Source organism: Tenrec ecaudatus, chromosome 4, assembly GCF_050624435.1.
Source record: "Tenrec ecaudatus isolate mTenEca1 chromosome 4, mTenEca1.hap1, whole genome shotgun sequence".
Classification (NCBI taxonomy): Eukaryota; Metazoa; Chordata; class Mammalia; order Afrosoricida; family Tenrecidae; genus Tenrec; species Tenrec ecaudatus.
In genome coordinates this window covers 17,269,344-17,341,089 of record NC_134533.1, presented here as the reverse complement: position 1 = coordinate 17,341,089, position 71,746 = coordinate 17,269,344, and the positions used below count along the sequence as shown (strand labels likewise).

The 71,746-nt window shown below is 49.2% G+C and overlaps 1 protein-coding gene across 1 annotated transcript; it reads right to left on the bottom strand.

Annotated features, from left to right (window-relative positions):
• Window positions 1–40,599: 40,599 nt before the first annotated feature.
• Window positions 40,600–62,676, bottom strand: SLC43A3 (solute carrier family 43 member 3). Its single transcript, XM_075548115.1, has 13 exons — window positions 62,578–62,676; window positions 60,498–60,879; window positions 59,195–59,324; window positions 53,525–53,571; window positions 50,749–50,825; window positions 50,441–50,533; window positions 48,560–48,699; window positions 45,975–46,066; window positions 44,844–45,017; window positions 44,598–44,714; window positions 42,974–43,160; window positions 42,222–42,345; window positions 40,600–41,817 (listed from the first exon to the last, which is right to left on the bottom strand). The coding sequence occupies exons 2-13, from the start codon at window positions 60,691–60,693 to the stop codon at window positions 41,713–41,715; spliced, it is 1,482 nt and encodes a 493-aa protein (XP_075404230.1). The 5' UTR covers window positions 60,694–60,879; window positions 62,578–62,676; the 3' UTR covers window positions 40,600–41,712.
• Between the last annotated feature and the right edge of the window lie 9,070 nt (window positions 62,677–71,746).

Sequence of the window (71,746 nt, the reverse complement as noted above, 5' to 3'; positions counted from 1 at the left end):
GGCAAAGAGGCAGTGGCTGAAATAAAAAATAGAGTTCTTTAAACATGATGTGGCCCATTTTCCCAGGGACCTGGCCCCATCTTCCCCAGGTCTCCACCACCACCAGGGCCAGGACTAGGATGCAGTGAGTGAGAGCCTTGCCTCAGGTACAAAAATTAAGGAAATGCAAAAGAGTGTTCAATAAAAATAACATTTAATTCTGTGTTTTATAAGTGAAACAAAATCAAAAAGACCCACAGTTAACCATATTAAGAAATTAAAAAGTCAAGTTCAGGGTCATGTTTTAGTGAGACTGCTGAGGCAAATGGACTGATACCGTTTCTAGTGCTTCTCTTTTGTCTCAGAGGAGCACTGGCAGTTCAGTAGACAAAGTCTTCTTCTGATAACAAAGCACGTGGCAGTTCCAACCCACCCACCAATATATGGTAGAAGGATATAGAATTTTGATTTTATAATAATTGGAACCTGGTAGGGAATTCCTACTCTGCACCGACGAGACAGAATTTACTGAATAGCAAAAGATGTTCTGGGGTTGGTTCTAGCTCCTAGGTGGCTGAGTGGCCTGGAATACTATACCCTTACAAGAAGTTATTCAGGGGACAAAACTTGGTCTCTATTAGCTTGGAGTAGCAGAGGAACAGTCAGGAAAAGCAGGAGAAATTAGTGCCTAATTATTTCCATGAACAAATATGTCCTTTGCCCTGAGAAGTGAAGAATGAAATGATACCAGATACCATTATGGAAGTTTTTTATCAGAGATTCTATAGGAGATTCTAGCGAATCTCTGATCAACAATAGAAACATGCAGAACAAGTTGCTAAATTCTATAGAAACTATACTTCTTGGAACCCTGGAGGCTGAATCAGTCCTCCAAAGGGTGGCCCTGAGATCACCAGTCCACCTTCAATGCAAAATACCCCCCAAGTCTGCTTCCAATGGGATCGCATGTTGATGTATTTGATAAAGAATATTTGCCTGAAATATGCTGTCCTTTTAAAGGATTGTCTGCATGGGATCAAACTGACAAGAGCAACTCAAACTTTAGGGAAGAGGTTTAGGGATCCATGAGTTTACATCAATGGAGAGTGGACGATTCTGAAAGAGAGGGTGAGCGTGCTTCCACACTGGAAAATGTTACACCTTGTGCATGCAGACATTGTTGAATTTGTGTATGTAACGCTTTGTATACTTCTAACAACAATAAAAAGACAAATGCAATCACCCAAACTCCAGCAAAATTCACTGCAGTCCTGAGAAAGGCAGACCTCAACCAAGTCCTGACTTCCCCGGATCTCTCGGACCGGAGAGTTGGGGGCACTTAGGTGATGACTCGTCTATGACTTCCTATGTAGGCTGTGTGTCGTTGTTCTCCCTGTTCAAGCCTGGCTTTCCAGAGCTCAGGGAACCAAGGACTGGGAGCCCAGAGTGGGAGAAGTTTGGGATTCTTTCTGTACTCTTCTTTCCCCAAGGGCCTTCAAATGGAGAAGTACGAGGGAGGCCTCTTGTTATTTCAGAGTAACGGCCATCACCATTATCTCCCCCACCCAACGGACGATCCTCTGAGCTTATCTACCTGACTGTGGGGACACTCCAACTCAAGGACTCAACCCCTGATTTCTCAACCTCATCTTTCAAACTTTTCATGTGGGGGAGACGGTGGACGACTACACCTATCCCCCTCCCCCCATTTCTCTCCTCCATCCTAGAACTCATGCCAGAAATGCCTTTCACTGATAGGTGAGGATGACCCATAAGGTCAGTCCAACAATATGCCTCTAATCTACCTGTTTACTACAAAAGCTGAGAGAATGTAAATAACTCGCCTAAGCGCACACAGGAGCCCTGGCTGTATAGTGGTTCAGCATTGGGCTGCCATCTGTATGGTCCACAGTTCAAAACCACTAGCAGTTCCTCAGTAGACAGACCGGACTTCATGCTCCTGTAAACAGTTACGACCTCAGAAACCCACTGGGAATTGCTGCGTCAGCATTGATTCGATGGCAGGGAGTGGAGAATCTCATACACCTATAGTGAATAATGACAAGTAACTGGACCAACATCTATCCAACTTTCAAGTCCTGGCCCAAGGTGTTACCTCAAAAAACATCTAGCCAGTGCCACCAGAGAACCTTTATAGCATCCATTGCTGTCTGGCTTACTCTTTGCAATTCTGTTCATATGTGTTTCCAACTGCATATTGACCCGTCTATCCATACACCTGAGGCCACTTCCAGGAAAACTCCCAAGCAATTCGTGGTGGTCCCAGAGTGGCCCCTTCTCGGATGCAAGGCACGTGGAGCTGGATGAAACCCTCATCAGGAAACCAGAAGCTAAAACTATGACTCACATCAAGATAGCACTATAAAATGTGCTTGACACAATGGATGGATGGATGGATTGTGATAAGAGCTGTAAGAGCCCCTGATAAAATGACTGGGGGGAAAAAAAGATATCAATATATTGGTGAAATCACAAGGGATAATTTGAGTTGGGATGTGTATGAATCGTTGAATGTAAAAACTATGAGCTGCCTTATAAATCTTCACCTAATTCACAATAAAAATATTTAGTAAGAAAGTTTTTAAAAATACCAAATTAATGACTATTGATTGAGCTCCTGTTGTGTGTGCTACAGCTTCTGAGCAACTCCAGTTTGAGTTAAAGGCATGGTCTTATTTCCACAGAGCTTTGTTAAGAATTTGTGGCGATGATAAAAGTGCACACAAATCTGTGCTTGGGAATGTAAAGCCACTCCTCTTTATTCATAATTTTTACTTTTTTTAAACAATTTTGATAATTCCTAAAATGCATCTTATAGTATGCACTGAAGAGTGTGCGTAGCTTGTGAAATTTTTTTAACTGTTTTAGTGTGAATTTGGTGAGTTTACATGACCAATCGGCAATCCATCAGTATTTTGTTTGATGTCATTGTTTTTGATCCTCACAATGTCACATCATTTATCTTGCTTCCTCTCCATTTCCTGTATCCATTGTTCCTTTTTTGCTAACCTTTCTGAACTTTGTCTTTGGGACACGGCTACCCCTTGGTCTCAAAGGGGTAATTATCCTGTGTAGTCCCTACTTTCTGAGTGGGAGAGTTTCACTTTCAGGCCTATTATTTGGTAGAAAATTGAGTCATGTTGTGAGTTCATTTCCAGACCAAAAGGGTGACTAAAGGCCATAACCTCAGGGGTCTCACTGGTGGCTATCCAATCAATAAGCCTGGTCATCTATATTAAGTTGATCTTTGTTCCTTTTTAAAATTTTTGAACAGTTTTATTGACATATAACTCGTGTTTTACAATTTAATCAGTTTAAACAAATTAAAAATAGTTGTGCAACAACCATATTTTAAAAATATTTTCTTCTTTTTTGAACTCGTTATTGTTTTGCTGAAGAACATCCAACAATTGTTTCAGCAGTACATTCAAAGGGAGTTATTAAAAAGGGGTGGGGGGAGTTGACAGACATTCAGCCCAGATTCAGAAAAGGACATGGAACAAGAGATATTAATGAGCATATCAGATGGGTCTTGGCTCAAAGCAGCTTCTGAGTAACTCCAGAGATACCAGGAAGATATTAACTTGTGTTTTAATGACTATGAAAAGGCATTCGACTGTGCAGATCATAACAAATTATGGATAGCATTGAGAATAATGGGAGTTCCAGAATGCTTCATTGTGCTCATGAGGAACCTGTACACAAATCAAGAGGCAGTTGTGTGAACAGAACAGGACATACTGCATCATTTAAAAATCAAGAAAGGTGTACTTCAGGGTCATATCCTCTCAACATGCTTTTTCTCTTTTTTTCAACGTGCTTTTTAAATATGTATGCTGAGCAAATAGTCAAGAGACACTGGGTTATATGAAGAAGGTGGCATCATGATTGGAGGAGCCTTATTAACAACCAGCAATATGCAGATGACACAACCTTGCTTGCTTAAAGGATGGCCTGAAGCACTTGCTGATGAAGACCAAGGAATGTATTACAACTCAATGTCAAGGAAACCAAAATCCTCACAACTGAACCAGTGGGTACCAGCCGATAAACAGAGAAAGACTGAAGTTGTCAGGGACTTTGACTTGCTTGAACCCACAATCCGTGCTCATGGAAAGAGCATTCAAGAGATCAAAAGGGTGCAGCACAGCCCCAACAGTACACACAACATTCCTTCAGTTCATTAATGCTTCTCCCCAACGCCCCCCCCCCACCCACCCTATCATGACCCCAGTTCCACCTTACAAATCCGGCTAGACTGAGATACCAGCTCTGGACACATGGAATCCAGGACAGATAAACCCCTGAGGAAGAGCAGTGGGAGTGGCTATACCATGAGGGTAGGGGGTTGACAGGGGAGGGGGGAGGGAGAAATGGGGAAACAACTACAATGACATATAACTACCTCCCCACTCCCCAGGGGGGATGAACAGTAATGCTGATGAAAGGAGACAGTAGGTGGTGTGAGATATGAAAAGAATAATAATTTATAATTTATCAGGGGTCTATGAGAGTGGGAGGTGAGGGAAGGAGGGGGATAAAGATGAGCTGATATCAAAGGCTTAAACAGAAAGAAACTATTTTGAAATTGATGATGGCAACATATGTATAAGTGTGCTTGATACAATTGATGCACGGATTGTTATGAGCTGTAAGAGCCCCCAATAAGATGAATTATAAATAATTTTAAAAAGAGAGAGATCAAAGGACTCGTTCTATTGGGTCAATCTGCAGCAAAGACTTCTTCAAGGTGTTGAAAAGCAAGGGTGTTACTTTGAGGGCTCAGGTGCACCTGACCCAAGCCACGGAATTTTCATTCACCTCGTATGCATGCGGAAGTGGGACTTTGATAAAGGGAGAGAAAAGAAGAATTGATACGTTTAAATGACAGCGCTGATGAGGAATAAGGAACGTACATGGACTCCCAGAAGAAGTCCAGCCAGAATGCTCCTTAGGGACAAGGATGGTGAGACCTGGTCTCACCTATTTTGGACATGTTTTCGGGAGACACTAGTCCCGGGAGGATATCATGCTTGTTAAAGTAGAATGCCAGTGAAGAAAGGAAGACCTTTGACAAGGTGGGGGCACACAGTAGCTACAACAATGGGCTTAAACCTAAGGAGGCTGGTGGGATGGCTCGGGACTGGGCAGTGTTTGGTTCTGTTGTATATAGGGTTATGGTGAGTCGGAGCCAACTGGCTGCACCTAACAGCAACAAATTTCCCCCAACCTCCTCTGCTATCAGCCCAAAAGATCTCAGTCCAGTTCCTGTCACTGTAGATGTACCTATCCTGGATTTCTTACAGAGCAAAACATATCTTTAAAAACTCCAAAGCAATTAAACAAAACATTGCAAAACCTCAGTGGAAAAGATAACAGAAAATAATAAAAGCTAGAACAAGTTTTACATGAGTCAAAAGGAGAACAAATGACAAGGTGTGGAATTTCAAATGATAAGGTACTGCATTTTCACAAAATTACATGTACATTAGTCACTTTCCAGCGCACTCTGTCTGATAACAAGGTTACTCACATCCCTGGTCAACAGGCAACGTGGATTCACAGGCACCTCATTTCACGTGTGGGCCCTGTAAATGGACTGGGCTTTCAGTCACCCATGGCTTACAAGCAGGCAGCTCAGAATTTAAGCTTCAATACTGTTCCCTCCTCCAGTCTTAGATTTTATCATTTGCAATCCTTGGATCACACAGGTAAGTGTGCTTCTTCTGTGTGGATTTACCTGTCAATGAATTAGGTGGCTACTTGTTTTAAAACAAGCTTTTAAAACCTCAGGTGCTAATGCTTCTGATAGTCGGGCACCATCTGATTTCTTCACCACACTTTGGTATGGGACCCATATCTTCATTGATATCTTTGTGAGGCAAATATGAATATGGCCATGTCCTCAGAACTGTTGTTCTTAATTTAGGGCTACGATTAAGTGCAAGCTCAGAATTCATTCATGTATGTATGGTTTATATATGCCCTGGGTTCACTTCATAGACATTCTTCTTGTATTGGTGATCATTACAAGTCATTCCAATGGGGCATATGGTAGTTCTATTGGTGGTGTGGTAAGGTGCCATTGAATCGTCTCCAATTCATGGTGACCCTATGAATAACAGAGTGAAACACTGCCATCTTATCCCGGGCCTTCTTTCTTGATGCCCTTCTACTTTACTCAGCATGATGCCCCTCTTCAGGAACATGTCTCTCCTAACAACATGTCCAAAGTCCATGAAATGAAGTCTTGCCATCTTTGTCTCTAAAGAGCAGTCTGGTTTACTTCTTCCAAGGTGGATATGTTTGTTCGTTTGGTAGACCATGATACTTACAAAATTCTTTCCCAGCACCATAACACAAACCCACCGATTCCTCAGTCTCCCATGGTCAATGTCGAACTTTCACATGAATCGGAGGCAACTGAAAATGCCATGGCTTGGTCTAGGCACACCTTAGTCCTTCAAGTAACATCCTTGCTTTTCAACACTTTGAAAAGGTCTTGTGCAGCAGGTGGCCCATTGCAATGGGTCTTGACTCCTGTTTCTAAGGGCACTGATTCTAGATCCAAGCAAGACAAAACCCTGGACAATCTGAATCTCTTCTCCATTTACCATGATGTGACATACTGGTCGAGTTGTGAGCATTTGGGTTTCCTGTACATTTAGAAGCCCTGGCTTCAAAGTGGTTACCCGTTAGGCTGCTAACCACAAAGTTAGCAGTTCGAAACCACTAGTCACTTTGAAGGAAAAGGGACTTGACTTTCTATTCCTGTGAAGGGTTATAGTCTACTCTGCCCGGTGGGGTCAGTATGGGTGAGAATTGACTCAACGGCAGTGAGCTTTTAAATTTTTTACATTGAAATGGTAATCCAGCTGTAGTCCTTGGTCTTCATAAATAAGTACCTCAAGTCCTACTCCCTTCCAGCAAGTAAGGTCGTGCCACCTGTATATGACACGATGTTAATTAGCCTTCCTCCAATCATGATGCTACATTATTCTTCAGATAAGCCAGCTTCTCTGAATATTTGCTCAGCATGCAGATTGAAATAGTGTGAAACACTGTCACACATCTTTCCTGATTTTAAACCAGGTAGTATACCCTTGCCGTGTTCACACACTGCTTCTTGGTCCATGTACAGATTCTGCATGTGCATGAAGAAGTGTTCTGGAGTTCCTATTTTTCTCAAGGCTCTTCATAGTTTGCTAAGAGTCACCCAATAGAATGCCTTGGCCTGTCAATAAAACACAAGTGAACATCTTCCTGGTATTCTCGTCTTTGAGTCAAGATCCATCTGACATCAGCAATGAGATCCCTTGTTCCATGTCCTCTTCTGAATCCTGCCTGAACCTCTGAAAGTCCCCTTTCAATATACTGCTGCAACAATTGTTGGATGACCTTGAGCCAAGTGTTACCAATATTTACATGTAATCATTATGATATTGTTCTATAATTTGAGCATTCTGTTGGTCACATTTTCTTGGAATGGATACAAATATGGGTCTCTTCCAATCAGTATGCCAAGTAGCTGTCTTCCATATTTCCTAGGATAGACCATTGAGTACTTCCAGCACTTTATCAGATTATTGAAGTATTTCAATTGATATTCCATCAATTCCTGGAGCCTTCTTTTTGGCGAATGCTTAGAATGCAGCTTAAACTTCTTCCTTAGGTCATATGCTACCTCTTGAAATGGTGGATATTGACTAATTCTCTTTAATACAGTGACTCAGTGTGTTCTTTCCATCTTCTCTTGAAGCTTCCTGCATCATCAATATTTTGCCCATGGAATCTTTCAGTGGTGTCATTCAATACTTGAATTTTTCTTGAGTTCATTAAGTTTAAAATATGCTGAGAGCCTTGGTTTTCTAAATCTTTGCACATTTCATTATAATATTTTACTTAGCTTCCATTTGAAATTTTCTGTTCATAGCTTTCACCTTGATACCTCAATTTCCTTAGCTCCTTGACTATTAAGAGCCAATGCAGAGTCTCTTCTAACATCCACTTTGATATTTTCTTTCTTCCGTCTTTTTAATGACCTTTTGCTCTCTTTGTGAATGACGTTCTTGGTGTCCTCCCACAGCTCAACAGGTCTTCTGTCATTAGTACTTAATGTAGCAAATGTGTTCTTGAAATGCTATCAAGAGTCAGATGATATATACTGAAGGTCATATTTTGACTCTTATAGACTTGTTTTAATTTTCTTCCGTGTCAAACAGAACTTACATACAAGAAATAGATGGTCTGTTCCACAGTCAGCCCCTGGTCTCATTTAGCTGCTGATATTGAGCATCCCCATCATCTTTTCCCACAGATTCATCTTTTCCCACAGATACACAGATTTCTGTGTATCCCATCTAGAGAAATCCATGTGTGTAGTCGCTGTTTATGTTGTTGGAAAAGGTATTTGCCATGAACAAGTAGTTGACCTTGTAAAATTCTGTCTTGCGATCTCCAGTTTTCTTTCTATCCCCAAGACCATATTTCACTATAACTAGTCCTTCCTCTTTGTTTCTAACTTTGCATTCCAATTGCCAATAATCATCAATGCATCTTGATGGCACATTTGCTCTATTTCAGATGGAAGATATTGGTAAAATTCTTCAATTTCTTCATTAATGGCTTTAGTTGTTTGTGCATAAATTTGAATAATAGTTGTGGATAGATATAATCTAATCACTGGCAGCATTGTACTTTAAGACAGGGAATGAAAGGTTCTTTCTCGAGATGAATGAAATGCTGTTTCTCTTGGTGGTGTCATTCCCAGGACAGACAACCATATGATTTTCTGACTCAAAATGGCCAGTGCCAATCCCTTTCAGGTCACTAATGCCTAGAATATGGATCTCTATGCCTTCTATCTAAATTTTGATCACTTCCAATCATCCTAGAATCATACCTTGTATATTCCAAGATCTGATTCTTAGTAGATTTTTACAGCTATTTCTTTTCATTTCGAATCATGCCCCATCAACAAATGAAGGTCCTGAGGCCTTATTCCACTCACGCCCTAGTAGTAGACTTTACTTTGAGAAGGCAACTCTTCCTCGGTCACATTTTCAATGCCTTTTGGCGTGATGCCCTTTTCTGGCGCTATCTCAGCTAACGCTCTGCTTTGATTCATTAGGCCTTCGGGACCTGACGATGTTTTGGTGCTCTGCATAAGGTTTTCAGACTCCAGTTCCTGCAAAGTGGACAGCCGATGCCTCCTCCTTGTCTGTTCTTAGTCTGGAAGCACCACTCAAACTTGTGAACTTTGGGTGACCCTACTGGCATTTGAAATATCACTGACACAGCTTCCAGCGTCACAGTAACACACAAGCCACTGCCGTACAATATGACAAGCTGACAGACAAGTGGTGGATCCTAAGCATTAGTGAGTTGAAATGGACTGAGACTAGTCTTTTGGGTTCAGACAACCACAAGCATGTGGCTTTCTATGCCAGGAATGACAGGTGAAGAGGAATGGCATCAAATTTATAGTAAAAAAAAAACCCTTTCCAAATCTATCTTGAAGTATCCTGCTGTCTGTGATAGGATAATACCTATATACATACAAAGAAGTCTAGCTATTACAACTATTGTTGAAGTTTATATACCAATCATCAAGCTAGTGATGAAGAAATTAAAGCATTCTAACAACTTCTTCGGTCTAAAATTCATCAAATATACAATTGATATTCATTACTGTTCACTGGCAATTGCTATGTAACAGTTGGAAATGAAAAGGAAGGATGGGGAGTTGTAAAATTGGGTCTTACTGACAGAAACAAAGCTGAAGATAACAAGATAGAGTTTTGCAACATGCATTTCTTCACTGCAAATACCTTTCTTCAACAACGTATATGGTAACTATACACATGAATCTTACCAGGTGAAAGATACAGTAATTAAATTAACTATATCTGTGGTGAAAGATGATGGAGAAATTCAATATCATGGGTGCAAATAAGGCAAGAGGCTGAAAAAAATTTTAAGCAAGTCCACAAGGGCAAAATACAACCTCAACTATATCCCACCTGAATCTAGAAGACATCTCAAGAACAACTTTGATGCATTGAACACTAGTGACTACAGTGTGCTCTAAAATACAAAAGGAGCTCATCAGGGTGGTATCCCTTCATCATATTTCTCCTAGCTGTATGCTAAACAAATAATCCAAGAAGCTAGACTGTCTGGAGAAAATATGTTGCTAGGTGCCTTCACAGATTGGGGTGAGGCTCATTAACAGCCTGTGATGTGCAGGTGACACAACTTTGCTTATTGAAGGCGAAGAGGGCTTGAAGCACTTGCTGGTGAAATTCAGAGCACAGCATGCAGTATGGATTGTAACTTGATGTAAATAAAAGTCCTCATAACTGGATGTGGTAGTTACATGATCTAGTGTCATTTTGAGGATTCAGAATGTAGGGGTGGAGGCTAGCCTGTCAATCAGATTATAGCCAATGAGGCCTCTGTGTTGGCATGGCCTTCTCCTGAGAATTCTGGGAAATCCTGTATTTCTTCGTTGGAGGTGGAAGACTCTTCTCTCTCGGCTCACTCCCTGGGAGATATTGCAGCTGACAAGACACATGGAACTACCATAGTGCCCTGAGCTGGAGAAGCCACATGGACCTACCCTGATGCAACCAGACCTCTGGAGCCGGAGAAGCCCCTGCCAATCCTGAGATGTTTACAATGCCACTGACTCCAAAGACTCTCTACCCACTGGCCTGTGATCGTCCTGCAGTCAGCATCATTGCCTGTGTTTCTTGAGTCTGAAGAGGACTTTATAGATTGGTATTGGACAATTTGACTAATTGGGCTAATATCAGACTTATGGGCTTGGACTGGACTGGGTTGAGATGCTTTCTTAATGTAAAATTTCCCTTTATATAAAACTCTCTCTTATACACATACGAATTTCTGTGGATTTGTTTCTCTAGTCTACCCAGACTAATATACTGGGACAATAGGTAACATCATGAGAAACAGAGAAAACCTGAAGTTGTCAGAGATTGCCTTTTCCTTAGATTCACAGTCCGTGCTCATGGAAGCAGCACCCAGGAAACCAAACGAGGCGTTGCATTGAACAAATCTGCTACACAAGAACTCCTGAAAGTTTTAAAGAGCAAGGATGTCACCTGACCCAAGCCTTGGTATTTTCAATCACTTATATGCCTGAGGAAGTGGACAATGAATAAAAATCTGGAGTAGAATGTAGAAATGGTACATTTGAATTATGTTATGGGGAAGAATATTGCAAGTATCCTGAACTTCCTGAAGAACAATCAAATTTGTCTCGGAAGAAGTACAGCCAGAATGCTCCTTAGAAGCAAGAATGGCAAAACTTTCTCTCTTTGACTTTGGACATGTTATCAGGAGAAACCAGGTCCTGGGAAAGGACACCATACTTGGTAGAGGCTCAATGAAAAAGAAGAACCCCTGGGTGGGCTGAGTTGACACAATGACAGCAGCAATAGTCTCAACCCTAACAGCAATTGTGAGGGTGCCACAGTACAACAACAGCAACAATTTTTACCTCGAAGGAACCCTGGTGGCAAATTAGGTGTGGTTTAACTGCTAACAAATAGGTCGAGAGTTCCAATCCACCAGCCAATGCCTGAAGGAAAGAGGTAGCAGTGTACGTCTGTCATGAGTTGTCATCTTGGAAAAACGATGGGCCATTCCTACTCTGACCCTACATGACCACTATGAGTCAGAATTGACTCAATGGCAAAGGGTGTTTAGAGGTTGGCTCCTAGTTTGTGGATCCTGCTTGGGATACTAAAGGCTGGCAAGCTTCAAAATTTGAGGCACAACCATTGGTCTCTCTTTGGTTGGAGCAAAAGAGGGAGCATCGGGAATAAAAGGAAAAGGGCAATATGTGCCTAATCATTCCTGGGAACACATGCCTCCTTTTCTGTGAGCTCGGAAGAATGGGTGCTATTCAACCATGATTAATGACATATTTTGATCAGAGACTCTATAGGAAAACATCTGAACAAGGGGGAGAGATATACAGAACAGATTGCCAAATTCTAGAGAAACTGCGCCTCCTCGAGCCTTGGACACTAGATGATTCCTGAGCATCATTGACCTTAGGTCATCATTAAGGTTTAGCCAGTTTAGTCCACTCAATCCTGCGCCACTTCCTTAAATGGCACAGTGTGTTAGCTTATGTAGCCAGGAAGGCTTGCGTGAAATACCGTGGCATTCGGAAGATCTCTCTACATGGGTGCAAACTGACTACAGCAAATGAAATCTCCGGAGAAGAAGCTTTCGGGAAGCTTGTGTTTCTGTCAATGGGCAACAAAACATTTGAAAAGAGAGAGTGCTTGTCCAATCGAAGGATGGAATCAACATTACAGACATGTATTTTCAGAAGTCATTGCATTGGTGCAAGTTTTGATGTGTGTACTTTCTTTTTTACTGTACATTAGGTCACTGTGTGTACTGCCAACAACAACTAAAATTGAAAAAGACAAATATAATCACCCAAGGGCCAGCCAAATGCACTACGGTCCAGAGAAAAGCCAGAATGTGTTGAGCCGGACTTCCCTGGGTCGCTCCGCCAAGAGCCAGTGGGCAGTCAGGGGGTGACTCAACTCTGTGACATCCTGACTGGGCAGTGTGTTTGTTCTCCAACTTCCAGCCTGGCCCTGCAGAGTGAAGGCACCAGAAATAGGGAGCCCGGAGGGCGAGACAGATCTGGATTCCTTGATTGCCTTCCCCTCCTCCCTTCCTCTCCTCTCATCAAGGGCCTTCAAATGGAGAAGTATCTGGGTCAATTGCAAAGTAACGGCCCTCACCATTATCTCTCCACCCAACAGACCTGACCCTGAACTTATCTACCTGACTATGGGGAGATTGCCAATCCCAGAGTCCAAAAATTGTTTTCTCAATTTCAAGCTTCGCATTTTTCAAGTAAAGAAGATGGTGGACGGTTAGAACTTCTCATTTATTTACCCCTATCCTGGGACCCAGGCCAAAAGTGCCTTTCACTGTGAGGTGGGGGGAGACCAATAAGGTCAGCCCCATGTTGAGCTTTATGCATATTGTTTCATTTGAATGCCCCCTTTTACTGATGAAGAAATGTCCTCTCAGAGTTTAAACTCTGAGATGCCCTATATTACAGCAAGTCAGAGACAGGTCTGAACCAGGTCTTCTGCCTCTTTATTACCCACAGCAACCTTCTTCCAGTTCCCTTTAAATGGCCTCTTTTCCCTGCAGGCTGTTCTCTCTGTCATGTCCAGCCACCTCTCTTTGCACAGAAACCCATGTCTTGGCACTGCCACCCGGTGACTTCAAACAGCCCTTCAAGGACCACAATGATGCCTGTAAGATACAAAACTGGAAGTCATATTTTGAAGGTTCACCACGAAAAATGACACACTTAGGCTTCACTAAGACTTTGACATTCATTATCTAAAAATTAGTCATTACCATCTGTACTACAAATGCTGGGAGAGTATAAATAACTTGCTCAAGCTCGTAGAGCTAGTAAGTCATGACTAGTGGGTAGACCAAAGTCTAACTCACTCCTAACACTTGACTTTCTATAACACGATCCAATGTGCTTGATCCAGAACGTCTATCCATTGGCGCTCTTGGAACCTTTTCAGCTTCCACGGAACTCCACTTGTCTGGCTTGCTCTTTGCATTTATGTTCATATGGGTTTCAGACTCTGCATATTGTCCCGTTTCAATCCAGACCCCAATTATGCAGGACCTGGGAGTTTTGTCTTGCTTTGTTTGCGTTTTTATTGTTATTCGCTCCCTTTGAGTCAACCCTGGGCTCATCACACCACCAAGTGCAGTAGAACAGATCACTGCCTCGCGCAGGGCCACCTCCATCATTAGCTGTACCACACAGCATTGTGAACAAGTCCTAGAGTCAGCCACTCAGTGTCTTAGCATCATTTTCTCGAAATGGAGGGTAAGAATAGAGCTCACCTCCATGAGGTCAGCTCAGGTGAAACTCTCACAACTGTGCCTAACATGGAATTCACTGTGGTCCTCGTCCTTCTGTCTCACGCAAGCCCCAGGGAACTGGGTGTGGTTCCCAAAGAAATAGGTTCATTGATGGGATTGCAACAAATGAGCTGAATAAGCTCTTCAAGGCAAAATGTATCAGCTCTGGCGCAACGTGGAAAAGAACAGAAAAGAAAAAGCAGTGAGTAGATGTTGAGCTGTACAGCATCTGAGGCTTCTTCACGTGCCCGCTTTGATCCCACAGGCATCAGTCTCTCCTAACCATTCTAAAGGCTGTCCTTGGGCAAATGCTAGCCCTCTGGTTGATTATTGTGATTTCCAGGGATTTCGGCTTGAAGATGAGATCTTATTTCCACAGAGCTTATTTAATAGCTTGTGGAAAAGAAACAAAGTACAGACAGATCTATATTTTGGGATCTAAAGCTAGTTTCTTTGTTGTATCATTTTTGCATTTTCTTTACCCCTGCGTTCATTCCTAAGGAGCCTCCTATAAAACGCACAGCAGAGTGGCTAGCTCATGAATTTTTTTCATCCTTTTGATCATGAATTTGGTGAAGACAAATCCGTTCTCCATTCCACAATTCAAAAACATTTGTGTTTGATGTCATTGTTTGTAATCCCAACAACATGACATCAGTTATCCTACTTTCACCCCGTTTTCCAGTTATTCTTCAGTCTTTGCTGAGCCTTCTAAACGTTGTCCTTGGACAAACGCTAGCACTAGGATTGTCGTTATTATTGTGATGGGTGTTGTTGTTCCCTCTCTACACCTGTTCATTATTTGGTAAAATTCGAACCATGGGTGTGAGTTCATTTCCAGACCTAGCCCTAACCCTAATGACTCTTATCACTAAGAGTCATAATCTCAGGGATTCTGCTAGCCTTTGTCCAATCTATCAGACTGGCGATTTTTATTATTTTGAGTTTCATTCCATAGTTTTCTCCCACTTGAGTTAGAACCTTCTAATAGAATCTAATGGTCAACAGGTACCAGCTAGTCCTTCTGAAGTCAAGGTTGCGGAGGGTGATAATAACATGCTCCTTTAGTCCATTGAGTTGGCTATTTAAAAGCATCTTTGAATTCCTTTACTCTTCTTTATTCTGAATGGGGACGGATCAATTCTTAAACTTTAGATGACTGCTCATGGTTTTTTTAAAAATAGTTTTATTGTCACTTAATCCACATATCCTACAATTCGGTAATTCAATCATAACAAGAAGAGTTGTACAATCAATTCTAGAACATTTTTCTTTTTCCTTGTACTGATTGTTATTCATGTAACTTTTTTAATTATGGAAAAATATACACAACCAAATATTCGCCAATTCAACAACTTCTACATGTATAATTTGGTGCCATTGATTATACTCTCTGTGTTGTACAATCATGACTGATATTCTTTTCCAAATTATTCCATCACCATTAACATAAACCCAGTGCCCCCTCAGCAAAAACTTTTCCTCCTTCACCCATGGTACTCAAGTGTCTGGTTTGCTCTTTTAAGACCCCAGTCTTGATTCACCAAAGTAGGATGCAGAATATTGTCTTTGTGGACTATTTTATGCCAGTTGAGCTTGGTAATCCTCAAGACCTTCATTCTGGCCCCAAGCCCAATGACCCATTCTCCCAAGATGTTTAGTTATGGCTGAGATGTCTTCATAGCTTTGGCCCCTCTAAAGTTACAAGTATAGGTAAACTACATGTTCAGAGACAGTACATGTAGCAAAGCAAGTAAACATGTAGCAAATCCCATCTCAAAGTTTAGATATAACAAAGAGGTGAGACAGTCTTCTTCCCTCTGGTTGGCTATGCCTTCTGAGACACAAAGATTCCCAGAAGAGTCATTGGAGAGAAATTTAGGCCTGGGACCCTGGGGAATCCCTTGAATACAAAACTTGGAACTGGCTTCCATCACTCCTTACAATATTCCAATGACCAGAACATAGTTGCATGTTGCACAGCCCAACTTGATTGCAAGGGATACTGGGAAATGCAGTCGCCTGGGCCTCACGGAAGAGAAGATGGTGAACACAGCACTGTCTCTTCTTCATGAACTCCCTTCTAATGGGTTCTCGTCTCCACCTGGACGACTTCACATTCCGTTCTTCTCCAGGCTCCTTCTTACAAAACCCTGCGGTCAGCCAGCAGGCTAGCAATTCCCTGGGCTATTCACCCATCACATTCTCAGAAGTTTGTTCTCCCAGGAGTAACGGCTTTCTAATCAAAGACTGTTGAAAATTCAAAACACAAAGGAGTGGGCATAGAATGGATGAATTCTAAACGAAATCCTGGTAACATATTCCTGGACATGAAAGACAGTCATGTAAAGACTTCTTTACTGCTACAAGCTCCTCTGAGCCTGAATGGGGGCTGAGGCTCCCTCCCTTCCTCGTCTCCATCCCTGGTGTTGACTGGGAGGATGTTGCACTGCTGGGCTTGATGAGAATGAATTCTTCTGCATAGCTTCCCTGCCTGACAAGCCCTCCCACCCTCACAGTCAGATTCCAATCTTCTTTCAGAAGCAACGAAAGCATCCAGAATTGACTCATTGCATTGTTGGCGGGGGGAAGGAGTGGGATTCCCAGAACCTTCTCCTTCAAGCCTGCATGGTAAGGCCAGGACCCACTCTCTGGTTGCCAGTGGACTTCTGGGACTCAGGAGCCTCGTTCTTGCTGTATCTTCACCACCCACATCTCCCTGGGTCCAGTGATCCTGCCCTGTTCCCTCAACTCCAGCCCTCTGGAAACAGCCCATCTGGGCAAACACACCCTTTGTCAGTCAAACTCTAATCCCATCTCACACCAGACAGATATACACATATGTGCTGCTGTTGTTGAGTGCCATTGAATCGGTTCCGATCCTCAGCAAGCCGATGGGCAACAGAATGAAGCACTTCCCTGTCCTGCCCCATCCTCGCAAGTGTTCTCATGTGTGAACCCATGTGCGGCAGCCCCTTGGTCAATTCAATTCCCTTTGTCAAGCAAGGGTCTTCCTCTTTTATGCTGCCCCTCTGCTTTACCAGGGATGATGTCCTTCTCCAGGAATTGGCCTCTCCTGACAACACATCCAAAGTACCTGAGATGAAGTCTCACCATCCTTGCCATTAAGGAGCATTCTGGCTGTACTTCTTCTAAGACAGGTCCGTTTGTTCTTTTGGCAGCCCATGGGACTTTCAAGATTCTCCTCCAGCACCATAGCTATTACACGATAGACATCTGTGCACACAAATAAACATAGTCATGTGCCTACGTGTGCTCAGCGATATTGAAGTGTACACACCCTCCCACTGAGGGCAACAGCACAGAGGTACACATAAAGGCATGCACACACAGGTTCAGGCATGATGTTGCTTTTAATCGTTATGAAGTCCATTCAAGGGCAGAGTAGAATTGCTCCACAGGATTTTCAGGACTGTGCCCTTCTGGAAGAAAAGTCCCAGGCCCATCTTCTGAAGCACCTCTGAGTGGGTTGGAACTGCCAGTCTTGTGAGTGCTTAACACTGTATGCCCCTGCCCAGGCCTTCCTTAGATTCAGGCACATGAGGGTGCAAAGCTGGACAGAAAGATACACACTCATAGATGTACACAGACACACAGGTTTAGACATAAATACAAAAGGATGCAGAATATATAAGTGCACGCTGACTCCTACAGATTCGTTCACATCTGTATGCACATTTACACACCTCTGTACAGATCTCCATGTACACAGGGGTCCACGCGTATACTAAGATGGACTAACATGAACACATCAGACACTGATAAACACATATTCATGTGCACACACAGAAATCCTTGGGCATTCTCCCTGGACCCCAGGAAGAACGACATCCCCAAGAAGCCTCCCTCACACATAGACTCCCCCCCCCCCAACCCTGAGCTCTCAGCCTCTGAACACCACGATGGTCTGACCCTCCTGCCTCATCACCCCATGTCCTGCCTGGAGACTGCCACCCGCCAAGAGGGAGTTTAGAGCAGCAACCATTTTCTCTTTGAATGTCCTCGGGGTCTGAGCAAGTGGGCTCAGGGAAAGCTTCGGAACTAAGGGGCTGTAGATCCAGGAGTGGGAGCCCGGGCCTCCCTTGACCCCAAAGCTCTAGGATGGGAGGCACACTCCCCTGAGAATATGGTCCCTCCTTGGAGATGGACTGGGAGTCTGGGAGAGGAGATGGCCGCCCTCCCAGGACTGGACCCCGCACACATCTCCAAATAAGCAGGGGGCTTTGATCTCTGGGAGAGCCCAACACACTATCCTTTCTCCCCCTTGCACGTGGTGTCTCCAGCTGAGATCGCACTGCCATCTATCCCCACCCCCAATCACGAATCAGCTCCATCACCAACGTTTTTTAAAGCGAATCCCCTCTCTCACTTTATACTGAACTCAGATCTAGCAGACATCAGTTCCCCCACATCCTGTGAAATGAACTCCCCCACCAGCATCTGAGGGGGGAAGAAGGAAACCCCAACGAGGGCTGAGAACAAAGCTGAACTCATTCCCGTCAAGTCAGTTCTGCTGCATAGGGACCCTGAATAGACTATATAGAATTCCCGAGGCTTTGGTCTTGTTTTACAAGAGCAGATAGCGTCAACTTTCTCTCTAGGAGTAGCTGGTGGGTTTGAACTGCTGACCAATGTTCACCTTCTGGCCAGGACTGAGAAGGCCCCTGGATAGGTCACCGCCAGTTCCACCCAATACCCTCGGGCGGTGCTGCTGAGACACGACCCTGCACCACCCACCCCTCATTGCCCTGCTCTCTGGCACGCTCCCAGAGTCTCCAACCTTGGGACTCAGACTCAACAACTCACTGCCATCGAGTCAACGACGACTCTTAGCGACCCTATGGGACAGGGCAGAACTGCCCCTGTGGGTTTCCGAGACTGTGACCCTTCACGGGAGTAGAAAGCCCCGTCTTTCTCCCAAGGAGCGGGCTGGTGGTTTCGAAATTCTGGTCCTAAAGATCTCAAACCAACGCATAACCACTACGCCACCATGGCTCCCCAACTTAGGGCGGGGTCCCTCGGAGAGCCAGTGCGCGCTGTGAGAAGTCTGGGTTTATTACCAGGAAAAGCAGGAGGGGGAGCCAGAGCCCAGGGTGGGGCAGGCTGGGCCAGGAGTGCCTGAAGGGAGGGGGCGGCGCGAGAGGGTCTCAGCGCCCTGGCTTACTTGGAGCAGACGAAGGGCAGGCGTCTTCTGCACGAAGTTGCCATTGGCCCCCTAGCGGGAGGGGACAGTTTGTCAGCTGCCAATGTGTGAGGGCCCCTCCCCTTCTTCCCTGCTCAGGTCCCTCCTCTGCCCACTTCACCTGCCATCATCGTTACTTCTCACTCGATCGCAGGCAGTGCTCTAAGTGCTGTCACGTGAATCCCCCCTGCCTTCATGCCCATAGCACAGATGAGGAAACTGAGGCTCTGTGGAGGTGACTGTGTCTCACTCCAGCACAGAGGGTCTTAGCCGCACTGCCAAAGTCCCCCACATCGGGCACCCTACTGTTGCCCACATCTGTTCACAGCTGGCACCCTATCTGTCAGCCACCCACATCTCCCCTTGGTGCCCCCGCCACATCTTATCCGATCTCGTCTGTCACTTCAGTCCCTCACAATGTCACAGTCATATCAGAGGAGGACCCAGACCTGGCCAGGAGGATGGGCAGCCCCATCACCCACGTTGGACTTGAGGGCTCCCTCCATCTCAGGCCCCCTCCCAAGCAGCTGTTTGCTTCTCCAGAAGGAGGAAGGGGGTGAGTTTGAAGGAGGCTTGTCCAAGTAGCTCAGAGGGAAGGACAGTATGATTCATCTTGGCCACATATTTCCTCTGTGTAACTCAACTCTAGTGCCAAGGGCCACACAGTTGCCACACCCACACCCTGGATGCCCCGGGGCCCAACTTATGTAATTCCAGCAGCTCCCGTCTGTCCGTCCAGTGAAATTTTTTGCTCTAGAGAAGTGAAAGTCTGGCCAGAGGACAGAAATTAAGAACAGACAGTACAGTTACTTCAGAGCACGACCCTGCTGACTCCTTTCACTGAACACCCGTCCAATAGACAAATACCCTGCACACCCATCCCTGAGGGTTTGTGGGTAATGACGATGGAAGATCAGTCATCAGTCCCAGCCATCACAAAGATGAGGCTTCTCAAACTTTACTGTGTGAACACGTTTACTATGGCTCGTGACTCAGGAGATCTGGTGTGGAGCCAAAGATTCTGCTTTCGAGCAAGGTACCAAGTGGTGCTGATAGTTTTGCTTTATTGATAGAATTCTGAAGACCAAAAGGAAAAAGCGATCTTGCTCAGCCATAATCTCAGGGCTATTCCAAGAGGAGGTACCCATTTGAGAGACGGAGAAAGTAAGGAAATATCCCCACCATGGTGGCTTCCAGGCTCCGACAATGAACTCACTGAGCACGAATTTGGGAGGAGACACACAACCCATCTCTGTCTGCTGCTCTCAAGACACACCCGCAGCTGGTCTGAGACGTGGCAGCAACACGGGTTCCCGCAGTCTTTCAGAAAACACTCTGGGACCCAGGACTTGGCCCCTCGCTTATGCAGCCTCTCCTGATGCCTCCAATCCACAACAGGCACTGGTCGAGCCCACTGGCCATACACCGGATCCGGGAGTTGACGTTGGGGTTATGGATGGAGACAAGGTTGCCTCTCTAGCACTTCCGGCAGACCCTCTGCAGAGAGAAGAGGGCATGATGGGAAGGGGGGGCTGGTGGAGAGATCACCCTCACCTGTCTTCTGTCCCTGAGTCTCCAGAAGAGAGTTCCCTTTCCCTTTTCCGGTCAAAACTCAGGAACCTACTGGTCCTCCTCAATCCCATAGCATCCTCTTACAACTCTGAGAAGCTACTCCTGTCTGGCTCCACTTTACTAATGAAAACACTGAAGCTGGGACAGGTGAGGTGACCTGTCCAGGTTGCACAGCTCAGAAAAGGCAGGGCATGGGTTTGCCACGTGTACACCTAATAACTCTATTATATAACTCTGTTTCTCAATAAATAGGCATATTATCAGCACCAGGGAATTTGTTCTAAGTGGAAATCCAGGACCTAATGAATCAGAAGTTGTGATTTCTGCAACCTGGCCACCAAGTCATTCTGAAGCATTCTGACCTTTGATGACCATAAAGGTAAATGACAAGAGGCCCTGTGTGTGACCCAAGGGGTTAAGCCTTGGGCTGCTAACCACAGGAAGGTGTTTTAAGTTCACTAGACCGTCCATAGGAGAAAGAGCCTGATCCTGTAAGATTTCCAGTCATGTAAGGCCCAAAGGCACAGTTCTACTCTGCCCTATAAGGTCACTATGAATCATCATCGACTTGATAGAAGTACATTGGTTTTAATGTCAGTGAACAGGCAACAGTAGGTTAGATCCACTTTTTTCTCCTCCCTCAGATATGCCGAAGTAGCCTTTATGCCAATTACCTGAGCATTTTTGAAACATCTCCGGTCTTCTTACGAAGCGGAATGCACAGTTCTTGCACTCTGGGCTTCCCAACACATGCACTGGGACCTCATCTCGAGGGCACTGCAGGTCTTTGTCCAAAGGAGCCCAGTGCAAATCCATGGGCTCCTCATCCTCCTGGCAGTCTCCACACCCAGAAGCATCACACGTCTCATTCTAGGATGGAATCGCCTTCTCCGTAAGGTAAACTGCTCCCCTGAGCCTTCCAGATCCTGGCTCAGGTCTGCCATTGTCTCTGGGCTCTCCATTTGGTGGGGGGCGGGGGCGGGGGGGCATTATCTTCTGAGAAAAGAATGCGCAGGGCAACTTACCACCAAGTACAATCAATAAATGCTAATTCCAGGACCAGGGACAGCACCTAAGGTCACACCTGGCACTCCCTTCTGAGTTGGGTGAGATTCTCGCTTGGTTTATACATGGAAATGGATTCGCGCCTGGTTTATGGTTTGCATTAAGTCTGAAGAAATCCCAGTCCTGAACAGGAAGTTCAGATCACACTTCAGAGTTTGGGAGAAATTTGACCAACAACGGTCTGAGAACTGCAGAAAGAAGATTGTGACTTTGTTTGTTTGTTTGTTTTAAAGTGGGGAGCGGGAAAGAAGAGAAAAAGATGGATGAGGTGAGACGGGCGGGATTTACTCAGATGAAGAGCAGAAACTGGCCCCAGCAAGAGAAGCAGCAGGATCATCGGAGGGCACTTCAGCTCCTGAGTCTTGTGGCAAAGACAAATGCCATCTTCCTTCCTTGGAGATTGGCCTTCTGGGCAGGCACACTCCCTGGTACACAGTGAAAAGGCAAAAGTATGCTTAATTAATTGATTGATTCGAGGACAAACTAAAGAGTTTGCTCCTCCTCCCATGAACAGACACTTAGCTGGACCTCCAGGGAAAGGCCGTGGGCGATGGGAAGCTCTTATCCCTGGAAGTGCCACCTCTACTCCCAAGAAAGAACACAGCCCAGACCATGCCCTGAGGGACGCACAGGCTCCGGCGGAGAGCTCAGTTCATCCGGTCAATGTGATCCTCTGGTGTTGTCCATCAATGCCCACCTTCCTCCCAGGTGCTGACTTGCTCCTCCCTGAGTATCCCGGATGTACTCACCCCTCTCCGAGTCTGAGACCTCCCCTCAAGGCCTCTGCCAGCTGTGCACCAGAGACACCCCCTTTTTAAAAATCATTTTATTGGGGGCTCGTACAACTCTTATCACAATCCAAACATACATCCACTGTGTCAACCACGTTTGTACATTTGTTACCATCATCATTCTCAAAACATTTGCTCTCCACTTAAGCCCCTGGCATCAGCTCCTCGTTTTCTCCTCCCTCCCCACGCCCCCTTCCTCATGAACCCTTGATAATTTATAAATTATTATTATTTTTGTCATATCTTACACTGTCCGATGTCTCCCTTTACCCACTTTTTAGTTGTCCATCCCCCAAGGAGGAGGTTATATGTAATAGGTTCCCCCTTTCCACCCCACCCTCCCTCTATGAGACACCCCTTATACTGGATGTTTGGGGAAGGGGGAAGAGGTCCCTATGATTTCTCCAGGCTGTGGTCATGCAGTGGAGCTGATAACAAGAAACGTGTTCACTTTCTTCAACCCTGGTGCGGCTCCTTCTGGGGCTTGCTGCCCTCTGGGACCCGTATGTCCAGGTTTGCTCCCCAAAGCCTTGGTGTTTTCCTATTGTCATACAAAATTGATCCTTTTCCCCATAAAGTGTCCCACCTGAACAATACCCCTTAACTCCAGGAGCAGCTTCCCACTGGTCCACACCCCATGACATGAAGTGGAGAATCACAGGAGCTAAGGGGGACCCCAAGTTATATCCTATTGAGACTCACATGCTATTTTGTCCAATCTTCAAGACGTTTCTTCCGGGCTGGCAGGGTGGCAGTAGATGGAATAAATACAGTCATTTAAACACTATGTGATTCACTTCCCCAGATGCTAACCCCATCATCCCACAGCTCCCTGCCACCACTAAGGCAAGAACAAAGGTGCAGGGAATGTTGCCCTTTACTTCGGGTACAAAATTTAAGGATGCACTAAAAATTTCATATTTAAGACAAATAATGATTAATATATTTTGTAAAACCTAAATCAAAGCCAAAATCGCCATGTTGAATAAATATCTAAGTATAACCTGTCCAGTTTAGGGTCATGGTTTCATGGAATGGCTGAGTAATTGGCCTTATATTTGTACTGCTTCTGTTTTACCTCCAAGGAGTCCTGGTGGGACCGTGAGGCAAGCACTCAAATACTAGCCAAAAGACTGACAATTCAAACCCACTACCCAATGCACCATCAGGCTGTGGCATCGGAATGGGAGGCAGGCTTCTTAACAAATTGCGTTATGCAGATGACCCAGCCTGGTTTGTACTCCCTCAATGCAAGAATACTTTCTTGTATCAAATTGGCATGCTGTGATGCTCACCTTCCCGACACAACCACTGAAGACAAAGCGGGTTAATAAACAAATATGGTGAAGAAAGCTGATGGTGCCCGGCTATCAAAAGATATAGCGTCTGGGGTCTTAAAGGCTTGAAGGTGAACAAGCGTCCATCTAGCTCAGAAGCAACAAAGCCCACATGTAAGAAGCACACCAGCCTGTGCAATTACGAGGTGTCGAAGGAATCAGGTATCAGGCATGACCAGAACAAAAAATCTTATCATAGTGAATGAGGAGGAGTGCGGAGTGGAGACCCATTTGTAGGTCACTGGACATCCCCTTACAGAAGGGTCTTGGGGAGGAGATGAGCCAGTCAGAGTGTGATGTAGCAACGATGAAACATACAGCTTTCCTCTAGTTCCTAAATGCTTCCTCCACCCGTGCCCCCCGCCGCCACCACTATCATGATCCCAATTCTACCTTGTAAGTCTGGCTAGTCCAGAGAATATATACTGGTACAGATAGGAAGTGGAAACACGGGGAATCCAGGGCAGATGATCCCTTCAGGACCAGTGGTGTGAGTGGCGATACTGGGAGGGCAGAGGGAGGGTGGGTTGGAAAGGGGGAACCAATTACAAGGGTCTACATGTGACCTCCTCCTAGGGGACGGACAACAGAAAAGTGGGTGAAGAGAGAAGTCGGACAGGGCAAGATATGACAAAATAATAATTTATAAATTATCAAGGGCTCATGAGGGAGGGGAGAGTGGGGAGGGAGGGGAAAAATGAGGAGCTGATGCCAGGGGCTTATGTGGAGAGCGGATGTTTTGAGAATGATGAGGGCAATGACTGTACAAATGTGCGTTACACAATTGATGTATGTATGGATTGTGATAAGAGTTGTATAGCCCCTAATAAAATTATTTTTTAAAAAGAAACCTAACAGAGACAGACCACATTGCAAGTGACAGGGCCCTCAGTGACTCCACCCACACCGTGGTTATGAGCACCCTTTCCCTCACACAATCTCATCTCCCAAGAGGCTATCTCCCTCCACGAAGTTGGCCTCAGCCTAGACCTGTGGCGAGACAGGTCAGGTGGCTGTACCTTCAGACAGTCTTTCTTTTGTACAGTCTTCACTGCACATGGAAGACTCCAGTTCACAGAAGGAAAACAGGGCAGCCTTGTTTCCCACCATAAAATAAAATAACATTGTGAGAACAGCACAGGACCAAGCACGGCTGTGTTCTGTTGTGTGGAGGGTCACGATGAGGCAGAACCCACTGGAGAGCATCTAACAACAACCCAATTCGTGGAGATCTGCTTCCAAGAAGATTTGTAGCCTTGGAAACCCTGAGGGGCATTTCTCCTCCATTCGTATCAGGTTGCTATGAGCCAGAATTGATTGAAAGACAATGGGAATTTGTGAATTGGCTCTCCCTCCGTGTTTATAGAGTAATGCTTAGAATCCTAAAAGCTTCCAAGCTGCCATCCACGGTATGACAACTGGTCTTTGCCTACCTGGCGCAGCAGAGGAAGCGAGAGAATCAGGAAGAAGAGAATGGATGGTACAACGAATTGCTCCTTTACGTTAAGACCAGAAAAATGAGATGGGGCCCCGATATCATGACTGAAGATGTTGAGAGATTCGACAGAAGCATCAGTGATCCAAATGGGGAAATATGCAGAACAGGGTTCCAAATTCTATAGCATCCCTACTTCCTGGAACCATGGAGATTGGATGAATCCCGGAAATTGTTGACCTGAGATTATCTTTGCACCTTCGACCAAAAACACCTCTTGAACTCTTCTTCAAATGGAACCGCGTGGTAGCTTACTTGATAGGGAAAGTTTGCCTCTTTTGAAGAACCAGCTACAAGAGATCCAATTGACAACCAATCAAAACCTCAGCCAGGAAGGAAGATAGCTGAGCCTACGACCATGAGTGAGTTTGCATCAATAGCAATGAACAATTTGAACATGGGGAGTGAGAACGATTCCATGACTTTAAGAACATTATGCTGCAGAATGACATGTGCAGAAATTGTGCACTAGTGTATGTTTTGCTATGTACATTTTCAACAGCAATTTAAATGGAAAAAACAAATGTAACCTCCCAAGCTCCAGCCAAAGTCACTACAGCCCGGAGAGACCAGCAAGCACTCTCTTCTCCAGATCACTGCCCCTGTCCCTGACTTCTGCAGATCACCCTGCCAAGAGCCAGTGGGCAGTGAAGGTGGTGGCTCAACTCTGTAGCATCCTGACTGGGCAGTGTGGATTTGTTCTCCATCTTCCAGTCTATCCCTGCTGAGCTCAGGGCACCAGGGATGGGAAACCTAGAGGGTGAAAAGATCTGGGATCCTTTCTCTCCTCTCCGCTCGCTAGGGGTGTTCAAATGGTTAGCTTCCAACATCACAGCAACATAAAAACCGTCACAGTAAGATATACTGAAAGACACCAGACTCTACCACTAGGTTATGTTATATGACATGAGGATTTTTAAGAATTGGGACCTTGTCTTGGGTGAGTCTGCCATAATTAGGTCAGCCCTTAATTGGGTCTGGGATCCTCCTGAAGTCAGAGATTTAAAGTGTGAGGAAGATTCCACATGATGGAGACGTTCCATCATGAGCTCTGAGCATGGAGGGAGCACGTGACATGGAAAGTGGGCAGCATGGCCTCTAGGAGCCACGTGGCCCCCAGCTGACAACCAGTCAGGAAACCAGGACCTCAGTCCTACAACAGCAAGGAACCGATTCCCCAGCAATCATATGACCTTGGAAGAAGGCCCTGAACTCCAAATGAAAACACACCACAGAAAACGATTTTACGTTAGCTTTGAAAGATCCTGAGCAGAAAACTTAGCCATGTTATCCCCGGATTTCAGATATGAAGGACTATAAACTAACTGGTGTGTTACTTCAAGTTGCTATGATGTTGCTTTAAGTTATTGTGATCCTTTAAGTTGTGTGTTGCTTTAAGTTGTTGTGATCCTGGGTTGTGCATAGAAAAAAACCAATGCAGCCCTCCAGGCCAACATCTTTACCCGCCTCACCGGGTGAAATTCCTACTTGGTGCAATTGATGGAGGGGATTGATGACACAGAGGGGTGTCTAAGAATGGACTCCAGGATCTGCTACCAAAGAACCCTGGGGCAGCAAGACAGGAAAGATGGTCAAAGAGAAAAGAGGGATTCCATCTGGGACACAGGGCCCACCCATCTTCCACTCAGACCAGAAGAGACGAGGCAGCTCCTTCTAGTTCCAGGTTTTGCTCAGAAGTACTCTCCCTGCATTTGGGGAGGTGATGAGCTGCTGGGGCCATGTGCTCAGTACTGAACAACTAACTGCCTTCTAACTAGGTTTGGCCAATATCCCCAGGGGGCAGATAAGAAGTGGTGAAAGAGCTAGCACTATTCCTAGGGCACATGGCCCAGAGATAGAGACCTAGGTCGTTACTTTGTGAAATCAGCCTCCACAACATCTCCTCCGCACTTCCCTATTCAGATGCCCCCGAGCAATTGACGTAGCCTAAGAGCTGAAAGGGCCCTGAGAGGCGAGCTAGCTCAGTTTCCACATGTAGAAAGTGACCCGCCTACGTTCACACAGGCCTAGTCCTGTTACCCAGCTCAATGCTTTTCCTGCTTCCGCAGTGAGATACCATTCTACTCCCTGCCAGGTGCTGCCTCTCCCAGAGACTACGAACACTCTGCAAGTTTCATTCATTGCCATTAGCTGCCAATGAGTCAGTTCTGACTCACAGCAACCCCATGTACCACAGAACAAAACATTGCCTGGCCCTGCGCCCTCCTCACAGCCACTGTTATGTGCGTGCCCATTTTTGTAGCCACTGCGTTATCCCGTACCCTGGAGGCCGTCTGCTTTTCTGACGCCTCTCTCTAAAAGCAAGCCTGGGGTCCTTTTCTAAGAACTGGTCTCTCCTAATAACATGCCCAACACCCATGAGACAAAGTCCTGCCATCCTTGCTTCTAAACAGCATCCTGGCTGTATCTCTTCCAAGACAGATTTGTTTGTTCTTCTGGTAGGCCGTGATACTTTCAATATTCCTTGACAACACCATGATTCAAATGTATTCATCGTTCTTCCTTATTCGGTGTCTAGCATAGGAAACCATTGGAAATACTACCCCTTGGGTCAGATTTATCCTAGCCTTCAAAAGCACATCCTTGCTCGTCAACACTTTAACACGATCTTGGGCAGCATGTTCGCCCAATGAAATATGCCCTTTGCCTTCCTGGCTTCTGCTTCCATGAGCATTAATTGTAGATCCAATCAAGGTGAAATCCTTGACAACGTCAATCTTGCCTGTCATGAGGCTCCCTCTGGGTCCAGTTGGGAGGATTTGAGTTTTCTTCACGTTGCGTTCGCATCCATACTGAAGGCTGTAGTCTTTGATCTTCATCAGCAAATGCTTCACATCCTCCTCACTTTTGGGAACCCAGGCTGTCTCATCTAAATATCATACATTGTGAATAAGTCATCCTCCAGTCTTGATACCAAATTCTTTTTCATATAGTCTAGCTTCTCAGATTACTCGTTCGGCATACAGATTTAATAAATATGGTGAAAAGATACAGCGCGGATGCACATCTTTCCTGATTTTAAACTGTGAAGTAGTCCCTTGCTTTGTTCATGAGACTACCTCTCTTTCTCTCTAGGTTCCACATGAACACAATTATGTATTCTAGAATTCTCATTCCTTCAGTTTGTTAAGGTTCACGTGTACAGTCATTTATGTTGTCAAAAAGGGTATTTGCAATGAGGAAGTCATTGGTCTTCAAAAATTCTATCATGCTATCTCCAGCTTCATTTCAATTACCATTGCCATATTTTCTGATTACTATCTCTTCCTCTCCGTTTCCAACATTTTCTTCCCAATCGTCGACAACTGTCAATGCAACTTGATTGCATGTTTGATCAATTTCAGATGGAACATTTAGATGAAATCCTTCATTTCTTTCATCACTAGCTTTTGTGGTTGATGCACAATTTGAATAATACTTCTATCAACTGGACTTCCATTTAGACATATAGATATGACCCTGTCACAGATGGAAAATCTTGGAATGTCCTTTTTTGATGATGACGGTGATTCTATTCCTCTGGAGTTTTCATTCCCAACATAGTAAACCAGATATGATTATCTGACTCAAAGTGGCCAAGATCAGTCCATGTCCATTCACTAATGACTAAGACATCAATCTCTAGACATGCCATTTCATTTTTCACAACTTCTAAGTTTCCCAGATTCATATTTCATGCATTGTATATTCTGCTGCTTGCAACTGTTTTTTCACATTTTGAGGCATATCGCATCATAAAATGAAGGCCTCAGAGCTTTACTATATCCAAATCTTTATGGTCAACTTGACGTTGAGAAGACGGCTCTTCCTCAGTTGTATCTTAAGTGAAGGCACCTTGAAGTGCTCATCTTTCGGCACTAACCCCTGACATTGTTTCATTGCTATTCAAAATGTTTTCGGTGGCTAATCCCTCTGAGGTGGACAGCCTATTCCTTCTTAGTCGTCTGGAAACCCTTCTGGAAACCCTGCCCACTCCTGTTCACCATGCATAATCCTGCTGGTGTTTGGAATACTGGTGACATAGCATCACAGCAACATACAAGCCACCCCAATGCCACAAGATGACAAACAAGTGGTGTTCAACAGAGTTAGGATGACTCTTTCAGTTGATGCCACCTCGTGCCCTATCTTCCACCTCGGCTAGGTGGGAACTTCAAAAAGTTTCATGGATAAATGAAATAAGAAGATAATGAAATTTTCTACGAGCTTTTTGAAGCACCATTTTATGTCTCCAGTCCATCTACTTCCTTTCATCGTTCCTGCCACCTCTCCACCCTAAGCCACCATGTTTGACAACATGCATTAAACTATGTCTCCCATGATGAGACTCTGATATGATGATCCACCCTCTTGCTGTGACCCTTACTGTACCAATTTGAGCTCCACTGGCCAATCCAGAGTTTCTGCACTAACTCATCTGTCTATTTTTCAGCTCAAAACCACCTCCTCAGAGAAACCATCTCTAAGAACTCTTTCTAACGAAGGCCACTTCTTCCATCTCCAGTAACTTTATTCCACTTTATCCCATTAATTAACTAGAGTACTTAATAAAGTGATACAATCTTGCTTGTGGATTGGATTGTTTGTTCATTGTCTTCCTCCTCCGATAAGAAGGGAACTCCATGAGAGCAAGGACCTTGCCCCTCTTGTTTGCTACCTAGACCTATCCCTTACTCATAGGAGGAGAGTTCAATCATATATTAAATTAATCGATCAACTTGAACAGCACCCCCTGGAGAGAGTAAAGTTGAGTTTAGATAAGAGTATAAATCTATCCATGGCACCTCTGTAGGTATTTTCTGACCCATAAACATTGTTCTGGGTCAGGTTCGGTGCTCTTAGTAATTCAGTCATTCAACATATACGCAAAAGTAGTCTCCCCTCTCAAGGTGTGTTTAATGCATCTGGTAATGCACAGACGGACCCATTAGTCAAGAAAGCAAGGTACTGTGTTGAGTGGACACTTAGAGGTGCCCTCGAGGAGATGGAGAGGTATCTCACTGAGGAAGCAGGAAGAGTATTGAGCTTGGGTTCAGGACATGTAGGTCCAATCCAATGCCTGTGTGAACTAGGGTGAGCCACTTTCCTCGGGTGATACATAGAGGCTGGGCTAGGTCATCTACCCACCTACCTTATGAAAAGCACAGGCAGTACCACCAGAGACCCAGAAAGGTGAGGGCAGGCAGAGAAAACTTCATTCAGTAGACAGCATTGGACTGGACTCTGAAGGACTGACATGACTGGAATTTGAGCGAAAATGTGAGTGCTTTGGTTTTTCCTAAAGGTTAAGCCAAAGAATATAGTGGCTTGTTTGCTTTGCCTCAAAACCCAGCTCCCCCTCTGAGTAGTGTAGAATTGTTGGCCAATTCCTCAACTTCTTCTTAATCTTCACACCATAGTAATCTGATTTCTGCTCGCTCCATTGCTCCACCAAAACTTGCCAAGGTCCCCACTGACCAATCAATATTGCCAAAGCCAACAGAAACTGTTTAGTTCTTATCCGATTTGCCATTTGTAATATGTGATATTGCATTTCCTTCTTCTTGAAAGCTGTCTCCTTGCTTACCACCCTTTCTAGCTCTCCCTGCTCAGCTTCTGCTGATGTGCCCCTCTTCCTCTTCCGGGGACCCAACAGCAGGTGACAACCTGATTTGTTGGTGCCCTTCTCTCTTACCATGACCTGTCCATTCTCCATGACTTTTCTCATCCACCTCAAGTACCAGATAGGTACTCCGCACTCCGAAATCTTCTCTAGACTTGGACCACTCCTGAGCTGCAAATTCTCATACCTGTCTTCCGAATAAGCTGCTCTACTTGTAAGTCCCATGAGCATTATAAAATCAACACATCTGACTGAACTCAACACACATATACACACACACACACACACTAGCACAAACCCACCCCTCTTCTGGTGGTCACTTTTCAAAACATTATCTTCCATCTAGGCCCTCTGGGACCACCCTTGACAGGTCCTGCTCCATCATTCCCACATCATTGCAGTCTTTCTTTATCTCCTCGTCTGCATTTCCTTGGCCATTTTCCTAGTCCACTGCTGATCACTTTTGCCTTGAATCTTTGCAGTGACTTCAGAATTTCATTCTTGCCTCTCATCTTACCAGGCTCCCCCAAATCTGATTTACTGCCAAAATGAGCTTTCTAAATTCCTAAACCAATCCCACTAAAATTTTTCAATGACTTCCTCCTGTTAAATATGTATCAATAGCCAACTGCTTCCCTCCCTTCCTGCTTTCATTCAAGTATCCAGTATTGATTGAGCCTCCATTCTGTGCCAGGAGGGTACAAAGCCCCAGGGAGATGGCAAACAGGAAAATAACAATAACTGTCCACGTGGAGGCCACCGCCTAATAGACAACATGCATTATACTTTAATTGTCTATTAAACTGTGATTGTGGTAGCTCCATGCTGGAGAGGCACCTGGTGTTAAGAAAACCTGTGTCTAGTAGTAGGTGTGGGGGAGTAAGAGTCGAAGCTAAGAGTGCAAGTCTGTAGGTGTTCATTATGGCCAGGTATGGAGCGATAAGGCAACCACTAAATTTCTCAGGAGTGCACTTGGCTTTTAACAAGATTGGGCATCTTGTGATAGAAATGAACAGCTACAGTTCATTAAGGGTCTACTATAAAGGAGATGTCTCAGTGGGTTAAGAATTGGGCTAGCTCGCTGGTTCAAGCCCACCAGCTGCTCTTGGGGAGAAAGATGAGGCAGTCTGCTCCCTTAAAGATTGCCATCTTGGAAACCCATCGGGGCAGGTCTACTCTATGTATAGTGTCACTGTAAGTTGGAATCGACTCCATGGTAGTGGATTTTGTTATTGTTGTTGGGGGGTGGGGTTACATGCCAGAGAAGTCCCTGGTGGCACTAATGATTAAATTCTAAACTACAGGCTAAAGGGTGGCACTTGGTGCCCACCCATAGGTGCCTCAGCAAACAAAACTGAGGGTCTACTTCCCAAAGGTCACAGTTTTATGGCCCTAGGGAGCACAGCTACTCTGCACATGCAGGGTCAGCGTGAGTCAGAATTAAGTTGGCAGCCACCAATGCCAACTACGTGCCAGCATCAAGGGTCTTTCATGCAGAACCTCACTTCTTGTCACACTCTGAGGTAAGCACAAAAGTCCCATTCTCAGGTGAGGAAGCTAACACACCAAGAGGGAAGAGACCTCATGATCCAAGGATTGTAAATAATAAAATCTAAGATCAGAGGAGGGAATTGTAGAGCTTACATTCTGGGTTTTGCAGAAGGCTGTGGGTGACAGAGAATTCCCAAAACACATGTGTGGAGTCCTCCTGAGGACTAAGCCTTCACTGAATTCCCTCAGACCATTGACCTTGTGAATAGTCTTGCCCTCAGACAGGGTGCATTAGAAAGTGGATTACTTCTAATGCAATTAGGTTAAAAATTAATGTATTATCATTTGTTTTCTCACTTGACTCGTTTTTCAGTTGTTCTAGTTTCTGTTATCTCCTGCTTTCTCTTGGCTTGATGTTCTTGTGTGTTTTATTTTGCTGTCCTTGTGGAGGTTTTTGTGTGATTTTCTTTATATGAAATCAAGCATAAGTGAAACTATGGAGATAGTGACTAGATTAATGGTCCCTAAAAGTAATAGCAGGGGAAGTTAGGTGATAGTGGAGAGCTAAAAATAATGGGGACAGGAATGAAGAAAACATTCTGAAATTGATTGTGGTGATGATTACACAACACTTTGAAATATATTTAAGCCATTGAATCATACAGTATGTGAATTATACGTCAACAAAACTGTTAAAAACTATTTTTAAAGGCAGAGGACATGAGCAGACACATCACCAAAGAAGGCATTCAAATATATTATCAAATATTTATGATCATTAGTCACTGGAGATGCAAATCACTCAATTCACAAGAAAATGTTTTTGTTTGTTGTTTTGTAATGAGAGAGCGAGCTTGTTCCAGGCAGCTGGCTGAAATGGAGGGCCAAGATGTCCCTTGCCCCAAGCCCGGGGCTCTGAGAGCTTTACAGTAAGAGGCCATCACTGGTGACTGGCATTTCCCAGCACGTACGTGGCTTTCCAGCACTGACTGCTGGGGAAGCAGAGGTGAGTCGAAACTCAGCAGAAAGATGGATATTCCTTATCGGCTTCGGTTGAAGATCCCCGGTGTTAGAAAACCATCATCTTCTCTTTAAAGTTTTCTCGGTCCAGCAAGGGGAGAGCATCTATGCTGTTTTCTTTGGGCAGCAAGAGCAAGCCTGGGCAATTGCCGGCAGGGGTCTTTCCTGTCTGAACAAAGAGAGTGACATACTAGACTCCACCAGGAGAGACAGGGGACTACCTCATTTTACCCTCTTCCAGGGTAACATCGGCATGACTGCGACCTCAAGGAGCCATGCGTCAATCCCCCCACCCTCTGCCTCCGCTGCACGCCAGGCATCGGTGTGGATCTCTTACCATGTGCTTAAATGCCTGGTGTTTGAAGGAGCCCTGGAGAATGCTGTAAGGTAAGCTTTGGACTGCTGTGAGGTCAGCGGTTCAAACCCACTTTCCTTTCCTGAGGGGAAAGATGAGGCTGTCTGCTCCCATAAACGTATAATCTCTGATGTATAATCCTACATAGGGTTCCTATGAGTCAGAATCAACTCAGTGGCACTAGGTCTGGGTCGGGTTTTTCACCGGGTGCTTTGAGGTGATCCCAACTCATGGAGATTCTGGAGGCCGGGGCGGGGTGGGGGTAGGGGGGAGGCTTTCGTCTTTAAAGGAGTGGTCTTTTTCTCCCATGGAGACTCTGGATGAGTTCAAAGTGCCTCCCTTTCCGCTAGCAGCCAAGCACTAGCTTTTGTGCCACCCAGTCTCCTTTCTAGGTGATTGACACTTAGTAAATCACATCTTCGCCATACCATGCTGTAGTGTTATCCCCACTTGACAGATGGAGAAACCGAGGCAGCATGACTCTCAGTCTCAGAGCTCATGTGGGAAGGAGCTGGGAGTTGGGAAGTTCAAGTTGTCTCTCCTTTTGCTATTCCCAAAATGTTCTCCTTAACTTCCCGATAAGCCCCTGAAGGGGTTTTTTTCCCCATGATTTTTAAAAATTATTGTGAACTGGTGAAGGTTTACAGAGATGTTTTCCACTCAACAATTCATACACATTTTTTGCATACCATTGATTGCAATCCATACTTCTGCCCCAGGTTTGTCATCTGTATTGCTCTTTCTGTCCTGACCTTTCTGAACTTCAACTTTGGGTAACTGCTGACCTTTTGATCCCCAGTGGCTGGTTATTCTACAAAGGGCATTCCTCACTCGTGCTGCTGTTCCTTTGTAGACCTGCATGGGTAATTATTGACAATTGGGAGGGGAAAGTTGGAAATAAAGAGAAAGGAACAATAGAAAAATATGGTCTTCGGTGATAAAAATGAAGCTGGAGATAGCATGATAGAATTTTGCAAGACCCACTACTTATTCATCACAAAATGTCTTTTTTTCAACAGGATAAACGATGACTAGTCTTTTTTGATACAATGATGACTCTGTGTATGACTTCCATGTTCCTTTTTTTAGCAATTTTATTAACACTTCATCTACATGTCATACAACCCAATAATTCAATCATATCAAGTAGATGTGATATGCTACAATAATCACCACATGCTAGACCATGTTCTTCTTCCTTGTACTCATTATTATCCCTGTAATTATTTTTTCTAATTGTGGCAAAAATATCCACAACATTCTCCAATTCTGAATCTTCTGCATGTATACTTCGGTGCCATTTAGGACACTGCTTGTGTTATACAACTATTATTGATATCACTTTCCAAACGATTCCACCACCGTGGACATAAACTCAATGCCCCTAAGCAGCAACTCTTTCTCCTTCACCCGTGGGCACCATCGGTCAAGTTTGGTTTCTTTTTCTTTTGTTAGTAGTTTTCTTGACATGGTATTCACATATCATACACGTCCATGGTTAAATTGCTTTTTAATGAATTGCGTCTGCCTCATCACAATCCTTTCCTGTGCTCCCTCCTCTCTCCCATCCATTTTCTTTAAACGCTTCCTGTATCATTCAGTATTTGCCTATAGATTCTTTTAATATTGCAATTTCAGACTTGAATTTTTCTTCCGTTCTTTCAGCTTGATATATTGAGTGCCCTTCCTTTTTGGTTTTCTAACATGAAGTCTTTGCACATTTTATTGTCATACTTTACTTTGCCTTCTCGAGTTTTTGAAATTTCCTGTTCAGCTCATTTATTTCTTCATTTCCTCCATTGGCTTTGTTACTCTAAAATCAAAAGCAAGTTTCAGCGTCTCCTCGGGCATCTACTTTGATCTTTTCGTTCTTTCATGTCTTTAGTGACCTTTGCTTTCCTTGTGTCTTACGTTCTTGATGTCCTCCCGCAGGGCATCAGGTCTTCCCTCATTAGTGTTCGATGAGTCAAGTCTATTCTTCAGATGTTATGGAGGTTAAGGTGCGGTAGACTCAAGGTCATATTTTGGCACTCATGAACTTGCTTTAATTTCCTTCAGTTTCAACTTGAACTTACATATGAGCAATTGGTGGTCTATTCCCCAGTCAGTTCCTAGCCTCCTTTTGACAGATGATATTGCGCTTCCCTATCATCTCTTTCCACAGATGTAGTCCATCTGATTTCTGTGTATTTCCTCTGTTCAGGTATAAGGAGAGTGAAAAAGATGAGATGGATTGGCACAGGGGTTGCAACGGTGGGCTCAGACATAGGAACAATGGTGAGGATGGCGCAGGACCAGGCTGTGTTTTGTTCTCCTGTACATAGCATCACTGTGAGTTGGAACCAATTCTATGTCACCTAACAACAACTAACGATATTGCTTAGCTGAAAATTGAGCCACAGGGGTGAAGTATGAAGGATGATTCGGGTTTCTACCAGTCTCTCTGACTAGTAAAATTATTTTTATTATTATTATTTAATAATTTTTAGTCTTGTTCCACATTTTTTGGCAATTGCTTTTTTTTCTATCCAGGACATTCGGATGTGACCTCTTTCTAAGCAGTCAGTGTAGCTGGGTACCATCTAGTTCTTCTGGTCTCAGAAACCATGGAAGTCGATGTTTGTAAGGTCCACTGTCTTAATTATTTTCATGTGTCTTCAATCTTCTTCACACTTCTTTCCCCGAGGGCTCTTCTCTCCATTTCAGCTAAGACAACTGAGCTGCAACATGACTGAGGCTTGCAGATTCCTTCCAGGCTGCACAGCTGCTCATTGCCTCCAGAGCCCAAAGCCTTTCCCATGCACCACACTCTAGCCAGGGCTCAGAGATCACACTGGACACAGAATAGAATGCTCAGCAGATGTTTGGGTTGTAAATTGTTCCTAAATAAAAACCCTTCAAGGATCCCTGGTAGGGATAGTGGTTATACTCTGAGCTACTAACTGCAAGGTCTGCAGTTCAAAACCACCAGCTGCTCCTCAGGAGAAAGACTGGGTACAATGACATAGAACGCTGCTCAGTCCTGCACTAACCCAACAATCAGTTTCAGATTCGACTGGTGTGATCCCTGGGAGTTTCACTGGCTGACTTTTCAAAGTAGATCACCAGGCCTTTCTCCCTGGTCCTTCTTAATCAGAAAGCTCCACTGAAACTTGTTCAAGCATCAGAGCAACTCGCAAACCTCCATGACAATGGGGGTGCTGCACACGAGGGGGATTGGCCGAGAGCGGAACTGGAATTTCCCGCACGGAAGATGAGTTCTACCAACCAGCCACCCCTGCCCTCCTTATCCAGACTGTTGGGTGCCCACTAAATGGCAAGCTCCCTCTAGTTGGGGGAAAGGGTGTTGGGTGTGGTCTTCTGCCTGGGAAAGGCCCAGCCTAGTACCATGGGGATGGTGGGGACTGATGTGCTTCAGGAAAGGCTGGCAGCTGGAGCAAAGGGCTATGGCAGCAGCCTGTTGCTGAATGAAATCTAAACTTGTGAAACCTCTGGGTTGCTAATTTCCTCATTTCAAAGAGCAGTTGGAAGACGTTGCAGGTGGAGAGGCTCTCGGGGCACCCTCTGAGAGCTGGCCCAAAGTCCATCTTCCCCAAATCATCTGAGGCTCCCCAAGGATGTGTTCTCTAAACTCTTGGTGAATCAAGGTTTTTTGTTGTTTTGGGGTTTTTTTAATGTACCAAGTGTAGTGGGTTTTGGGTGGCATTGGGCTGCTAACTGCAAAGTCAGCAGCGGTTCAAAGCCACTAGGGAGGAAGACGAGGCTTTCCACTCCCATAGAAAAATCAGTCCTAGAATCCCACGGGGTCGATTCTGTTCTGTCCTATAGGATTGCTAAGTTGGTACAAGCTTGACAGCGGTGCATCTGGTTTGTTTTTTAACTGTTGCTGCATGCCATCAAGTTGACACTAACTCATGGGGACCCCAGAGGACAACGTAGATCTGCCCTGCGGGGTTTCCAAGGTTGTCGATCTTTACAGAAGCAGCTTCTTCCCCTTCTCTCCCCCAGAACAGCTCATGGGTCCTGGCCACCAGCCTTTGTGTGAGCAGTCCACTGCTTACCTCTCACGCCACCAGGACTTCTTAATAGCACTTTGATTCCGATGCGATTCACTCTCCATGCGAGTCGTCCATTTAAAGCATGCATTTCCCTGGTTTTCAGGAGATTCACAGAATTGTGGCCACCGTCACCACAATCAATTGTAGAAAATCCCCATCGCCCCTCCAAAGGAGATCCATTAGCAGTCTCACTCCACTCCCTCCTTCCAGCCCTCTCGGCAGGCAACCACTAATCTACTTCCTGTCTCCAGGGACTTGCCCATTCTGAGCCTTTCTTATAAATGGACCCATTCAGCACAGTTCATTGTGAGTGCCTTCTTCTGCCCGGCATGCCATGTTCCAGGTCCGACCGTGGTGCAGGGCTCCCTTGTGATGCCTGAGGGACGCTCCCTCGGGGGGCATGCCGCCACCTTCTGGTGTTCCGTCAGTGGACAGGCACTGGCATCCCCTGGCATTCAGATATTAAAGACGGCCGTGACCCCAAGTACATACATATGTCAAGCCGACTTATTTTCCCATCCTCACGACAGCTAGGAGACCTGCCTGCGGCTCCTACTGGGCCACACACAAGCAAGTAGCAAAAACCTGGGATGAACAAAAGGGAGCGCCCATACTTTTCCCAACCGAAAGGTTGGTGGTTTGAATCTACCCAGAGCTGCGGTTCTCAACATGTGGGCGTCGAACAACTCTTTCACAGGGGCCGCCAGATTCATAACAGTAGCAAAATGACAGTGATGAAGTAGCAAGGGAAATAATTTTATGGTTGGGGGGTCACCACCATGAGGAACTGCATGAAAGGGTCACGGCATGAGGATGGTTGAGAACCACTGACCCAGAGGATCTTCGTGAGAAAGACCTGGCGGTGGATTTCCACGAATAATACAACCAGGAGAAGAAGCCCTAGGGGACAGCTTGAGCCTGGGGTGGGGGGTGGGGTGTCACTATGAGTTAGAGTCTACTGGACAGTCCACTGAACATCCCTTAACAAAAAACTCTGTGTGCAGCATCAAGACCCATATCTGCATGCCCCGTCCTTGCTTGCCAAATGACTCCCAGGCCAGACAGGAAGGCAGCCACTCAGTCCCTCAGCGCTCGTTCCACCCAAACTGGCACCAGGTGGGTGGTAGCACTCTTTAGTCACCGGGCCAGGTGGAACCCAGACCCTGTCTTCCTGGGACTCCCAACCCAGCCAAGGAGGTTGGCACGTGAGAAGGCATGTGCTGGTCCCCAGGAAGAGCATGGCCAGTGTTGGTGCCATGGGGCTGCTGGAGGGCCAGGGGAAGGTCCCCAGAGCAGGAGGCACTTTGGGCAGGACCCCAGAGGACCAGATGGATTTCCCAAGCAGGGATTGGGTGAGTCATGCCTCCCTGCCAAGGTCTCAGGGTGTCTACAGACACAGAGGCCAGGAGTGTTGGGGGTGTTTGGTCCACAGTAATGGGTGGATGATGGTTGTCCTCCAGGAGGTGGGGCAATGAAGAGGGCTGGGTAGAAGTGGGGACCACACTCCTGAGAGCTTTGTGTGTCATCCTAGAATCTGGGCTTTTTCTTTGGGGCAGCAGAGAACCTACAGGGTTCAAGAACAAGGCATTCTTGGAGAGTGGAAAGGGTTAATGTGCTCAGCCACGAACCAGGTAATGGAAGGCTTGAGTCCACCCAGCGGTGCCTCAGAAAAAAGGTCTGGTTATCTGCTTCCAAAATACCAGCCCTTTGTATGGAGTAGTTCTACTCTAACACGTGTGGGTTGGCCAGAAATCAGCTGATTCCAAACCGCACGTGGAAAACAGAATCGAAGCTACGTGAACTCTGGTGTCCATCTGCAGAGCCTGGCTCCTAGGTCTCCGGAAGCCTGGCCTGGTCATCCCACAAGAACGAGGAGGAGTTGTACCTCAGACCTCAGAACCCATGCCCAGACGCCCCATCCTCACATCCTCTGCTCAGAACGGTGGTCAGTGCTAGTCAGCACCATGGGTGGATGCATGAACAGGTAGGTGAATAAATGAACTGCCTGCCAGCCCCTCCCTCCTCTTGTGGAGTCCCTTTCCTGGGCTGGTGGCATCAGACACTTGGGGTGTTCACTTTCCCACCTCACTCAACTCCTTTCCCTCCCCTTCTACCCTGCAGGCAGGATTCAGCACCCAGCGTGCTCGCACCCCCCTCCCCCGAGCCCCCACCTCTGTGCTGTTCGGCTCCGCCTCCTGCACATTCACAGCCGCCCTCAGCACGCACGGAGATGATGAGCCTCACTTTGCAGGTGAAGGAATTGTGACTCGGAGCAGTCTAAGCACTTGCCAGCTGCTAAGTGGAGTGAGGAGAGGGTGTGGGTGTCCGGGAGGAGGTTAAGGGCATAGTGAGAAAGAGGGGGTAAAGGGAGGGGCTCTTGGGGGTGGGGCATCTCTAAGCCTGAGTTCCAGGACCTTTCAGGGATGACTGCTCATGCCCCACCCAAAAGGTTGCTGAAGCTAGATTCCCAGCCTCACCCCACCCCCACTGCTGCTGCACCTCCCAGAGACGTGGCTTCTCATTCAGACCCACAATCACTCACACATCCCAGGACCAAAGTGGAGGCAGAAGTGACTCAAAGGCACTTCATTTTTCTATAAAATCATTTCCTAGAGGGAAAAAGCAAAGCCCCTTTTAAATACCCAGAATAAACAGCCACCCCTTGAAGAGGCAAATATCCCAAAGTAGGCTCATCAAAGTCCTTGACCAAGCAGCTCGGCTGATCCCCACGGCCCATTGGCTGGTCGGACTCTGATGTCAGTTCTTAACTCCCAGCACAGGTACCTGGGAGAGAAGCTCCAGCAGTCTCATCTTACAGACGGCCAAACTGATGCCCACATCAGAGAGGGCCAACACCTTCCATCAATCATCGGGCCCCGGGACCTTGCCTGGTCCTGTGCCCTTCAGCCTCCTGCCAGTTTTCTAACCAAAGGCTGTCCCGTGGAGGGCGGGCAGGGCTGCCGCGGGTACCACCTCTACATTCAGGGTGGTCCAGCTGAGGCCCGCCACCACCCACGCCTCAGTCGGCTGTGCTGTGGTAGCGGTTTGCGTTGCTGGAATGCGAAAAATGCCAGAATTCTACATGTCAGTGTGGACAGCTATAACGGGCAGGCTTCAGTGGGGCTGACAGCCTAAGAAAGGCCTGGCAATCTCTGACGGAAGATTAGCCAAGGGAAGCCCTAGGGAACCTCCGGAGTTCTCTTACTGAGGGAGTGGTGAAGGCGACTGCTGGTGTGGTGAGATGGATTGGCACAGGGCCTCAAGGGTGGACTGAGCCATGCCGGCAATGGTGAGGACGACACAGGACCAGGGGGTGGGTCAGTCTGTTGTATGTGGGGTCACTACATGGCACAGCTCCAAAGCAGCCATCTGGCATTGCAACGAACTTGCTCTTCACCTGGAAATGTACCTGGCGCAGGCACACAGGGACACCGACAGAAGCCGCGGGTGACATGTCCCCTTCCACCTCTGGCACATTCCCCTCCCTGCTGGGTCCACATGCACGTGCTAGGCTTTGGGTCCGGGGGATATCAAGCCGCGTGTGTGCTGAGGTTCTGCGCTCCCGGCCACAAGTCTGTACTGGCCATTCCGCGGCTTCCTTGTTTTTGTTGCTTTAAGAACTAGATCAGCTACTTAGACAGCAGCTGGGAGCTCTGGGAGGCAAACCGGTTCTGGGAAGCAACGTCTTTCTGGATACGGGGTCCTCCACGGCAGGGAGCGAGCAGAAGCACAAGGGGGGCTGTGGGCTAGGAGGCTGCAGAGCAGCCTCCTCTCTGAGCACGGCATTCCCGGTACACCAGGAAGGGGTGGACGAACGTCAGCAGGGTCACCAACAGCAGGGTCACGTTCACCTAGTGGAAGGAGTGGAGGGCGGGGTGGGGTAAATCCAAACCTCACAGAGTGGGCAGCACCAGGTGGGAGCTCTCCCAACAGAATCCTCTGGCCTCCTGGGTCGGTTGCTTTGCCTCTGCCTGGGGCCTGGTGCGCCCTGGGGTGGATCCCAGGTAGCTGGGCTGGGCGGACAGCCAAAGCCAAAGCCGGCCAGAGGCTGCCAAGTCAGAAGGCACCTCCCAGCCCCACTACACTTGAGGAACAAGACCAATGAGCTGCCTGCACAGGGGGAAGTTCCTATGGGGACCCCACCAGGCCAGGTCTTTGGGCGCCTCCTCATGGGACCCCTTGGAAATGCTCCTAGGTGACCCTCGCTGGCTTAATACTCCCCCACCGCCACCCAGAGGCCGGCCAGGGTACTCACATAAAGCGGATCGTCCCCAAGGGGTCCTTTGACGAGGGCGAAGAGGGGGAACTGGAGTAGCGACACAATGGCCGACAACGCCATCACCAGCCCGTAGAGCTTCCCAAAGTGCTCAGAAGGAAAACTAGAGGGAGACCGCCAGGGCTTCCAGTGAGCTTCATCAAGGGTCGCCCGCTCACGCCCCAACCACCCGATCCAGGCCTATCCCCCTACACCCCTTAAGTCCTCACACCCCCACCCCCTCCTCGGCCTGGACCCTGAAACCACAGAATTTGGCAAAGGCACTGTGCGGAGCCCTGGGGAGATGGAAGGGACTCACTGAGCCCCAGGGAGCCCGCCACAGAAGGGAAAGGCACAGACAGAGCAGGACATGCCTGCCAGTGTGTGCCCCGCAGCAGGGGAGCAAGAAGAGAAATACGGAACGAAACCGGCTTTCCCAGAGGCTGGGGCAGAAGTGGCACCGGGCTTTGGAGGGTGAACAGGAGTTCCCTGGCAGACAGCAAGAGGCCAGTGGGATGGTGGAGGCAAAGGCTCAGGGCGTGAGCACTCCGTTTCCACCTCCGGGCATCCTCCCTTTCTAGACCTGCTGCCACATCCCTATCGCCCTCACCTGACCGCCTCCACGCCCACCTGCACCTCCCATTTGCGCCACCTCCAGCGCACGCCCCTCCCACAGCGTGCCCACCTGCACCTCCCATTTGTGCCACCTCCAGCTCACGCCCCTCCCACAGCGTGTCTGCCGTGGCACTTACGCGAGAGTGAGGAACGCTGCGTTGCCCCCATAGAGGAAGGACCGGCTGATCACCTGCAGGATGAAGGTGAGGTACTGTAGGGGGAGGAGGGGGACTGATGCACAGAGGGCAAAGGCCAAGCACAGCAGGGCCGTCAGGGCCAGCGAGGGCACTGTCGAGCAGAGGGCCACCACCGAGGCCGAGGAACCTGTACCGGGTGAGAGAAGAGGCTGTTGGGGGCGAGCATGAACGGAGGACCAGCAGGGAGAAACCTGGGAAAGCGGACGGCTGACAGCCATGCTCTAATCTTCCTGGACCAACCAGGAAAGTCGGGACGCTACCTAAGGCGAATGGGATTCCGTGCCGGGGACAGAGAAGCCAGATCAATGCAGGCCCAGGGCCAGAGGTGGCTTGAAACCTGTCAGTTACATTAAAGCGAGTGAGACTTCCAGAGAGAGCACCCCAAGAGCAGGGGGGCCGGCACCCCAGGAGCAGGGGGGAGACGCATTCATTCCGCCCCTGTCCCACCTGGATTTCAGCAGGTTCAGTCAATGAGGGGCTATTCTTCTAGCTACTCAAGGCTGAAAGGATGCCAGAAATCGAAACTCGCCACTCTGCCACCCTAATGAAAGAAGGCGTCTCCCGGCATTGATCATCCGCGGCTGCTGACATCATTAGGCAGCCAGCTGATGGGAAACTAACGGATGGCTGGAGCTGGCCCTGGCTGGAACCTGCCCACCGATCAATCCCCACGGCGTAAGAGGCAAAGCAAAAGGTACCAGGGGCCTGGTGGGACACCAGCAGTGGCCCACAGCTCCATTTAGAGATGACACTTGCAGGGAGGGGGTGGGGAGTGATCCGGATTCCCGCCCCCCCCCCCACAAGCAGCTCATCTGCCTGTTTACAGGAAACAATCAAAGACTTCTCAAGAGGACCGCCAGATCCCTCCCATGGGACGAGAATGACAAACTCAATAGGACCAATCCAAGGCCCAGCTTCCTCAGCACTTAACTGACCAGGAGAATGGAGGGAGGCGGCTAGAGACCTTGAATGAGATCAAAGGCATGAGAGCCACAGACTGGGTGGGGGGTGGGGGGTGGGGAGGGTGTAGTTGAGACAAGCGCCAGGTGGCACTGTGGGGCAGACTCTGGACTGTTAACCACTGGATGGGCTGCAAGCCACCAGCCACTGTTGGTGGGGCCTTTGAGGGGTGATTATCGATCGACGCTGTTAAGAAATTACTGTTATTTTTTGAGAGGTTGATCAGGACATTGGGTTGTGAGAGGTGGTGGTGGCGGTGGTGGTGGTGGTGGTAGCTGCCAACAAGCGAACCCTCAACTCATGGAGGCACCCAGTACAACCCAGGCGAATGCTGAGCAAACTGGAGTTTCCCAACGATGGCAGTCGACTTCCAAGAACCAGGCAAGGATTGCCTTGCAGATCACAGCCGCCTGGTCGGCAGCCCCTGGGGGGTGGCTCTGGGCAGGGTGGCATTCCTTCCATTGCCGTGAGTTGAGGGGGATGGGGCCGCAGCGGACCACAACAGCTCCTGGCTAGATGAATGCCCGGCAAGAACAAAGCAGGTGGGGAAGAAAGGAACCACCTCTCCATGGCAGTCCCCGATGGTCTGGGGCCCGGGTCGCACCTGTCCGTGCTTCCTTCTGGTACTTCTGCTTGAGCCGGTCCATGAGCAGGCCATTCCAGGGGGCACACAGCACCCCAAAGAACTGAGTAATGGCAAAGGCGTTGGTGTAGGTGCTGACTGTGGAGGGCAGAGAGCAAGGGGGAGGGATGAGCAGATAACTTCCAGAGGACTCCCCCAGGCTGCCAGGCCCTGCCTGGCCCCCCTCCTGCCGGCCTCAGAGCCCAATCTCTGTGTCCCACCACATACCTAGCTTCCCGTCCTTATCGGCCAGCTTGGTCAGCAGGGAGTTGAGCGTGCCGATGAAGAAGTAATGCCACAGCTGTATCACCGACAGCCACACCAGGTGCCAGGCAAAACGCCAAGAGAAGGCATAGTACCAGAAGGTGCGGGGCTCCTGCCGCTGGCCCGGCCTGGGGTCCTCTGAAGACAGTGAGGGGCAGAGGGCAGGGCTTGATTTAGCAGGGAGGACTGAGCACCAAGCTTATCTCGCAGCCTCTACCACAACTCAACGGCATGGTCCCCCAGCTGTCCCTACCCAGCCTTTGATCCCACCCACCCCCTTCTCTGCCTGCTGAAAGTCTGATCTTTCACACCCGGATCCAAAGAGAGGGGCAGATCTCGGCGCCACAAACCCAATGCTGCCGTAAAGCCAGTGACTCGGAGTCTTTGATTTCCCAGCGCGCACGCATGTTTACACTCTGCTGTCGTCTGGTGCTCCTGCAGCAGTGCAGGAATACGCTGGACACGTGGCTTGCATGGCCAAGGAGTGACACAGACATGAAGTCAGCACGTGCCACTGGGAAAATGGTGCCGACAGACTTGCTCCGTGGAGGCTTGCCATAGGCCTCTGATTTATAAATCACATGGTACCTACAGTGCCCCCAGGTGGCATAGTGGTTACACAGTGCGCTACTAACAGCAAGGTCAGCAGTTCGAAACCACCAGTTGCTCCAGGAGGAGGCGGTGGCTTTCTGCTCCAGTAAAGAGGGAGCGTCTCAGAAACTTACAGGGCAGTTGTCCCATAGAGTTAGGGTCACCATGAATCGGAATGGACTCCACAGCAGTGAGTTCAAGTCTGGGGTGACCTCAGGACTGGAGCACATGAGCCAGACAATGCAGTGGAAACACAGGAAGAGGGTGGGCCGGAGGCAAACGTTGGAAAGGAGACTTAGGCAGTGAGGGGAGTGGGGGGGATGTGTCAGAGGAGCGAGGAGATGGGACAGAGAGGGTGGGAGTAGCTGAGAGCTTGGCTTCAGTGTCCCTGCCTAGGTGAGGAGGTTGACAAGATGACCCCAAGGTCTTTTCTCAGCCTGCCTTGCTCGGCTATCAAGTCCCCTAGCAACTCTGAGGGGAGATGGGCGGCTGGGCTGAGCTCACCATCCTTCAGGGACAGAAGCTCCTTGGACTGCTGCTCCGTCTTCCTGGACTCAACTATTTCCTTCTCCTTGGCGCCACATCCAGAGCACAAGCTACGGAGACAAAAGTTCCACCAACCCGGCCCCAGAAATGTGAACTGAGCCCAAGACTCAGGCAGGGGGTCGGGGTAGGGCAGTGCAAAGGATCGTGACTCACATGGGAACCAGTCGGGGTGTGTATGTATATTTCTCTCTCTCTCTCTCTCTCTCTCTCTCTCACACACACACACACACACACACACACACACACGGGAACCGGTCAGGGTGTATATGTGTATTTATCTCTCTCTCTCTCTCTCTCTCACACACACACACACACACACACACACGGGAACCGGTCAGGGTGTATATGTATATTTCTTTCTCTCTCTCTCTCTCTCTCTCTCTCTCTCTCTCTCACACACACACACACACACACACACAATCTCTTTCTCTGTGTGTGTCTGTGTTGTGAGTGCTGGTTGCAACCCAGACCAATTGAAATCAGAAGGCCTGGGGGTGGGAACCAGCTTTTGTTTTAAAGCTGTGCAAGGCGGCTTTGTTGGTTCGGTGGTAGAATTCTTGCCCATCATGCCCAAGACCTGTGTTCAATTCCTACCCGTGCGCCTGAGTGCACCCCAAGAGGTCAGTGGAGATGCCCTTGTGTGTTCTGAGGAGCATTTAGCGGGGCTTCCAGACTCGGAAGACAGGCCTGGCAATCTACCTCTGAAAATCAGCCAATGAAAGCCTACCGATCACAATGATTGGAGCTGCAGTGGCTTGTGAGGACGGCACAGGGCCGGGCCTCGCTTCGCTCTGCTGTGCAGAGTACAGGAACTGCTGGAAATGCCAAGAGTCAAAAGGCCTGGGTGGAAATCCCAGCTGTCGGAATACGGCTCCGACTCAAGTGCCCGTTTCTCCCCTTTGGAAATTGGAAATTAGGATATCCTGTGAAGTGGATTACATCCACTTGTGCTGCTCATCTTAAAATCGGCAGTTCCAAAGCACTAGCTAATCTTTGGGAGAAAGACGAGGCTTTCTGCTCCCGTAATTACAGCCTCAGAAACCCACAGAGGTTTTCACTCCAGCCTATAGGGTCGCTGAGTCGGAATCAACCTGATGGATGGCAGTGAGTGTATCTTTGTGTTTCGACTCAAAGGGATAAGAGAGCCCTAGTGGGTTAAGCATTGGTCTGCGAACTGAAAGGTTGACGGTTCAAACCCACAGCCCATTTCGACTCAGGCAAAAAAGGAAGCTCCCTGCTCTTCCAAGGAGCCCTGGTGGCCTAGTGGGTGACCAGGTGGGCTGCTAACTAAAAGGTCAGCTGTTCAAAACCACCAGCTGCTCCGAGGGGGGAAAATGAGGCTTTCTGTTCTGGTAAAGATTCACAGCCTTGGAAGCCCTCTGGGCCCATCTCTTCTGTCCTGGGGGTGCGGGGCACGGCACTGTGAGGCTGAGAGGGCAGGACGGCAGTGGGAGGATCTCTGAAGATGATAGGGAGATGTGGGTGAGCCACTGACCTGCACCTGCCCTCCCTCTGCTCCTGGTCACTCCCTGCAGAGGTGGTCACCGCTCTTCCCACCCCCCATATCGCCACCCACTGAGGAGACCTGGGAAGACCTGGATCCCAGGGCCCTCAGGAACAGCTTCAGACCAATGGATGCAGCAGTGGCGGCAACACTGTGCTGACTCCTGGCTGGGACCTCAGGGAACCCTGCCTGTCCCTTCACTCCCTCCAGGTCCCGTAACCAACATGTGAACAAGCCCAAGCCATCTTACCCAGCCACCTGTCACTCAATCTGGGCAAACCTAATGAGTGATGCGCCCCACACACACACTAGCCAGACCCCGCTGACCCTCCAAAGGACCACAGACACAAGGTCAAGCCCTGCCAAGATCATCTACCTCATCTACCTCTGGCCCTGACCAGCACACCTTGACCACAGGCCAAAGCCGGAGGAGCCACAAGCACCAAACCAGCTGCTGTGTGTTGGCTGCGACTCCTGGCGGCCCCAAGCTCACAGGAGAAGCGGCACCCATGAGGGTCTCAAAGCTGTGATCTAGCAGAAGGCAACATCACCGGGCCTTTCTTCCGCAGTGCCTCTGGGTGGGCATGAACCGCCCCTTCGGATTTAGTCAAGTGCCACCCAGCGACTCCTCATGAAAAGCATCAGGTGCTGTGTTGCATTTCCAGCCAGTGTGAAGCCAGCCCTGCTGGTTTAGTGGCTCTGTGTGGGCTGTTAATGGCAAGGCCAGCATTTATAACCACCAGCCCCTAGGAGGGAGAAAGAGGGCCTTAGATGCCCGTAATAAAGAGTGACAGTCTCAGAAACTGGCAGTGTCTGCCCTGTCCTGTAGGGTCGCTAGGAATCAGCATCAACTTGATGGTGGGGAAGTTGGTGTGGGTTTGGAGAGTCAGCTCTTCAGCAATCACTGCTACAGCCCTGCTCTGGGTCTCCTGTCCTGTGACACGGCTCCTGTCCCTTGTCACCGTGTCCATCCACCCCTGCTTCCAGCCCTAGGCCAGTCTTGGCGCTTTGCCCACAATCACCAGGTCCCAGTCCTTACCCATAGCGGTAGCCGGGGGGCAGTGGGTAGGGGATGTGGCCCCTAGGCATCAGGAGGAACGTGCGTGCGACATGCCAGATGCTGCAGAAGGAGAGGAAGAGGAAGGAGGCCCTGAGGGAGACGCCTTTCTCGTGCAGGAGCTGTGGAGAAAATGGGGGGACGTGTGGGCATCAGAGGCAGGGACTGGAGCCCCACTCCGAAAGGCAAACCTGGCACAGACTCTGGCCCACCAGGCTGCCAGCTGATGAAGGCCACCTGGAACACACACTCCCCTTCACCCTCAGCTGAGGGCCCTGCCAGCGATGGGGCAGGCACCTCGACGCCCACCTTACGCCCTGGGCAGCCTCTGAGCATGGCTCCTCAGGCGGCTTCCAGCCCTGGGCCACTTCTTCAATGGCAGCAAAGTCCTTTTGTCCAAACACAATCGTGCACACAAATTCAACTTATGTCACAGTGATAGGGAGCTTCCCAGGCCACCCCTGCCCCCGCCCCTACTGGTGACCCACACAGACATCTGAGAGAAGCCCAAGCATCCCACAGGGTTGAACTTGGAATCCCTGAGGTGGCCCAATGTCCTCACACAGATGGTGACACGGAGGGCCAGGGAGTGCAGTGAGCTACCCAAGGTCAGAGCAGCAGACACAGGGCTGATTAAACAACTCCAGCACCTGCTGGGGTTTGGGGGTTGGTACCCAGGGGCAGGAGGGGGAACTTGGAAGGGGACCCCCGCACCAGGAGTAGAAAGCTTGAGGTACTGACCCTGGGTGTCGCCAAGCTAGGGTACTCATGGGTCCAAACTAGATACGCATCAGGCTTAGTGACTCCTATGTCTGCCATGGCCCACACTGTGTCAGCTGTCCCTGGCCTAACACACAGCCCAGACAGGGCAGCTTGGGGGTCAAGGACCCACACTTTTCCATTCCTTCCTTTCTGTCACCTTTCAAGTGTTAGTTTTTGTCCTCCAGCTTGCTCAAAACTCAAGTGCACTGCCATTGAGTCGACTCACGGCGACCCTGGAGGACAGGGTGGAACTACCCCTGTGGGTTTCCGAGACTGGAACTCAGGATGGGAGTGGGAAGCCCTGTCTCTCTCCCTCCCAGCAGCTGGCAGCTTCGAACCGTAGACCTTACGGATCGCAGCCCGACCCGTGACCACCACACTGCCGGGGCTCCTCGTCCTCCAGCTGACTGCCTCTATGTCACCTCAAGGCTGCCACAACCCCTGCTCTTCCACCTCCTCTAGCAGCCTTCAAAGAGGAGAGGTCAGAGGGGGCACCAGTAGCTCAGCCTTCCTTTTGTCTCCACTCTCTCCTTTGATCAGGGTGGATGATGCCCGCCTCAAGTCCTCTGGCCACACCCCCTTCATTTCATTAACCAGGACTAGGTCTCACGCCCGCCTCAACTCATCACCGACAAGAAGTCAGATGGTCACAGGTGGGTTGGCACTCGATTGTCCAGATGAAACTGTTAGCACCGAAGACAGTGAAATGACTATTGGGGGGGGGGATCTAGTATCATTAGTGTCAGTTGGGCCCCCTGCCTTTGCCCCTGCTACCCCAGCGAGCAACCTTCCACCGCCATGTCCACACCAGAAGCTCACAGCATTGGCCACCCATCCCAAAGGGGGTCCACTAGCGGGCCCTGGCCATGCCCCTTCCTTCAGCCTCTGCCCCCCCAATCCTAAGTAAGTGTGCAGACGGGGCTTAAGGGTTATGAGCTCCAACTTGAGAGCCAGACAGGGCCGGGTTCAGGTGCCAGCACGATGCTTGCTAGCTGTGGCTGGGTCCCGAGCAAGCCTCAGCTGAACCTCAGCCCTCCCTCTGGACCGCGGCGATCAGACAGGGCCTCGGGGTCGGTGGACATGTGGCCAGGCTAGTGTTACCTTGATGATAAGGAAGACGGCTGAGGAGGAGTCAAAGGCCCCATTGTAGAGAGTGATGATGGTGGAGCGATGTTTGCCAAACAGGTTCCCAACCTGGAGGACACATGACCAGCCTGAGTCACTTATTCATCCTCCCAATGCCCACACCCGCCCTCTGCCACAAGAGTTACAACCCTGGTTTGGGCAAGGCCCACCTGGTGCAGCCAATCATAGGAAAGAGCTACTTCTCCCTCCCATCCCTCTCCTCTCCCCCACCCCCTCCACCCCCAAGCCCAGGTGCCTGCTGTGAGGGAGGCTCGGGCTCGCACCTGCAGGTTGGTGATCAGAAACAGGATCCCACCCACGGTCAGCATGGGCATGGCCAGGAAGAGCAGCATGGCCGAGTCTGAAACCACCAGAGAGGGAGGTGAGGAAGGGTCGTTGTGCGTCACCCAGCACGCAGCCCCAAACTCTGACACGTGGTCCTCTTCCCTCCAGGAATCCCTGGCATCTGGGTCCCCATTCCAGAACTGAGCCAGAGAATCCCAAAGCCGCTGCTGTGGAATCCAGTCCAACTGGCGATGGCGTTGTGTGTTGCAGACGCAGTAGAACTGCCCTCCCTGGGTCGACTGTCACCTTTACAGAATAGACGAGCAGGCCTCCCCCTGCCCCCGGGGCAGGGCCCTGGGGCGGGTTCAAAGTCACGCATGCACCCACAGCAGTGCCTTCGCCAAGTCCTCTGTCCATGGTGCTTTGAGCAATTCGTCCATTCCAGGCACCGGGGTTGGCACTGGTGATGCAGGGTGAGCGAACCACATCCCTGCCCGGGAGATGCAGCCAGCAAACAAATCCTTTCAGCAGGGCCGGGAGATGGAGAGCCTTTGGTGAACTTATCTGTCCCAGACCACAGACTTCTGCTACTACCTTCATGACTCGGGCCACGGCGCACACGCCCATCTTCCGCAACAAAATGGTCTTCTTCAAAGGGTCTCCCCTGCCCCGCACCCCACCCTAAAGAAATCACTCTTTATGGGAAACTTTGTGTCACTACTGTCTATGAGAGTCCTTGTGATGCTTGGAAGGAACAGAAGAGAAACGCAATGAGAGGGAGACAAGATTCGCCCATGATAGCCAAACTTCCCCAGGCCCAAAGAAAGCTTGAAGCCTGCCCTTGCTGTGGAGGAGGGGATGGGGGTGTTGAGAGCAACGCTTGTGAACCTACCAACTCTCGGGCCCACTCCTATCCACTGAAGGAGCTACGGCCAACCACCTCCAGAAGCCCTGTCAGGTACGGATTTCAGATGAGTTTCACGGAGCCCGATTCGATGTTCGGTCTTTATAAGTTTGTCCACTGAAGGTCGCTTGAGCTTCCCAATGCAATCGGCTCACTGTGGCCTCAAAGCCCTGCACCGGTCTTCATGGGGTCTGGCTGCCACTGAGTAGATTGTGATTCACAGCGCCCCCAATGTGTGTGAGAATCAAACTGGGGTTTTCAGGGGCTGGTGTCTCAGAGGCTCACCAGGCCTTCCTAATGAGGGCATGTGCGGACTTGAACCCCCAGTTCCTCCATAGATAACCGAGTGAGCTCATTCACCTGTACTCAGTCTGTACTCAGGGCCTCCGTTTTCTCGGGGACGGGGGGGGGGGGCTGGGATGGGGAGGGTGCAGAGTAGGTGTTACTACTACTCAAGTGGTTCACAAACGCAGGTGCCGCTGCCTCCACCGCAGCCACTAAGAAACCGTGTACCAGCTTTTAGATGCCAGGGAGCCACTTTGATGCGGAGTGGTCGCAGATAATGGGCTGGGGGTGCCGGGCTCTCTCAGGAGCGCTGCTCAAAGACATGCTGCATCTGAGTCTGCCAAGGGCAAGGAGAGGCGACCGCCTGACAATGTTTGCTGTCAGGACAGGAAACCCCCCCCCCCACTAGTTATGGACTTTACTGTTCTAACCCCGAAATTAAGCCCCGTGGTCTGACACGAGGGCAGCGGAATAGAGGAAGGAACCTCAGGCCAGCATAACCCAAGCCAGAGGGTGGGAGATCGAGTCCCCAGCCCTTTTCACCAACTTTCTCTGGGGTCTCAAATAGCAGGTCCTTCTCTGGCCTTTATTTCCTCTTCTACCCACAGGAGGAGGAGCTCCGTGGCAGCGTGGTTAGGTCAGCAGTTTGAAACCACTATCCACTCCTCAGGAGAAAGATGAGGCTTTCTACTCCTAAAGAGTAAAGGTCTCAGAAACGCACGGGGGTAGTTGTATTCTGCCCTACAGGGTCACGATGAGCCAGCATCAACGCAATGCAGTGAGTTTGGGGAACTGGACCCAATGGGGAGGGATTGGGAGCAAACCAGACTGGAACTCCCAGACTACTCTGCGAAGTTTACTGATTTCAGCTTCTAAAGCATCAGCCCCCAGCTCCGGGCAATCCCAAGAAATATGGGATGAAGGGAATGGACTAAAAGTTGCCTGATCCTGCACCAGCCCCATGAGCAGTGGGTTGGATCACTGGGTTTTTCCTTGGCGTATTTTCAGGTGTAGACCACCAGGTCTTTCTTCCTAGTCTTAGTCAGAAAGCTCAGCTGAGACCTGTTCAGTCACAGCAACGCTGATAGCCAGCGGGCCCCCGGGCAGCCCCACACACTCCAGGTTCATCATCTGGCAAGGCAAGACTTCTAGCACCCAGCCCCCACAGTACCCTTGGGTTCTACAGATTAGTGAACTTAAAAGGAAAATTTCTGACAATGCTGTTGTCAACTTTTGCCTGCTGAGGTGAGACTTTCCAAAAGCAAAAAACTTTCATTCACATCGTTATTTCTTTTAAAATGTTTGGGGAGAGAGAGAACATTCACACACGCGAAAGGGAGGGCCCAATCTTGGGAAGCCATTCCGCTCTCTGAAGAGACTCTCCCTCACTGTCGGAATTTCCCAGCTGATGCAGACAATTCCAGCTCTCAAGGATTCTTTCCCACTCAGGCCAAAGCAGGCAATTCTCTGAATCACCACAGTGGGGCAGTGTTTCCCACCCACCACCTGCACCCAGCGCCCCCACCAGGTGCTCCAGAGCCCATTCCACCCCCACCCCTCCTCTGCCCCCCTCCCCCAGCGCTCACCTGCAGAAATGAAGGCTATGATGAGTGTGGCGGTGGTGTACAGAAATCTGAAAAAGAGAACAGTTAAGGGGGGGGGCGGGGGAGTTGTGTCAGGAAAAGAGAATCATGATGGGCAAACACAACTCTGCTTACCCCACCTCCACATTTGGCCTCTGACCCTACACCCTTCAGCCCCTGGCCAGGTGCAAGAAGCCGGAATGTGATCAAGCTGGGGACCTGACCTCGCCTCACAGACCCATGGCATCTTGCCCAGCCCACTCTGTGAAGAACGCTGAATTGTGCCCATGGGAACCTGTCCACAGATCAAGAGGCAGTCGTACCAAGACAACAAGGGCTGGGCTTAAGATCAGGAAATGCGTGTGTTGGGCAATCATCTGACAAGCTGGGCTCTATGCAGGATAACAGGAGAATGATGGGGCCATCGGCTCCTGTAAACAGTCCTGGGGGGAGCGGGGAGGGAGGGGAAAAATGGGGAGCTGATGCCAGGGGCTTATGTGGCGAGCAAATGTTTTGAGAATGATGAGGGTAATGAATGTGCAAATGTGCTTTACACGATTGATGTATGTATGGATTGTGATAAGTGGTACAAGCCCCTAATAAAATGATATAAATAAATAAATAATATGAGTGACAGTCCCAGAAACCCTGGGGGGGGGCGTTCTACCCTGTCCTCTAGGGGGCTCCAGGAGTCAGCACTGACCGGCTGGCAATGAGTCTGGTTTGGGTTGAGGAAGCTTACCACAATAGAGCGAGACTGGAGAGAGGCTCGCCCTTGCTCAGGGAAAGCACTTCGTGGGGAAGGCCCAAGGCTACGGCCTCGGAAAGGATCACAACGCAAAGAAATGAAAATAAAACCCCTCGCAGCTGGACCAACGGGCCGCATCATGACAAACGGAGAAAGCACTGAAGCTCTCCAAGACTTCATTTGGGTTGGAAATTGACTGTGGTGGCAACTGTACAGTTCTAGTTGCCATGATTGAAATATGGAATGATAGATGTATTAAATCCCAACTAATTAAAACAAAGATGTCCTTCTGTGTGGATCCACCGTCAACTCTTTTTGAAGCAGTAATGAAGAAATCAAAGGGAGGGAGGGGGAGAAAGGGGGAGGCCATCACAAGGTTGGCTATATAGCCCACCCCCCAGGGGGACAAATAACAGAAATGTAAGTGAAGGGAAACAAGGGACAGTGTGAGACACGAAATCACAACAATAATATATAGTTGACCAAGGATTCTGGAGGGTGGGGAAGGGAAGGGGAAAAAGAGGAGCTGATACAAGTAAAAAGAAAATGTTTTAGAAATGTTGATGGCAACATATGTACAAGTGTGCTTAATACAATTGAACGAGATGAGCCAGTCAGGGTGCAGTATAGCACTGATTAAACAGACAACTTTCCTCTAGTTCTTTAATGTCCCCCCACTACCACTATCATGACCCCAATTCTACCTCATAAATCTGGCTAGACCAGAGCATGTACACTGCTACAGATAAGAGCTCTCAACACAGGGAACCCAGGACAGATAAACCCCTCAGGACCGATATTGAGAGTAGAGATGCCAGGAGGGGAAGGGGAAGGGGGTAGAGGGGGACACCGATCACCATGATCTACATATACCCCCCTCCCAGGGAGACTGACAACAGAAACGTGGGTGAAGGGAGACATCAGTCAGTGTAAGACTAGAAGACATAATAATTTATACATTTCAAGGGTTCATGAGGGAGGGGGGGGGAAATGAGGAGCTGATACCAAGGGCTCAAATAGAAAGAAAATGTTTTGAAAATGAAGATGGCAGCATATGTACAAATGTGCTTGACACAATGGATGGATGGATGGATGGATGGATGGATGGATGGATGGATGGATGGATGGATGGATTGTGATAAGAGCTGTAAGAGCCCCCAATAAAATGAGTTAATAAAAAAAAAAGAAATCAAAGGGACTATTTTCACTGCCAGCAAGTCGATTCCAACTCTATAGGACTCTACAGAGGACCTGTAGGACAGGGTCGATCTGCCTCCGTGGGTTTCTGAGGCTGTAACTCTTTACAGGAGTAAAACGTCTCCTCGCTCCCCCTCAGAGCAGCTCGTGGTTTTGAACTGCTGATCTTGCGACTGACTGGTAGCTCAACACATAACCATCATACCACCTGGGCTCCTCCAAGGGCAAACCGGCTACAAAAGTCCTCTTTAGGTTGTTAAAAGGCAAAGATGTCACTTTGGTGACTAAGTTGTGCCTGACCCAAGAAAGGTATTTTCACATGCGTCATGCATGCCAAAGCTGGACGGTGAATACGGAAGACCAGAGAGGAAATGACGTATTTGAGTTATGGTGTAAAGGAATCCCGGATCTGCGGGAGTGGGGAGGGAGCCCTGGAACAGATTGTGAATGCACAACTCCTGTTAAAGTGATTTCACGCTGGGGGGAAGAAAGTTCTAAAAGTGAGATGGTAATAATTGTACAACTCTCCCTGATATGATTGAACAATTGAATTACTGAATTGTATAATATGGAAATTGTGTGCCAATAAAACTGTTCGGAAAAAAATAAAAAGGATGCAGACTCAAGGACGGATTGCCAGAAGGATCGACAACCCTCTCTTGGAAGAAATACAGCCAGAATGCTCTGAGAGGCGAGGATGGCAAGCGTCTGTCTATATTCTTTAGACATGTTATCAAGAGAGACCAGTCCCTGGAGAAGGACATCATACTTGGTAGGGAGTTCGTGAAAAAATGTTTTTTAAAAAGACCTTCAATGAGACAGACTGACACTGGTTGTTATTCATTGATTGCTATGATTCTAGACAGACTGGAAGGCACTTCACCCCCACCCTACCCCCGCCCTGTGACACACGTGGGCCACTCCCAGTCAATCAACTTAGCAGCATCTGGTTTGGCAATAGACTCCTTGCCCGCCACGGGAGAGATGTGGGTTCGATTCCCAGTCAATGCACCACTAGTGGTTGTAGGCAGCAACCACGTGTCTATCAGGGAAACGCTTGCTGGCTATTACCAGGTTTCAGCAGAGCTTCTATGCTAAGATAGTCTGGAGAGAAAGGCTTGGTGACCGAGCCCCTTCTGAGAAGTAGCCAAGGAAGCCCTATGGAGCCCAATGGTGGGACCACCAGCAGAACATGGGGCTGACACAGGACTGGGTAGCATGTCATTGTGGGGTCCATGGGGCCACGAGAGTAGAGGGCAAACCCAATGTCATCGGACGACAGAATAGCAAGGTCCAAGGCCAGTTCAGTGGCAGCTAACAAAGTCCAATGCTAGGGAGAAGACTTGAGCAGCGAGCTCAGTGAGGACATGATTTATGCAGGGGACAGGGCAGGGCTTATTAGCTAGGGGTAGCCCAGGTCCTAAAGTCCTGACTGGCCTAGAGAGGCCTTTGGTGGAGAACTGGGGGAGGAGTTGGTCTGCAAAATTCCTCTCTGCTGTGGGACCTCGGCACAGCAAGGCACCAACCTCTCTGAACCTCAGGAGTCTGACCTAGCAAAGGAAACGATTAGACGGATCTGACTCCAAGCTAAGGAGCCCTGGAAGGGCAGGGCTCAAGTGTTTGGCTGCTAACCGAAAGGTCAATGGTTCAAATCCACCAGCTGCTCTGTAGAAGGCAGCTGTGGCCATCAGTTTCCATAAAGAGGGATACCTTGGAAACTCTTTGGGGCCGCTCTATTCTGTCCTATAGGGTCACTGAGTCAGATGCAGAAGACGTAGTGAGTCCAACTCCAAGATGGAAGGTCTCAGAGTCCTCCTGCAGTTGAGTAAGCAGAGAGTGACCACAGCCATACCCTCACAGCGAAACTAAGAGCGGGAGGGAGAGGCAGAGGGAGGCAGGGAGGCAGAGGCCATAGGAGACTGAGGATGGGAGCGTAAGGGATTGGCTTTAGGGATTGGCTTTCCACAGGCCCGAGGTCCCTCCAGGATGTCTTGCTGACACTAACCTCTAGGAGGCCGCTCAGAGGGCGCCTGGCACGCCCAGTGCCCTATCAGCCCCTGGCAGGCCACCACATATCAGTGGTCCCCATGCAGCAGCATACTCTCTGAGTGTGCATCGCTCCTCACCCTGACTCTGCATGGGGGGGCCCCACTGGCCCCTTGCAGACCCAGAAGCCAAACCTGCTGCCCTCAATGTCAATGCTGACTCACAGTAACCCTAGACGACAGAGCGCAATGGCCCCTCGGGGTTGCCAAAGGCTGACAATCTTCCAGAAACAGACTGCCCCAGCTCTGGCCCTCAGCGTGACTGAGTGGTAGGTGTGAACCGCCAGCCTGCTGGTTAGCCGGTTAGCAGGCTTTAAGAGGTGTGTCATCAGAGCCTCTACTGCAGCGGTTCTCAACCTTCCTAACGCCGCGACCCTTTCATACAGTTCCTCATGTGGTGGTGACCCCCCAACCATAAAACTGTTTTCATTGCTACTTCTCACTGTCATTTTGCTGCTGTTATGGATCGGGCGACCCCTGTGAGAGGGTCGTTCGACCCCCAAAGACCCACAGGTTGAGAACTGCTGCTGTACAGACACACTACACACACACACATACTGAGACACCTCAGGACAGGATACACACATACATACACAAACACTGAAACACCTTAGGACAGGATGAACCCAGAGGAGACACACACACACACACACACACACTGAGACACCTCAGGACAGGATACACACATACATACACAAACACTGAAACACCTTAGGACAGGATGAACCCAGAGGAGACACACACACACACACACACACACACACTGAGACACCTCAGGACAGGATACACACATACATACACAAACACTGAAACACCTTAGGACAGGATGAACCCAGAGGAGACACACACATACACACACACACACACACACACAACACCTCAGGACACGATGACCCCGGACACACACACATACTCTGAAACACCTCAGGACAGAGTGACCCCAGAGGACATTAGGTTGGCTGGAATAAGTCAGTCACAAAAGGGCGTCCACTATTGTAAAAAGTCAGGATTTTCATAATTAAAAAAAAAAAGCCCCTCTCTTGTAACACTCCATGTTTTCGTGAACTCTGTGACGCCCTGTGGAGGAGCAGGATAAAGATTAAGCGTCTGAGGGAGGAGCAGGTAAGGGCCCGGCAGCCAAGGCAGGGAGCGGCCCTGCTGGTTTTCTGACTGTTAGGAACTCAGGCGCCAGGCCAGGCCTGGCCTCCCAGGAATTTAACGCCTTTCATGTCCAGTTTAGACTCGCTTCCCTGGAGCAGGGGAAGGAAGTGAGGACCAGGAAGCAGGATGTCAGGTGGGGAAAATTAATGTCAGAAATTCACACTGGGCAGCTCCGTCCTGTCCCATAAGGACATCGACTCAATGGCAGCGAGTTTGGTTTTTCATTTGTATTAGCCGGGAGTTGAACCAGCTTGTGAGAGTCCAGCCAGTCATCAAAAAAGACAAGGCACTTAAAGAAGCCGACCACCCCACCTGTCTTCCTCTGGAGGAACAGGCTGGAGGGTCCAAACCCCCAGGACTGTGGTGGGCATTGAAACTGGTTCTAGGGTGAGCCCGCACCTGGTGCAGAGCTTGGCCGGGATGTCCAGTGATTTGGCCCAAGTTCCCCTCAAAGCTGGGCTCCGGCAGTTTGAAAGATTCCTGTCGCCCACCTCTCTCCACGTAGGGCCTTGGGGGACTCACATGGCTAGGAGGCGGGCCACGGTGGTCTTGAACCGGTCAAAGATGTAGCCAGCAGGGAAGGTCATAAAGTTGTTCATGAAAGAGGCCAGCATGAAGATGAGCAAGAACTTCTGGTCCTGGGCTTCGAACCCTGAGGAGAGGAAGCAGGGTCTCAGGCACTCTCCCTCCCAGCTATCCCCCTTCCTACCAGGTGGGTGCCCAGCTGGAAGGAGAGACAGCCTCTTCCATCCCAGACAGCTTGCCTAGTGAATCGGCCCATCACCCCCTGGTCCCCATCCCAGCGACTCTTCAGAGGCTCCCTGAGTGGTGCAGAGCTGGTGCACAGTTACTAACTGAAAGGTTGGTGGTTCAAGCATACCTAGAGACTCTGAGGAAGCAAGGCCTGGAGATTTGCGCCTCCATAGATTAGGGCCAAGAGGACACTGCATGGTGACACTTGGAAGCACAGCTGAGTCCTAATCGACTCAAGGGCTGAATCCCTCGGGACCTGGCACTAGCCTTCCTAGGCAGAGTCCCTCCCTCTCACCCTAAAAAGGATGGCAGGGAAAGCAGGGGTGAAGCCCTTCCTCCCCCTGCCCACTGCCTGGAGCAAAATCAAAACTGGCCCATAGAGTTTCCAAGACTGCAATCCTTTGGTAACTTTGGTGACTTGAGTGGAAGCTTGCAAAGCACCCTGGCTTTCCATTCAACAATTCACACCCACTTTTTGACTTGACATTGATCGCAAAGTTCACCATGTCACGGCCCTCTTCCTGGATACCCTGTGTCCACTGGTCCTTCTTTCCCATCCCTTCCAGCCCGCTGCGGTCTGTCTCAGAGCAAATGCTGTGTGTGCGTGTGTGTTCCCCTGGTGTTAACGTTCACCTGATGGCCCTGTGTCCTGTAGAAGTCCTGGTGGGTGGCATAGTGGTTACCAGTTGGCCTACTAGCTGCAAGGTCAGCAATTCGGAACCTCCAGCCTCTCCCAGGGAGAGAGACAAGACTGGGCCTCCTACTCCCATCCAGAATGAGCAGTCTCGGAAACTCATTCTACCTCGTCCCATAGGGTCACTGTGAATCGGCACTGACTCCATGGCAGGCAGCGAGTTTGTTTTTTCGTGTGGATTGTTAGCTGAAAATTGAACCAGCTGATGTGAATTCAGCCAGTCATCAATGAGGCAAGGCTGTAAAGCAGCCGACTGCCATAGCAGTCTTCCTCGTGAGGAACAGGCTGGAGAGTCCAAGCCACTAGCCTTTTGGCTAACCACTGCACCACCAGGGCTGCAGCCTCAGATGCTCAGGACAATTCCTCATCCCTACCTACCCTCGCCAGCCTGCTCCGTGGCGTTGCCCAGGTCCAACAGCTCAGCAGTGGTTTTATTCAGGTCCTCAAAGTAGCCCTCCCTTTTGAAGACAAACACCAGCGAGGTCCAGCCGAAGAGAACCCCGGCAAAGCCCAGGCATTCAAGCAGACCGGACAGCAAAGTGGCCACTCGAAGGGCCTGGCCTGACACCTCCATGGCTCCAGGTGACGCAGGCCCTTAAATTCCACTTCTTCCCACCTCCCGGAATGACCACAGAGCTGCAATTCTTGTCCTCTACGTGCTTGGAAAACTCCCTCTGTGGAGTCCTTTGCTGTGGGCAGCTCCGTGGCTCTGGCTACTTCAGGATTGGGCAGGAGCCACTGGTGGACAGTTGTCAGGATTCTGAAAAATAAGGAAGGCAGAGGCGGCTTGGAACAGGATTGTGGGGAAGGTAGAAGGGGATTGTGGGAACGGTAGAGGATTGTGGGAAAAGAACAGGACAAAGGGGTCTTTGAGGGAACAGAAGGCCAGGCTGCTGGCCTCTCAGCTGGAGGAGGCCAGCCGTTGGAAACAGCTGCAAGAAGCATCCCCAACCGAGTGTCCATCACTGGCACCTGGTCGGGAAATACGTGCACACACAAGCTGGGCAGCTGAGAACACAGTTCTGACAGGCAAGCTCAGGAAGACTGGGGGCCGGAACAGGTAGGTAGAGAGCTGGTTCGGTGCCGAGGAAGGCAGGTCTGACCATGTATTTCCGAAAAACCAGCCACTGAATACCTTGCAGAGTACAGCCCTTTTCTGAGGCAGGCAGCGAGGTTGCCATGAGTCAGAATCAACGCAACAGTAACTGGGTTGGTTTGGGCCAACCTCAAGTTCAGATGAGCTGACCCAGAGTGACACGGGCAGCGGGTGGCAAAGCTGGAACTTTGGACTGTAACCCTTGAGGGCCGCCCTCTGCAATTACAAACCAACAAACAGACCCACCAGGCTCCTGCGGAGCAGCGCGTATGTTGTGCCAAATTCTCACAAGAGGCTGGCAGAGCGTGCGGTTGGATGGATTCGGTTTCCTGCAACCCCGAGAGTCCCCGTTCGGTTCAATATTAACCTGCCCAAAGTCACCCAGTGCCCAAAGTCACGGCCAGCCCCAGAGGGTAAGGTCCAGAGCCAGGGATGGCTGGGGACCGCCGCCAGACCCATCAGCTTCCAGGGGGGCCAGTCCCGAGGCCGCCCCGCGCAGCAGTCCCCGCGGGTCCCCCACCGGGACCCCCGGCCCGCGCCCCGGGGACCTCCCCGCGCGCCCCGCCCGCGTCCTACCGCGCCGCAGCTGCCGCCTTTTGGATTCGCGCCGGCGGCCGGCAGCTCCTTCCCGCCAGTCCGGAAAGGGCCGGGACCGCTGCTCCCCACCCTCCCCGCTCACTTCCTCATGCTGCACGCCCCTCGGCCCGCTCCCACCGCCCCTGCACCCCTCGGGCCCCGGCCCCCGCCTCCCCTCGCCCCTGCCCCGCCTCTCCCGCCGCGCCCCACCGGTCCCTTCCCGCCAAGTGGGCGCCATTCGCCCTCTTACCGTCCGCTCCGCGCCGGCCCGGAACCCCAACCCCTCCCCGAGCCGCGGAAACTGGGACCCCCGCCCCCCCAGGCGGACTTTTCACCAGCCAGCCTCCCTTCTTTTCACCCCCCACCCAAGGACCCCCGCTGATTGATCGCTCCCTGCCGCGACCCCAGCGCCGGCTCTGAGAGTCCCAGCCAGACCGCGCTGATTAAGTATTCATTCCTCGCCCCATTTTTTATTAATCAAAGAGCCAACTAATTGCCCCGCCGGCTTCTGATCTGCCGGAGCTGGCCGCTGTCACCAGCTGTGTGGCTCTCTGAGCCAGCCAGCCGGCATCGCCCTGGGCCCGAGAGGCTGGATCCCCTCCTAAGCTCACCTGCAGGGAGAGCTCCGTGAATAGGAGAGCCTGCAGACCCCCCTGGGACGGGAACTCAGCCCTTCCTAGCCCAGTCCCCTCCTTAAAAAGAAGCCATGGAGGCAGGAGCTCAGTCACCCTGAGCGCCAGGCGTGAGCGACAGGCCAGCCGCGATTACACAGACACATGCACTCACCAGTCACTCCGTTGGAGGGATTTGCCTCACAGGTACCATGAGGACCAAGGCTCCAAACCCCCAAGCCAGCTGCTGCTCAGTCCGTGTCACCTCGTGGCCACCGCATGTCAAAAGGCAGCTGCCTCCGTGGGTGTGGCTTGGTACCTTTGCCTGAGGATTCTGACTCATAGCAACTCCAAGTGACACAGAAGGGCCGCCCCCTGTGAAGTTTTCTAAACTGCTGGGAAAAACAGCCTGGTCTTCCTCCACAGAGCCAGCCAGCCTTTCCTACCGCAGCACTTAACCGCTGCACCACCAAGCCTCTATACTGATCGTTTGTGGTTGGCGGGCCGCAGAGTAGAATGGCATTCTGCGGGGTGTCCGCCACTGTGACTTTGTAGGAGCAGATGGCCAGACCACTAAGCCTCTGTTCTGAGGCCTCTGTGGCTGGTGTTGAACTGCCAACCGTCCCATTCATGGCCAGACGTCCATTTATACCACGCAGGGACTCCCAGGAGCGGACAGGTCCAGGCTGTGGTGCTGGGGGCTCCATTTCATTCCTCTAGCTCTGGGTGGGGGCTGACCGCAAAGGGACGTGGCCAAGGTCACTGCCACAGCAGAGCATAGCATGCACAGTGGAATAGTGGATTTGGGAGAAAAGCGATCTTTTTTTTCCTAGAGAAAATTAATTGATGAAAAAAAGACTCTAAAAATATAGCAGTCCAGGACAAGCAGAACTTAGATGCAAGATTTTCAATTTTACTGCAAGACACTGAAATGAATTCAAGCCCTCTCTCCTGCCCTGGCTTACATTTTGTTCTCCTGGGGACCTGAGGGGATCAGGAAGTGTGAAAGCAGCAAGGGAGGAACAGAACTAAGTCGAAGCAAAGAGAGAAAGGAGAGTTTTTGAATATAAATGGGCAGGAGCCTTCTGAAAAGCCCATCTCTCAGGCTACTGGGACAGGTCACCTAGGGCTCTGTCCACCTGCTCTGAGCCCCTGGAGGCTCTGTGCCCGACCTCACACTTCATCCGTGTCTGCAGAAGGCCACGCCTCTAGTCACGCACCAGTCTGCCTAAAACTGTTGGGACCGAATATCAGAACACCCTCTGGACCAGCCTCTTCTTATTCCCTTCAAGTTCCGGCAGCTAGCCGAGGCTGGCGCCGGTCCAACCACTCACTCCATGCCTCGCTCTGATGAGGATTAATGTGTAACAACAAAGGAGTTATTCTAATGAGCACCGAAGGTCTGCCTCTCCTCAGACTCCCTTCTTCCCCTTCACCCTGCGCTCAACGAATGTGCGAGGCCCATCCAGCCTCAGTGCCCAGTCCCGGGAGACAGAGAGAGGAGGTTCAGGTGCCTCCCCTCAAGGAGCGAGTTCTCCAGATGGGGAGAGAACAGACCAAGAAGCCCGTGGTTCCTGGAGCCCAGGCACAGTCTTCCAGGCAGTGTCCAGCAGACCACACGCTAAGACGCGGCGCCATGACAGAGCAGGCCCATTCAGGAAGCAGCCAGAACAGAGACTGGAATGGCCGCCTAAGAGAAGGAGCTTGGACTTCAGCCCACATCAATCAATCGTGTCCTATTGATTCCCCTCCTTAATATCTGTCAGGTCCTTCCTTGGCCACCGCCCTATTCAGACATTCCTCCTCTCTCACCCAGCCACTGTGTCCCTCCTTCCCAGCCACCCACCACCATCCTGCTGCATGGGTGAATCCCCTCTACTCCCGATGGACGGCACTCCAGAGCTGACCTTTCAGAGGGCAATCGGCAGTCTGTCTTTCCAGGTGCCTCTGGGTGGGTGCACACTGCCTGCCTTTCCACTTAATCGTTGGCATCACCCAGGGACTCCTTAGAAGCGAGTGAGGCTTCAGAAAGCTCATGGGGAAATTCCATTTGCTTTTCATTTCATTACCTTCTCCCACAAGCTTTTTTTTTGTTAAGCCCCCTGCCATGTTGTCAGGCCAGGACCAACAGGACATTAAGAATGAGCTCCACGGAGTCAGCTTCCTGGTCCCAGTCACAGCTGACCCTCACTGGCCCTACCTCCCCATGCAGCAACACCCCCCACTCCACTACCCTACACCCCTCCACCCACCACATCTGCCACAGCCCCTCTCTAGGTGAGATCCACAAACTCTTTGTTGTCCCCATCCATCCCTTTCCGCATTTCCCCAGGTCAATGAATGGCTAGGCCTGTATCTAGCAGGCTTTGACTTCTGATAGGCCAACCAAAGCAACCAAGAGAGAGCATATAAAGAAACATTCTTCTAAGCTCAGGTTCATGGAAATTAATGTTTATGTTCCTAGATAAGGTCTCCAAAGCCTAGGCTTCAAGAGCTTAATTTGGAAACCAAAAGGTCAAAGGTCAACCCTTTGCTTTTTTTTTTTTTTAAATTTCCACTGGGGGCAGGAGAGAGGGGCTCATGATCTTCAGCCAGTGGCCGAGAAAGAAAAGGGAAAGTACATGGAGATGTGGCAAGTTAGGGGCCTCTGAGCTCCGGTCTTCTCGTCTGCGAGGCGGGTATCACACTGCTGTCTGGATTGAAGACACCAGACGAAGTCGGCCCAGCGCGTGCCTGGTGTGACGCTGATTCTGACTCGTGGAGACCTCGCGTGTGTGTGGCGGAGTGGAGGTGCTCCTGGGGGGCTTCTGGACCGCCAGCTTTCTGAGAAGGGCTCACCAGGACTTTCTTCCTGGGTGTATTCAGGCTGCCTACACACCCCTCCCCCTGCCAATACCAAAAAAAAACCCAGCAGGAACTGGAAAATCAAGAGGAAACGATGAGGTCAGACATGAAGCAATAACTAATGTGCTTTTAACCTAAAAAGAGGAACAAGTCAGGGAACCAAAATCACCCTAGAATGGATCCGCTTAGTCAATGTAGGAAGTCCACTCTGGAGAACTGACCTCCCACCCAAATGCATGTGCTCATAAACTCAGGTGACCCACTCACGTGAGCGGCTGTACCCCAGCCTAGCTGACCATCTTGAAAGCTGTAGGAAGGGAGTCTGCCCCTGAACAAAGTGGACCGGAAAAGGGGGGAGGCGTGTTTCCTCCGGCTATCTCCTGGTAGGTTCAAAGAATCCAGTCCGGATGGCCAGCTCTGTCTGCCCATGGTAGATCTTGAGGCAGCACGAGGTGCAGCCAGGCCAGGCCTCTCAGTACCTTCCAGAGAAGAGTCTCACCAGACCAACCAGGGGAGCGTTTGAGGCAAGCCCCAAGATGGGAGCACTGGGCTGTACCACATCCCTCCCCAGCATGATGGGCCCCTGCTGCCCACCACCCTCCACCAGCTCCAACTCCATGGTCATCAGCAACCATCTCTTGGCAACTCACCTTCCCACGGGGACCTTGCTAGAAGCAGAGGACCAGGCTGGGGCCTGGAGTAAGCACTGAGGCAGAGTCGGTCCCTGAGGACGACCAGGTCATAACAACACCCCTGAGCAAGATGCTGGCATTTCTTCTAGAGCAGTGGTTCTCAATTTTCTGATAGGTTCAAGATTCCGGCCAGGAAGTGGTGGTACACCTAGGTGGGTATTACACGTGGATTGACCCATCTAAGCCAGGTGAACTTGATTCAGCTAGTTGGGTCGACCAGTATTGTGGACCACACCTCCCAACAGGGCCCTTGAAAAGGCCAGACTGCTCAGGCACAGTGCAGCGTGGCCCAGCTGTGGTCCCAGAGCGGCTGAGCCGCTGCCCCATGCACTTGTGCCACATCATTCTCTGTAAAATTCACTTGGGTCACAAACCAGGCTTCAGCGTGAATTCTTTCTTGCGCAAAGCCAAGGACCGAGGTATATCTCTCCCACAAGAGAGAGAGATCTAGCACTTCCTAATGCCCCGACCCTAATCCAGTTCCTCATGTCACGGTGACCCCCAACCATACAATTATTTTGGTTGCTCGTCATCACTGTCATTTTGCTACTATTAGGAATCGTCGTGTAAATATCTGATATGCAGGATATATTTTCATTGATAGAAACTGAACATAGACATAATGAAGATATAGTGATTAATCACAAAGCAATATGAAATTACATATTGTAAAATATTTATGTGTTTTCCAATGGTCTTAGGTGACCCCTGTGAAAGGGTCTTTCGACCCCCAAAGGGGTCACGACCCACAGGTTGAGAACCACTGTCCTAGAGCCTGTCAACAGTGTGACGGAAGATAAGGCTGGTGAGGACCACCCATTCTCTAGTCCATGGAGGCCCTGCTGAACCCAAAGAATTCAGCAACTCCCCCGAGGGCACAGGGGGGGAGAGTGGCAGGGCCGGAGAAACTAGGGCTGACAGTAGGGGCTGATGCTCTTAATGGCCCCAACCCAGCCTCCCTGAGGGCCCTCCTCAGGCATTGAGCTCTGGCGGTGGGCAGACTGGGGTTCTGTGATCTGTATTATTTATAGGAATGAAGAGTGGGTACTCTGCTTCAGAAAAGAAACACAACACAGTACAACCGAGGACTTGATAGAGTGTGTCTGGCTTGGCCAATCACAAGCATAGAAAACTAGCCCCATTTGGAGAAAGAGCTCCATTGTTCCAAGATAGAAATGTTTTCCAATACAAGTTCTCCAGGCCAATGATGTGACCCTCCCTTCCCCAATACCTCTCCATCGAGGAGCAGTCGTGAAGGTGCTTCCATAACAGATAAATCGTATTTGTACCTGGCTACTCACGATGCCTGAAGGTAACCTGTAGATAAGAGCTGTCAGGTTCCATAGTCAGCCCACTATAAAACGTAGTAAACTCTTCTGATAGATCATTTCCCTGGGGAGGACTCAGGGGCTTAGAGTTCAACCAGCATTAGGTCATTAACAAGACTCGCCCTCAATGCTTGTTTATTTTTTAATTTAAAGAAATGTACTTTAAATCTCTTCCAGGAAGACTAAGCAGTTTGGGGGAATATTTCATTCGGTGCTTTTAAAGAATAACAAGAGCTTGGTGAACACACATCTAAAATGCAAGCAAAACAGATACCAAATCAACAAGCAAACGATTAAAGATGCTCAGCTAATTTTAAAATGTATATAGTCTTTTATGCCAAGGTAAGATCTATCGAAACTAACCTATACTGACATCCGTGAAACCATTTGCTACTAAACTATATCTCGAAGCTCTCTCAAATTATTATTCAGAAACTATTTAGACTAGAAAATGTGGCCCTTATCAAATATGATGAAAAATTTAGAAAAAAAGCCAACATGTGATATAGGAAAAAAATATTACAAAGAAAAAAAGATGGGGAAAAGAGATGAAAAATACATATCATTAAAATAAATTGTTCTTCATGTCTTGGTTTTTAAACCTGGTCCTGGGGTGATTTGGGGCCCTGGTTCAGAAAATTGCATTGGATAAACTGCATCAGCCCTAGTTTCTTAGAAATCATGTTCCACTATGTTTCATCTATTAAGGAATTCTAATTTATTATCCTAATTTTAAATGTGAGAAGAATGCCAACCCACAAATTATAGGATAAGACTAAAAAGGTATCAGTCTTGGAAAATTATAGGGGGAAGTTCTACTCTGTCCTCTAGGGTCACTGTGAATCAGCATTGACTCAATGTCTGTGAGTTGGGTTGGGTTTTGTGTGTGTGTGTGTGTGTGTGTGTGTGTGTGTGTGTGTGTGTGTGTTAAGGGAAGTTATATATGAACCCATTGGTGGTTACTTGGTTATGCACTGAGCTGCCAATCACAAGGTCAGTGGTTCAAATCCACCAGTCAGTATGCAGCCTTGAAAAGATTTGGAAAACCAAAGAGACATTTCAACTTTGCCCTATAGGGTCACTATGTGCTAAAAATCAACTGGGTGGCAGCACATTTCTCTCTCTCTTAAGGGTCAAAGCGTGTTTATTATGTTACCTGCTTATGATATTACCCACTGACTATGTAATAGGTTCTCTGGGTGACAAATATGCCTTCTGAAAGATCTGTAAACCCCAATGGGTATGTATACCCATTGGAAAATTCATTCTCTTGGTCCTGACATAGGGACAAGAAGCCCATATGCTCCGCTGTCTGTCTTTATTACTTCCCACAATTGCAAAGTCGCTCCTGAAGACCCATTAGAGTGTTGGGACCCCTGTACCCTGACAAACATCAACTCTATGCCTGTCTAATTGACCCCAACTCATATGTTACAGGGTAGAAATGCCCTATCGGCTTTCTGAGATTGTCCTCTTTATGTAAGCAGATCGCTGTGGGATGCAGAAGGGTTTTTCCCCAGTGTCCCCCAAATATATACCAAATCTAAGACACTGCATGCAACACATGGTAAATGACCGTTGGAGCTGACACTTAGAGGTCAACATCAGCTACTTAGAAGTTATCTCCCTGGGGATTATCAACCATCTAGAACAATCAGACTCTATATATAGTCTGTCCCACCCTCAGTAGGGCCTACTCCCTGCTGATAAGGATAGTTGTGGTATAAGTTGGGGAGTGCCAGCCCCCCACCACTAATCATGGGTTCAGTAAGCACAGTTCCATGGTTGAGATATATAAGTATTATATTAAAGTTATAGAGAACATGAGAGATAGAAGAGAGAGTCAAATAACAGAGTCAGACACATTTCATGGTAACAAAGCTCACCTCAGCCCCGCTTGGTGGCCCAGGTGGAGAGAGGAGGAGGGGAAGGAGGACAAGGGGAAAGGGAACAGGGGAGCGAGGCCAGTAAGAGGAGAGGGGGAGCGGACAAGAGGTCAAGGAAGGAGCCAAGAGAGCAAGGGACTTCTATTGCTAACCCAGGCCCATATACCTTTGGGAGCGTGCAAGCCCACTAATTACAGGTAAAGACATACGTCACAGGAAGGGGTTGCACTATAGGTGATACAGCAATGAGAGGGGGGACAATCTAGGGATATACACACAATCGGAAGAGAAGGGATTGGGGGTACACATGTGACAAGATGGGCGGGTCCTAGAGTCAGGATGGCAGCTGGATCTCCATAGAAACCATTATCAGTAGGGTATGAACCCCACCTACAGGAACCAAGCTAATGGTCTCAAGCCTTAGCCCATTTTCCCCAGCAGCAGGGAGCAGGCCCACCCCTTGGTGGGGAGAGACAGTAGTCTGGCAGTGATTGCCTCAAGGGAAATAATTTTTATCATTAGCTACAAGCAGTGGCCTAAGTCTAACATATTTGGGGGAGACAACTTGGGAGAAATCTTTCTACTTCTCACAGATAGTGGATTGAATTCTTAAAGGAGAGCCCAGAGACACGGTCAAGCCAACTCAAGGAGGACCAAAGCCAGGCTGCTATCTTGAATCTTGGGTCCGCCCATCTTGTCACATGGGTACCCTTAGTGCCGCCCTTCCAATTGGATGTGTACCCCAAGCTTGTCCCCCTCCAATTGATGTATGCCAATTGTACAACCCCTTCCCATTATGATTTAATCAGGGGCCTTCCATGTCCCTGAAAGTGTACATATGCCGTGGTTGGAAATATACACTCTCATCCCGCTCTGTGCAGACCTGGCTGCTGAGATCATGGCTGTCCGGGAAGTGAGCAATTGCATGCCTTATGTTGTCTGGTGTCTCTTTCATTTTACCTCTCAATTATACAACTACCCCTTGGACCCATTCAATTGTGGGGGCTGGAACCCCCCAGATTGCCATACCATTCTCCCGTGGATCAGCTGGGGGTTTCACACTGCCCACCTTTCAGTTAGCAGCCAAACACTTAACCAATTAAGTAAGCCACCAGGCCACCTTCCTAACTCTGTAAAGACTGCAGCCCAGGGGCAAAAATGAGGAGCTGACGCCAGGGGCTTGGGTGGAGAGCAGATGTTTTGAGAATTAGGAAGGAAATGAATGTACAAATGTGCTTTATACAATTGATGTATGTATAGATTGTGATAAGAGTTGTATGAGCCCCTAATAAAACTATTTAAAAACAAAAAGATTGCAGCCCAGTAAAACCTGTTCCCTTTGGTTTCTTTTGTAGTACTACTGGTGGCAGAGAGGAGGCTTGAACCACCAACCTTTCAGTTGGTGGTGGTGGTTAGGTGCCATCTAGTTGGTTCTGACTCATAGCAACACTATGTCCAACAGAACCAAACGCCTCCTGTTCCGGTGCCATCCTCCCAATTGTTCTTATGTTTGAGCCCATTGTTGCAGCCACTGTGTCCCTCCATCTCATTAAGGGCCTTCCTCTTTTCCACTGCCCTGCCACTTTACCAGTTGGTAGTGAGTGCAAATGTTTGTGTCACCCAAGGACCCCACTGTCAGAAAACCAGACCACACTCACTGCCATAGAGTCAATGCTGACTCATACCGACCCCCTGTGGGTTTCCAAGACTGTACCTGTTTATGGGAGTAGAAAGTCCAGTCTTTTCTCCCTCGGAGCTGCTGGTGGTTTCGATCAGCCAACCGGGGCATCACAGTCCAACTCATAACCAGTAACCACCAGGGCTCCTACCCGCTTTCAGAAGGGAGGGTGACAATGCCACCCTTGGGTCTGTGTCTCTCAGACCTAGGCACCCAGCCACGCCCACTCGGCCACCCACATGCACACACACAGAAAGAGGAAAGGGATCCCTGAGGAGGAGACTGGGTTCCCGGGTGACAAGAGCTCCCCCAGGAAAAGCAGGAGCCAATGGAACATCCTACTTCTATAGGGCGGGAGGGTGGGGAGGTAGAGGGAGGAGATTGGAACAGGTTCCCTGGGGCTGGTGGAGCAGGAGGAGGAGAGGGGGTGCTAGGGAACTTGGAGAGAGAGGGAGGCTCCACTGGCCAGGAGGACACCTATGTGACTGTGACCCTCTTGGTGAGCCAGCTCTCCCTCCTTCCGTCCCTCCCCATCCTCTGTGCGTGGGTCCCAGAGGGCCGCAGCAACGCCAGGAAAGGCTGCTTCTGAAAATGGAGACAAGGGAATAGGAGGCCTGGGGTCTTGCACAACTTGTCACCTTGCGCCTTCAGTTTCTTTCTGGGTGACTCTCAGCCTGGCCTTTTGGTCAGCAGGGTTCAGCAGGCACCTCCAGGCACCATCTGCCCCTTCCCTGAATGGGGGAGAGCAGAAAAGACCCACCCGAAGAGCTGGCCTCAGGGAGTTTCTTCTTGGAAGCTGAAATGGCCTGATGGAGCCTCAGAAACCACGGAAGTTCCTGAGGCTGATGGACGCATATAGATTGTACCGGCTGCTCACTCTCTGCTCTGGGGCTAAGAAAAACCACAGGTCGGCCTG

What these genes read in the sequence shown, in the direction of transcription:
- SLC43A3 (XM_075548115.1), bottom strand. Translation starts at nt 60,693, where the DNA reads ATGGAGGTGTCAGGCCAGGCCCTTCGAGTGGCCACTTTGCTGTCCGGT. An exon ending in CCCCCCGGCTACCGCTATGG is followed by an intron (nt 46,067 to 48,559) that starts GTAAGGACTGGG and finishes TTGTCTCCGTAG; the next exon opens with CTTGTGCTCTGGATGTGGCG. An exon ending in TTGGGGACGATCCGCTTTAT is followed by an intron (nt 41,818 to 42,221) that starts GTGAGTACCCTG and finishes TCCTTCCACTAG; the next exon opens with GTGAACGTGACCCTGCTGTT.